The 64,432-nt window shown below is 34.1% G+C and overlaps 5 protein-coding genes, 1 long non-coding RNA gene and 2 pseudogenes across 6 annotated transcripts in view; 5 read left to right on the top strand and 3 right to left on the bottom strand.

The window, feature by feature from the left end:
• Positions 1–2,344: 2,344 nt before the first annotated feature.
• Positions 2,345–7,925, bottom strand: LOC145604320 (uncharacterized; annotated as a pseudogene).
• A 2,207-nt stretch (positions 7,926–10,132) lies between these two features.
• Positions 10,133–14,054, bottom strand: LOC145604319 (putative F-box/kelch-repeat protein At1g15680). The gene is made up of 4 exons (XM_081660239.1): positions 12,815–14,054; positions 10,779–11,113; positions 10,560–10,637; positions 10,133–10,186 (listed from the first exon to the last, which is right to left on the bottom strand). The coding sequence occupies exons 1-4, from the start codon at positions 14,052–14,054 to the stop codon at positions 10,133–10,135; spliced, it is 1,707 nt and encodes a 568-aa protein (XP_081516365.1).
• A 9,816-nt stretch (positions 14,055–23,870) lies between these two features.
• Positions 23,871–25,468, top strand: LOC145605950 (alkane hydroxylase MAH1 pseudogene; annotated as a pseudogene).
• A 2,315-nt stretch (positions 25,469–27,783) lies between these two features.
• LOC145605951 (uncharacterized) lies at positions 27,784–31,447 on the bottom strand. Its single transcript, XR_014105169.1, has 3 exons — positions 31,065–31,447; positions 29,720–29,821; positions 27,784–29,334 (listed from the first exon to the last, which is right to left on the bottom strand). It is a non-coding gene; the product is annotated as an uncharacterized LOC145605951 (long non-coding RNA).
• Positions 31,448–34,157: 2,710 nt separating this feature from the next.
• Positions 34,158–35,781, top strand: LOC145603547 (putative histone H2A.3). Its single transcript, XM_081659472.1, has 2 exons — positions 34,158–34,440; positions 35,306–35,781. The coding sequence occupies exons 1-2, from the start codon at positions 34,231–34,233 to the stop codon at positions 35,543–35,545; spliced, it is 450 nt and encodes a 149-aa protein (XP_081515598.1). The 5' UTR covers positions 34,158–34,230; the 3' UTR covers positions 35,546–35,781.
• Positions 35,782–40,510: 4,729 nt separating this feature from the next.
• On the top strand, positions 40,511–43,027 carry LOC145604592 (chalcone--flavanone isomerase-like). Its single transcript, XM_081660488.1, has 4 exons — positions 40,511–40,699; positions 41,146–41,304; positions 42,320–42,543; positions 42,656–43,027. Exons 1-4 carry the CDS (start codon positions 40,594–40,596, stop codon positions 42,914–42,916), a joined length of 750 nt encoding a protein of 249 aa, XP_081516614.1. The 5' UTR covers positions 40,511–40,593; the 3' UTR covers positions 42,917–43,027.
• A 3,595-nt stretch (positions 43,028–46,622) lies between these two features.
• On the top strand, positions 46,623–56,507 carry LOC145605066 (chalcone--flavanone isomerase-like). Its single transcript, XM_081661081.1, has 4 exons — positions 46,623–46,809; positions 49,712–49,870; positions 55,691–55,914; positions 56,041–56,507. The coding sequence occupies exons 1-4, from the start codon at positions 46,704–46,706 to the stop codon at positions 56,299–56,301; spliced, it is 750 nt and encodes a 249-aa protein (XP_081517207.1). The 5' UTR covers positions 46,623–46,703; the 3' UTR covers positions 56,302–56,507.
• A 7,552-nt stretch (positions 56,508–64,059) lies between these two features.
• The window catches only part of LOC145606100 (polyubiquitin), a 2,364-nt gene continuing 1,991 nt past the window's right edge, over positions 64,060–64,432 (top strand). Inside the window, exon 1 of the mRNA XM_081662157.1 lies at positions 64,060–64,209. The gene's annotated coding sequence lies outside the window, so the exon portion shown is untranslated. The remainder of the gene's footprint in view (positions 64,210–64,432) is intronic.

The following is a 64,432-nucleotide window of genomic DNA, read 5'->3' as shown; positions in this document are numbered from 1 at the left end:
GTCTCCCTTACTTTGGATTTGATTCGCTTCCATTGGCGATGAAGCTTGTGGCATTTGACAATATTGAGAAAATATTTCTACTATGTTTAGACCAACAGTTAATTATCATTCCTAGACTTGTATATGAGTTGGGCTTAAAAAACTGTTTTAAGTAGTCTGTTTCCTTTGAGCATAAATTATGTTAAGTGACTATATGTAAAGCATATCGTATTCATCTGCAGCATTTTTTTCCCCCAGCATTTTCAACCTCGACATGTATTATCTTGAACTCAGGTATCCTAATGCTTTTTGTATCCTTGTAGGGGGCTAGGCAACTGACGCAGAAGTTTGATCATGAAGGGGTAGAAAATGAGCTTGCTGTCTTGCTGATGGATTTCGCTATGAAAAATGTTGATGTCACTAATTTCAAAGAGTTTGTTAATTGCATTTGTTTTTTTTGTAAGGCAAATGTCATGTTTAAAAGATGATGATACAGATTACTATAACCACAACAATGTAGTCCTATCAAAAACTTAAAATTTGCCAGTGTAAATGTGTGATGATAATTTGGACCTCTAGTTTATATCTTATGATAGCTGCTACTAAACCTGCAGGAATTATGGATGCCAAATAGTCTTTATAAGTTGGACAAACCTGGTAACCAAACTAACACTAAGAAAGATAATTATTTTTATTAGCATTTCTCTGCTTAATATGCTAGGCGAATGTGCAGATTTGCTAAAACTCATGTCACTGGCTCATTGCTAATGAGATGGGAAAAATTTATCATTCTATTGGTCTTTATTCATGGGCAGAATGATAAATGTTACTTGTATATTAGATGTACAGCTCCTTTCGAATTCTAGACTTTACTAAGTTATCTATAAACTGATCGAAAATGGCAAATTTTGATGCAATGGCAGCGAAAAATGCACTTAAACTCAGAGGTATCATTACCCTTGAAGGCCTGTCGACTTTGGTTCATGTAGTGTTAAACATGGTTAAATGATTAATTCATTCGATGAAAAGTTTAAACGATAAGTTATATTACGAACCTCGTACAGGTTAAACGAATCAAATCTAAAGCATGTGTACACTATTTAGAATGTTTCCATAATCAATCACAAGCTTAAATAACAATAGCTTATAGATAAAGTCCTGTAATGCGTCACTGGTTCCTCGACCAAAGAGACATTCATGTTAGATATCACATTATTCACATCATTAATTCATACATTTCTCTCTTAATTCATTTTAATTATTTTTTGGAAAATTTGTAATTATTAATCCCAACTTTCAGCGATTTCCTTTCATTAATCCCAACTTTACATTATTATTAATCCCAACTTTGGGGGGCATTTTCTTTTATCAGGTCATAACCGGTCAATAAAAGTCAATGACCTATTATAACAGGTAACTTGACACGTGTCAAGCCCTGATTGGTCAAAAAAATTTAAAAAAAATTATAAATTATAAAAAATGAAAAAAAAAAAAGAGGGGTTAAACAAAATGTAGGAGGTCAGTTATTAGTGTTGTTGTAATGTACTTCGTAAAAGCTTCCAATATTTAATTTTCAAAAATTGTGAATATGATAGTTCAAAAAAATAAATAAATAAAATAAAATAAAGAAGATGACATCATCCTTGCAATTAGGCGGGGAAACTTTTATTAAGGAAGCGACATGTAAGCAGCAGTGACATCAGCAAACTTCTGTTTTAGTAATAGTTGTTAATAGATATATTAAAATATTTGTGTTGGAAGTTTTTTTTTAGTGAAAAAAGCTAGATCAGCCTTTTTGACTGGGGATATTTAAAGCATCTTTTTGGATGATGATAAGGGAGAAGAAGGCACAAAATTATTCAAGGACCAAAGTAAAGATTTATGGTGGTGTGCCCCTTCTTTGCCATGTAATCCACAACCATATTCGTGTCCCTGCAACAATGGTGAACAGCGTGAGAATTAAGAGTGTTCAAAGCTACCTCCATGTCACATATGTCGTTGATCTCCCATGGCATATGTTGATCTCACATAAATGCGCCATCAAGAGGATGTGTTAGAAGGTGTATAATCATGCAATCTTTAGTAAAATTTATTTAGACTTAGTGAAGAAGCAGCAAAAATAAAATTATCAAGTTCTATAAAATAAATGTTTGATATATTCAAAGTACTTATTAAGATGAATTAACTAATGCATCATACAAAAATGATTATCAGAATAAGACTACGAGTGATCATATATATTACCTCCCACAGGTTTCAAAACTATAAAAGGTGTACATCTTTAATACCTTCAAACTAAAAATTAAAATAAATGACTTATACTATGAATCAGTTCCATGGTCATACAATTATCAAGTTCTATAAAATAAATACCTTTGCCATGTAGTCCTGTTATGCGTCATTGGTTCCTCGACCAAGGAGACATTCCTCAAGTTAGATGTCACAAATAAATGACTCATAAAGGACTATAAATCACTTCCATGCCTTCTTCCCTTGAAATTGTTTACCAGAAGATATCTGTTTTCTCTTTTTCTCTTGTTTGGATCTTGCAATCTTGCCTCTCTTTGCAGCAATAGGCATAATCTTCTTATGATCCTTCTGCCGGTTGCTTGAACCACCCTTCTATTGACCGTAAGAAAACAATGTCGAAAAAAAAAAAAAAAAAAAAGAAATAAATATTCAAAAAAGAAAAAAACAGCACTAAAGATTTATGGCACATTAGGCCATTAATTTATAGGGTGTTAAGACTTCTGAAAATGACTTTAACAGCAAGAGCAACTACTGAAGTCATATCATAGCAATGATAGTATATTCCAGTACAGATGTAGAATTTGCTTATAAGTTATAAATGCTATAGAATGCAAAAAAGGGTGAGCAGCTCGTGGATATGAAAAGGAGGATGGACTAGATAAACAAACCTTATTTTGTTTTACAGCAGCTCGTGGTTTGTATTCGTTCCCGTCCTCTCTTCCTGCCTTTATTCTTTTCACTTTTTCCTCCTTGGTCATCTTTCTTCTGATATTTGCCTGTAATCACATAACACAAACAAAATATTCACGTAAAGTCAGATAACAAGCCTTTTACTTTGCCACATCACTACGTGAAATTAAGAGAAGAGGGGAGGATGGAAGAGGTGAACATAATCTATAAATCCCTTTGGTTTTTCCCTCTCAAAAAAATTTGTTGCTATCACTTTTTCACAACAGAAATTCATCACATATGAAGTGACTGGATGCGCTAAGAAAGATGCAAGAACTAAGAAAGATGCAAGAACTAAGAAAGATGCAAGAACTAAAAAAATTATGAACACGAAGTATTTGTGGAAGAAAACAGCACAGTTTCTTTTTTAAAGTGCAATGTCTTTGTTGCAATATTTGGTAGATTCATATTGTTTTGACATGGCTCTGCTTACTCTGATAATACACGGAAATATAAGTCCACAACATGTCAAATTTATCTTATTAATTAGAGATAATTAAGCAATGAGAATTTGGAAGTCATAAACAGATTAACAAGAGAGCTTAAATCATTCCTGAAGTAATAACTTTTACATTAGCCCAAGACAACTTAAGCTTGAGAACAGCAGCTACATTCTGCCATGGAATTAGTGCAGATATTGTACAGAAGTAGGGTATTAATCTACCTGACAATAGAGCATTTTCAAACTAAGAGTGTCGAGCTCGAAAATCCTCAAACAGACACAACACACATGGGCTTGAAAAGTCCCACAGAATGCAACAATTAAAGTTTAAGTTATAGTTTGAGATAAGTGATCTTACTTCAAGTTTAGCAGGATTAACTGGCTTGAGACTTAATTGGTCTGAGGTTGTTGACTTGGAACCTGAATACTTTCCCTCACCCTGTGTAGCCTGTATCAAAGCACATCATTTGCACCACAGTGAGCAATGCAATGAGACTACTATTGTACTGAAAGGTCATTTTTTACACAATTAAAACTTGATATTTGGTGGAGAATGTACAGAACATGAACCTTACCAGCAATTTTTTAATATGTTGGAATTCTTCGTTAGAATAGAAGTGATCATCTGCTTCAGACAAGTGTTCCGATTTACCAACTGTCAATTTCTTCAGAGCTCTGAAATCAGACTCAGCAGTATCTAGTTGTTGGTCAAAATCAGCATATTTTCTCTTCCTTTCTCCAGAAATCTGTACATGACTACCATCAGATTCAATCAAACTACTAAATTCGTCTTCCATTTCCACATCATCTTCCCGAAACTCCTCATCAGCGGTAATCCTATCATCATCCTCTACCTTGGACTCATCTTCAGCACCAGCATCATCCTCTGCATCCTCATCACTAGCATCATCCTCTGCATCCTCACTGCCGTCATCACCCTCTGCATCTTCACCAACATCATCATCCTCTGCAGCATCATCATTCTCAACTTTGATACTGTCATAATGTTGATCATCATATTTTTTACCTTCCCGCAACAAATCAGCTCCAGGGACATCGGTTGCAACACTCACCTCTCCATACTGTTTAGGTTTAGCATTTGTAGCAAACCGTCCACGGTATTTTTTGGGAAGTACTGAGGGATTAACCTAGGTAAGACAACATTGATATACAAAGTGATGTCAGGGGCGGAAAAATATGCTCATGGATAGAGGACATAAGGCAGTGGTTACCTCTTTGAACAATTTGTGAAGGGAGTGGGCAGCAAGTGAAATTGCCTTTACTTTTTCTTTTTTATATAACACAAGTTCTTGTAGCAAATCATCATTCATCAACTAGAACACACAAAGTAAGAAAATGTTGTTAGAAGATGGACTTATAAAACTATAAAAGCAACTGACTTATTATGTGACTGTGAAACAACAACTTAGGAAACTACATACTGAACAAACATATGATACAAAAATCAATAGAGGATGCAAGAATCAATTCCACTCCACCCATTAACCAACCAAACACACACGTATACAAAACAAGTTGCAATTGTACATTTCAAAAATTGAAATAGGGCTTCTAAACAAAGGCTTGAAATCAGAAGAGAGATTGAGTACCCGAGGCATGCGTAAACATATCTCTCTGACCACATTCAATCCAACAGCAAATGCCTGTCCAGTTTCAGTAAGCAACACTATAATTATTTCACCAAATAAACAAGAAACTGAAGATAGAACATTAGAGAGGCAAACATTGACATCGTGAGAGTAATAAATGAGGATGTCCCAGTTTCTCACGGTGAGAAACGAATTCGTTTCTCATGGTGGCAAATTTGTGAATAAATCAACAACTTTTTCAACTTTATTCAACTGTGGAGCCCACAATATTGAAAAAGTTTTTGATTTATTCACGAAAATGCCCCTATGAGAAACAAATTTCGTTTCTCACCATGAGAAACAGGGAATTTCCCGTAATAAATTGCCTGCATAAATCAGTGCTCTGAATAAAGAAATATAAAACCATTTAACACAACATTTCTCTATTGCTTGGAGTCAATAGTCTTTCTAGATTTACAGTAATGTTTATCATACAATCAATACCTCTGGTTGCGATTTATTGTGTACAAAGTTATTTACGATCTGAAGAAATAGGGGTTTGACATCATCACCTGGAACCTAATACAGCAAAAAAAAATGAATAGATCAACAAACCAAAATCAATCGGAGAATTGTAAATGACCAAGGGAAGTAAATACTGTAAAAAGTTGCTCCAGTAAAGAAAATAACTAAAAAGAAAATGCAATCAAGACACTGCAAACTGACATCAGCATGAAAGACTTCAACAGCAGCAGCCAGTAGTTTAGTAATCTCCTTCTCATGGGGCTGCATGACAGGGAGAAGCTGCAATTTAGATTACTATAATTGAAAAATAATTATGAAAGGCAACAATGAGATGGAACACAAACCATCAAATACTTTCCAAGGAAACAATAAAACTTTGGCTTGATCAATCGGTGAAGCCCAATTGTCCGAGCAATCACTATTATCGTCATCATGTTAACCTGCATTCCACAATAGCTTGTTAATCAAGGTTATCTCAGTACTTATAAAACACATAATTTCCCAAGAGTAACCCCTGAATGAGCTCTGTTGAGCTTAAATAATCAGTTCTATCCATAAAAGCCAAGCTCCTAACAATAAAGCAATCAATGATTCTCATCAAATAAAAGGCAAATCACTCACCTCAGAAAGTTGAACTCTTCTATTATCTCTATGAAGGTAAGAATACAGCTTATCCACAAATGCCTTCGGAAAAAGGGGAAGAAAAAAAAAGTCGCAAAAAAATCATTAATAACTAAACAGCCATATAGCATGAATGACATATATATATCAAATCAAAAAGAAAGCAGCAGCATAGTTACATCTGCATCGTGCAAGTCTGAAAGTGGCGAATAGTGATTTGAACCAGTTTTCTCTGAACTCAAGCGCTGCTGCCTTTTCATGCTACGAATCTCACGTTTCAACTTAGCCTTTTTTTTCTTTTTGCTAGATGTTGTGCCTTTATGGTGAGCCTAAAGTTACAGGAATGTATTACATTACTAATCATATTCAAACTAGAAATCAAACAATCAGAAAAATTAAGCTTTCAGATAATTTCATCTTCATATTTCAACTTAGACTAATATTAACATTTCAAGTATAGCCAAATGTAGAAATAGAAGAGACCTTATACACTTGCTCACTATGGGGAACAACTTGTGTTTGTCTAGCACATCCCTCATCTTCATTGCCTGAAGCATCAGTGTCATCATCATCTTCAATCATCTGATAACTAAGAAGAAAAGAAAGGGCAGCTTGCCTGAATCCAGAAATTATTAACAACAGTAGTCAGTCAGAAATTCATGATTCATGATTCATGATTCATCATACTTTAAGCTGATCGAGGTATGTGTAAGTAGATACCGTAACGTAGGATGGTGACAAGCACGGCATATTGCATTTGAAATTAATTCATCAGACCACACATTCATCCGGTGTAGATTGCATAGCACGACAAGAGACCTCCTTGCTAATGCCTCCTCCCCACTCTGGTAACAGAGTAAGTTAATTTTGACACTTTTCTTTGTATAACTAGAGAAGTTAATTCAGGTCGGGTCTATTTTAAATTTGAGTCATGCTATTTATAAATTACTGTGTCTATACAAGTCGAAATCAGAAATTGAATATTTTCAGGTCGAGGTCAGTCATGTCAGTTTTTGACAGAAATTGATTATTTTTCAGGTCGAGGTCAGTCAAGTCAGATTTTGACACGCACAACTAAACAAATACCAAGTATGATAAAATTAAACAGAGAAGAGTTACAGACCTGAAGCATATGAAGAACGACATTCTGCAAAGTCTTATTCCTAGCATGATTATTCTTATGCTTCTTAATCGCAAGAATGACATGAGAATACGCCAATTTCTTCAAATTCCTATCATTAAGCGCCTGAAGTTTCATAAACAATGCTAACAATGTTGTCTTTGTCTTCGAGTTACAGATTTCGAATTCCTTATCAATCGACACAACCTGCAAAAACCATTAACTACATCGAACTCAAATTTCTGTATCAAAAATTCAACAAAATTCCAATCTCAATAAAACCCAAAGTGAATTACTGTACGTTTTTATTAATGAGAAGAATTAGTGATTGAGTGAGTTTGAAACGAAGTGATCTCAAAGAAGGCGACAGGATAACAGGAGTAACAACACGATGAAGAAGATAAACGAGGCGGTCGGGAAAATCACAGAGATGTCGAGGATAAACAGGACATAATTGAGCAAGAAAAAAGGCTTTATCAGCGAGTTCTTTGTTGGCGGCGGAATCGTCGGAGACGCCGGTGAAGCCGAAATCGGATTGTTGGTCAAAAGGTTGAATGCTGTCCTTGAAATTTCGGTATAATAATTGTAAATCAAGTTCATAACTTTCTGGATCATTCTTCATCTCTGGTCGGAGCTTTTGGAAGCTCCAACCATGACCAAAGGTAGTCATGGCTGACATTATGATTGTTTTGGTGTCGAAACCTAGAAGCACACAAAGGAAGGGGTTTTATAATCACTTTTTTTTTTTTGGCAGGATTTTATAATGACTTTAGGCCCAGTTCATTCAATAATATTCCATTAAGTAGATAAAAAGCAGAAAAATATACTCTATGGTTTGTCAAAAAATATACTCTAGTTACCAATTCTGATTCAAAATACTTCCTCTGTTTTATATTTATATATGTTTATAACAAGTCTTAAGTCTTACTTTCTCCGTTTTCTTTTAGATGCAACACACCCTTTAGCGCGGTAATTAAGAAAGGTGGGGTTTACATGATATAATAAACTTTAAAATAGGAAGAGTGGTTGTTAGGAGTGTAATTTAGTGGGTCATGTGCTTTAAATAAGAGAAATAGTATAGTTTTTCCCTAAAATAATTTTCCTTTTATAGTGTGTTGCAAGTATTGTGACATTTCTTTTTTAGGGAAGTGTTGCAAGTAAAAGAAAACGGAGGAAGTATGTTTTAAGGGTCTGTTCTCATTGACTGAACTCAGCTGAACTGAACTGAACTGAACTCAGCTGAACTGAACTTAAATGAATATTTTATAAGAGAAGAAAATTAGGAGCTGAACTGAGCTGAGCTGAACTGAACTGAACTGAGCTGAACTGAACTGAACTGAACTGAGCTGAACTGAACTGAACTGAACTCAGCTGAACTGAACTGAATTGAACTGAACTGAACTCAACTGAACTGAACTGAACTGAACTCAACTGAACTGAACTGAACTGAACTGAAATGAATATTTTATAAGAGAAGGAAATTAGGAGCTGAACTGAACTGAACTGAGCTGAACTGAGCTGAGCTGAACTGAACTGAACTGAATTGAATTTCAACGTAAGAGAACAGGCCCTAAGTCTTACCATCTTAGCCGATAATTAATTGTGTTTTATTATCCAACAAAGTTATAGTTAACTTGGATAAGTTAATTGGTGTTTTATTATACTATTTGTTTTCATTATGTAATAATTGAGTTCGGCAATTTAAAAATGTTTATAGCAAGACTTAAACTCGAAACCAACACGTACAAACTAGCAATCCGGGGCATCGCCCGGGCCACACAATAGTTGGGTATTTAGTAAAGCAAGGGTAATCTTGTCTAAAATCAATGAACATTAATGACGTTAAATTTTTATTATTTATGTACTGTATTTTTTTCGTTTTCTTTTCATATTCTGTGAGCATTTTTTTTACGCTCTCTTTTTTAAAGAGACTATACATAATACTACAATCATACGTATTGCTAACTTTTTCATAAAAATGGGGATTAGGGTTTTAGAAGTCAAGTGAATAGGACCTTAATTTATTGGTTACATGAGGCTATGTATCACCCCTCATCATATTAGAAATAGAATAAACTCGTTTATTAGTTTTGTTAATGCCGCACACTACACATTATTTATTAGAATTTATACCTATTTGAGCATCTAGTTGTATGAAAAAAAAAAAAAAAAAAAAAAAAAAAAAAAAAAAAAGAAGAAGATTTTAAACTCACCAGACCGCTATTGTGGTTACGGTGAAATGTTTAAATATGTTACTCTTATACAAATTGTTATTTTGATATACTATTGTTAGTGTAAGATTTTTTTTTTTTTTTTTGTTTTTTGTTTTTTTTTTTTTTTTGTATTTCAAAATTGAAATTTTATTATAAATGATTTGTAAACCGTACATGACACGGGCACTATACTAGTAAGATAGCATAACTTAGTTTTTTTTTTTTTTTTTGGACAAATGCATAATTTAGTTAAACAAAACACTTTCATAGTCCCTGTACGTAATAATTTAAGTAATAGGCATTCATGTAGAGTTCCTGTACGTAATATATTTAAGTAAAAGGCATTCATGTAGGCACAGAATATACTCTGTCAAGGTGTTTCACCGCACCATCAGAACATTAGAGTTCCTGTACGTAATATATTTAAGTAAAAGGCATTCATGTAGGCACAGAATATACTCTGTCAAGGTGTTTCACCGCACCATCAGAACATTGTCAACCTTTTAAGGAACTTCACAGTTTACTCTTTACACAACATTTAATTATCTAGAAATACATACTAGTTTATCTTCTTCAGGTTTAGTTTCATGGAATGTCTTACAGGAGATAACAAAAGCCCCAACACGTTCAACAACTTCGATTACAAATTCCATCTGTGCCATCCTTACACATCTGCTGCCGAACCTTCATGAACAAATACACTCTCCGAGCCATTTTCCTGGTGTTATACAGGAATAGAACACAGCAAATTAGGATGTGTCTCGATGAACTTTTCACACCTTTATAACATAACATTGTTGTTAAACAAAGGATAATATCAAACATAATGGGTGGTAATTTAACAAAGAGTAAATTAGTGATATTGATTCAACAATATAGCTTTTGCTCAATAAACAAAGTCAACCAATTTTCTTCTTTGAATCTCTTGTATTCATGACTAAGTCTTGTGTATGTCAAGCACCATATTATTTAATAAGAACATCTCTATATTTGTAAGGAATTATAGACTTTCACGATCAGTAAGTTTTCTGTATACTATTGCTCATGGAACTCATAAATTAACCAGAGCTAGTTGCTTTTGTAGGTAATACCTGCATTGGCTGCATGGTAGATGGATCATTCTGAACAGGTGGCTCTGTTGGCACAGGTACAGTTTCGGTTGTTTTGACCTGTAAATATTATCCAAATCGAGGAAAAGGTTTACCAAATTATCTCTTCACATCAATAGTTACAAATTTTATATATGACTTGAGGTTTAAAGCAATAAAAGCATTGAAAGACTGAGAAATGTGTTGAACAATAATTGTCACCTTCTCAATCAAAGTCTTCACTTCAGCATACAGCTTCTTCATTTCTTGGTCATTAGGCTTCAACTTCAAGGCAAATTCCAAATCTTCGACATAACCTGTAAGATCACCAAGTTCTTTTCTGGCTACTGCTCGCCGTCCATATGCTTTGAAGTACTCGCCATCTAGCTTCAAGGCCTCGGTACAATCAGCTTCTGCTTCATGGTATCTATGAACCTTGATATTAGCCATAGCCCTATTTGCATAGGCAAGGACGTTATCTGCCAGAGCATTTATCGCTTCATTGAAGTTCTTGGCCTTAAAATATTTATTGCCCTGCTCTTTCAGAAAAGTAGCCTCTGCAGAGAAAGTGTGGTACACAAAGGTTTCACTCTAAAAATGGAGGGGTAACCAAGAGCAAGAAAAAAGCAACAAAAGAGCCTCGTATATTGAAATGATTCAACACACGCATACTGTAACGGATGTGAGTTGGATAAAACTCAAGTTTTACACAGTTCTTCGTAAGATGAGAGTGGTGTAAGAGATTCAAAGAGGCTAATTTTCAGTTTCACTTCGTACAAACTTGAGCATTTTACCCCTCTTATTACATAGCATCTTGTACTACACCATAAAACATGAGTGAAAGAGATACACATGAGGGCGAAACATGTAATTTAAATCAAGTTCTAATCAGAGACATCATTATCTAAAAACCAATGCTACAAAAATCTATTGATCAAAGCAAAACAAAATAAACTAACACAATCAAAAGGGGTTGTATTTGGATTCGGAAGGGTGGAGCAGAGATATTAGTGTAAACCTTGCCTTGATGGATACTAATTATAAACCCAAGCAGTCATTAATTCATTACAATAGCCATATGAATAGCAAAAAAGAGCTGCAATATATACATGATGAGGAGAGTCTAATCACGTTTATTTGACCATAAACAAAAAAATTCTTAATGTTCCAATGAAAGTTACCACACCAACAAGAAACTGCTTCAAAAGTATACTTGTATTATACTATTATTGAACTCGCACATGTGAGAATAACAGAACTAAAAAGCTTCAAAAGGAGAGATTAAAGATTTTAGAATCATGACTTCAAACAGTATAAGATTATCTCTTGATGCAATCATCCAAACCTCCTGAAATGCAGTGTTTCAAATCTGAGAATGAACTCTAACCCTTACATATATGATATATATAAGTTACCACAACTCTGTTCTTTGAACTGCTGCTTCAGGAAACACCATAACCAACTCTAGTTACAGCTAGGAAACTAAGAAGAAAAAAGTGCCAGCTACTGTCTTAGATGACCATAAACTACACCTTCAAAAAATGAAGCTATTAAACAGCAGCACTCAGTTTTGGAAAATTCAGTTGTTAAGTAAATGCAGCTACTATTAAAAATGGCTCAATGAACTGGCTTTTAGTTCTGCATAGCATTTTGAGTAAAATTTCTAAGAGCCTAGTTATTCCTAGTAGAACCACCCAGCACATGAACCTTAAACTCTAGCGCCACACATGTCACATTAATATACTCAGATCGTCCCTCTCCCATAGGCCATAGTTAAGCATGTAACACCAAGATCCTATACGATAGTTGGACTTTCACACTCTACTAATTCTTAGCAAGGATACAATGAAAGCCAATTAAAACCTTTATCTATATTAGAAAGTATGACAACGTTTTCCGAGAACCAAAAATTTACATGTGTAACACATTAACCATTTAATTAAGCATAGACTTGATCACATCCCAATCATACAATTGTAAAATGGCTCTGCAGTGTACTAAGGCAAAGACAAAATGATATTGGCCAACTCAATGGCATAGATGGTATAAAACTCAAGTAATTGAATCAAGCTATGAGTAGTTATACTTATACCCCTAATTATTTCGAAACAACATAACATTACCACAGATAATCCATATCAGATATAACATAGACAAATCAAAATGAATCAAATGGCATGCCTATGAACATTACAGCATCTTATAATTATGATAATATTGTAATAACAATACATGTAGTTAACAGTTAAATCACTTACTCAAGCTCGGAGAAAACGATAATGGAAAACTCGGCAGCTTAACTATGATAAAATAGATGTATTTACTCAAGCCAGAGTAACCACCACTACAACTCTCCACCTTCTTGGTACCAAAATTCAAGGAAAAAAGACGATCTCCCACCAAGAAGTAAGCAATATCAGCCTCAAAAGGGTGCATCAGATAGGGGTTTGGCACTACTTTTTCAAGTCCATAAGCCAAATAACTCTCATCTGACCTAACATCCTTTAAAGAGAGCTTATGCACCAAACTCCATTCTCCACCTTCATAGTCCTGTAACCTCCACAAACTAAGCTCTTTCTTTTTCTTCTTTGATAACTCTATAAATTGAATATGCCCACCACCAACATCGACTAACCGGTGATCACCCTCTGAACCTCTAGACTCTCTAGGAAAGGCGATAAATCGACAATGCACCTCCTTCTGTCCACTGAATGGTTCATCCCAAACTATGATCCCAACTCTCAGATCAACCCAAACTAAATGCCCATCAAATTCAACTGTCCCATCACTACTCCACATATGCATACCAAGCATATAATTAGCAGAAATTTGTTCCCATTTACCAGTTTCAGACGAAAAACACATCATACTAGCAATCTTAGACCCAATAATCGGCTGATACTCAGCAATTATAAACCTCTCTAAAACCCCAGATAAATTAACCTGTGTAATAAACCCAACAGAAGACTGACTGTTTATGAAATGAGGTGGTTTCGGAATCGAAACCCATTCACGAGTAATCGGATTAACCACAAACAAACTGTCTTCTTCACTAATCCAAGAGAAAGAAGTTGCAGTTTTCTCCTTAAATGGGTCCCTCTCAATCTTGATAGAAAATAGGATATACCCATTACTAGAAGCTAACAAAGTTGCAGGAAATTCATGACCCTCGATAACAATCTCAGTTGATTTATCAACTATTTTATGAGGATTAACAGAGAAAATACTCACATTTGGGGGTTTCTGCCATTGAAGGGTGAACTCAGAAGCAGCTAACTCGGGTTCTGACTCGGGATTAAATGGGATGACTCGGTCGAAGATTGCCCATGAAAGAGAAGACTTGGAAATGTAGGAGGAGATGAAATGTGGGTTGCAGATCATCGAATACCAGCCTTTCGAAACGGATTTGAAACGGCAGATGGATTTGGCGGGTAAACGGGTCAGAATTTCAGAGATTATTTGATCTGGGAATATACCCGAATCAAAAAGATCCGACATTTTTCAGGGTGAATATTTCTGGGAAGTTGGGGTTTTTGAATTTTGGATACTTCGTAGAAGAATCACTCGAACAGTGGAATTTGGGATTTGGGAGAGGGAAAATGAAGGTTTATATATCTAGGGTTTTGTTCTCAAGTAGATGAGGAGGTTAAAAACATAGGGCTTTGGATGGGCTGACATGACTATTTTATCGGGTCCAAATAGACCTAAGTCCGTTTTGTTCACCTTATTTCGATTTTTGTAAAAGAGGGGGAAAAAAGTTTGAAGGTTAAAAAGTTCACACTTGCTACTTGTATAAAATAAGGTTTGGAAAAATGAAATTTAGATAAACATTACATTAATTTACGACTATAATTACAAATTGTAATAAAATATACAGTACTCTGTAATAAGTTCAAAGAGATAAAATCATATACATAAATTAGACCTTTAATGTGCATAACTTTCCTTAGCGTGTGATGACTGTGACCTAGAGTCGATCTAGACACACTCGGGATTACTCCGAGACAGCCAAAGAATTATCCATATCCCTTTTTTTTATATAGAAAAAAATATTATTATCATGTACTCCCTCCGTTTTTAAATACTTATTCCACTTTTTATTTTCGCCCGTTTTCAAATACTTGCTCTATTTCCTTTTTTGAAAAACTTTCATAATATTTAATTCATTTCTCACACTTGGTGGATCCAACATACTCTCTCTCCTCCAATTCTTCCACTACTTTTGCTTTGTACAATTTTTTATTTTCTCAACTACCCCACAACCTCTATATTTTATTACTTTCTCCAATTTCTCCTAAAACTCTGCACATAAAGAAATGAAGCAAGTATTTAAAAACGAAGGGAGTAATACATACATGTTTATAAAAATGAACAAATACTTTAAAATGAAACGTTGCTACAAAAAAAGTAGCTAAAATCAAATTGTAAATTTATTGTATATAAACTCCATATTTAGTTTTCATTCTTAAGAATCTACTAATACGAATATAAAGTAGATAATTGCATTAAGAAACATATAATTAAAGTGGATAAACCCTTTTAAATTAAGAGTATGTAAATTAATCTCATTAACTCAATAGTTTCCAAAATGTGTCGTATTTACTTGGAGAACAAGAAGTTAAGAAGTTAATTTCCCAGACTTTTGTTTATCTGGGGTATAATCGTCTTTTCACATACCAATGGAGGGGTACATGCATCTTTTCAAATAGTAAATGCAAGTTGCAAACTGTAATTAAACAGCTCACCAAAAATATTGAATAAATGACCACGCTTTTTATATTACATAAATGCCACCAGATTAATAAAAAATCGTTTTTTTGGCAGATAAACTTGTATTTACCGCAAGAATAAAGCTATGTATGTTGTACTGTATTATATATGCCAGCTTAAATTGTTGTTCTTTTCAAAGAAAAGACAAAATCGATCTTTATTTTCAATAGTAGAAAAATAAAAAAATAATAAATAAATAAAAAATAAAATAAAATAAAAAAGGCTCTCTCGTCCACAAAATTCAAGGGTTGAACGAATTGAAGTCGATAAGTATGGAAGAAAAACAAACAATAGTAGATAGGTTCCAATTGCCTTTGTATTTTAATTCCTTGTAGCCATGATTTGAATAATAATCGACTGATCGTACCATGTGTTCATCCTTCAAGAAACTCGAAGTTAGCCTTAATTTCGATTATTACAAAACCTTAGTTTATTACCATATGAACGGTCGAAAGAAGATTAGTGAGCAAACGACGTACACCAACAAAGGATGGTCTCTCTATTAACCCATTTTGCCTTTAGTGTAGGAAAATTCTCGATAATTTATACATGTTACTCCCTAATGGTAGCATGTATTCAGGGGTGAAGCCAGGAAATAAAATTTAGGAGAGCCAAGAGGCCCAAGACTTATACTACGTATTAAGTATAGTAATGTATAATTGTATTAAGTATAGTAATGTATAATTGTATATATTGCTTTTCTTATTGTAAAAGTTTTTTTTATGCACTGGTATTAATTAAATTTGACTAGTTCTCCAAAAAAAAATTTGACGGTAATTTTACTAGTTAATAAAAAAAAATGTAACTAAGTAAGCTATGTAATTTAGGCACTTAAAATTGTAAGGAATATTATAAAAGTAAGATTTAAGATTGAAATGAAAACAATAGGCAAAACTATAAAGAAGCAGAAATGGGTTACGAAAAAAAAAAAGAAAAAAACAATTGAGGATTATAAGATTTGAACTTGGGTCTAGCGTTAGCAACAATAGGGGTATAACCAATTGATCGAGCTAATAACTTTAAATCACTATAACTATACAGAAATTAATATTTTATACTAAATATTTAGGGGGGCAGGTTTAATAATAAAGGGTTGGCGATTGGGCCGCGGGGGTCGGGCTTCCACCAGCCCCCCTGACTCCGCCCGTGCATGTATATATGTTGATAATTGGTGGAACAGAAAGTTGGACCGTTTAATCGATGAGATATGGAGAAAGTTGAATCTCCGCCCCTGATTGTGATTCGTGATAGGAAGGTCGTTCGACTTGCTCCTAATCGAATTTGCGATGAAGAGGAGTTTGAGGCGTGGGTTAAAGCCAACAAAGTCGATGAGGAGGAATGAAATACCAGCAATTGAGGGGTTGGAAAGGCTTTGTGTAGATGATGGTGAGTTTATTATGAAAAGAGACAATGTGTGTGGTATATGTCTACAAAATTTGTGTTAGATTTCGGGAAACACGTTAGGAATCCTAGACAATATGGAGTGTGTACCATTGATCAAATATATAGAGTTTACAACGCTAGGCCTAAACACGTTAGGAATCCTAGATACGATAAACATACAAAATATACATTTAATATATCCTAATCTGCGACAAATATTATCCTAAATATAATATCTATCACACCCCCGCAGTCGTAGCGGGAGGAGGTCGTACGCTAAGACTGGACCTAAATTCCAGAAATAATTCTCGTGGTAGGCCTTTAGTGAAAATGTCTGCAAACTGACATCTAGTAGGAACAGGTAGAACCCGTACTTCCCCCAAAGCAACCTTTTCTCGAACAAAATGAATATCCATCTCCACATGTTTAGTGCGTTGGTGTTGTACCGGGTTGCCAGAAAGGTAGATAGCACTGACATTATCACAATAAACTATAGTAGCCTGCCGTAGAGGACAATGTAACTCAAGTAATAAATTACGAAGCCAACACGCCTCAGAGACAACATTTGCGACGCCTCGATATTTAGCTTCTACACTCGATTTAGACAAAGTATGTTGACGCTTAGATGACCAAGACACGAGGCTGTCCCCAAGGAAACAACAATAGCCCGAAGTAGAACGCCGGGTATCGGGACAACCTCCCCAGTCAGCGTCAGTGTAAGTAATCAATCGATGAGAAACAGTAGGATATAAATGTAAGCCGTGATCAATGGTACCCTGAACATAACGCAGAATGCGTTTTAATGCCTCATAATGAGTTTCCCGGGGATCATGCATAAATGGACACACCTGTTGTACCGCATAAGAAATATCTGGCCTGGTAAATGTGAGATACTGAAGAACACCTGCTAAACTGCAATACAAAGTAGGATCCCAAAAAGATGGTCCTGCATCTGCACTAAGTTTGGACTTAGTGTCAACTGGAGTAGCTGCAGGCTTACAAGAGGCCATAGCTGCACACCCTAAAATCTCCTGGGCATACTTTTCCTGTGAAAGTACCATATAAGAGGGTTTGCGGTCACCGCAATCCCCAAAAAATAACTCAAAGGACCCAAGTCAGTCATAGGCAACTCAGTTTGGAACTGAGAAATAATTCCGGTACGCAACCTCTCAGATGAGGTAGCTAAAATAATATCATCAACATATAAAAGCAAATATGCCATATCATCACCCTGCCGGAAAGTAAAAAGAGAGTTGTCACTCTTGGAAATGACAAAACCCAATTTGACGAGAAAATTTGCAAAGCGTTGGTACCAAGCTCTGGGAGCTTGTTTCAAACCATAGAGAGCCCTGCGGAGCCGACAAACATGAGTAGGAGCCCTCCGATCAACAAAACCCGGAGGTTGATGCATATAAACAGTTTCCTGCAAATCACCTTATAAAAAGGCATTTTTGACATCTAGTTGATGTATCGACAACTTTTTAGCCAAAGCTAAACTGAGAACAGTGCGAATAGTGGCCGGTTTAACTACCGGACTAAAAGTCTCATCACAATCCACACCAATTTCCTGCGACCTGCCATCACATACAAGACGAGCTTTGTGCCTTTTAAGATCACCGTTAGATTTGTATTTATGCTTAAAAAGCCACATACAATTAACAACAATCACCCCCGTAGGCCTAGGCACCAAATCCCATGTCCCTGTTTTAATTAAAGCACTATATTCATCATTCATCGCCGCATTCCAATTTTGGTCATTTAAAGCATATTTATAGGACTTTGGAAGAGGTGATTTATGTATGATGGAAGAGGTGGCTAGATTATACTTGGGATTTGGCTTGAAAATGCCGCGACTACTACGAGTAACCGGCGGTGAGGGTGGCGGGGGGCGAGTGGGTTGTATCGGTGGTATCCCCTTAAGGGGTGGCGGAGTGTAGGTAGGCTGTGGGGAGGTCAGGGTTGGCCGCGGGGTGGCTGCGGCTGGTGAGGCCACGTCGCGGGGAGGGTGCGGAGTGGACTGGTTGAGGGCAGGGGAGTGCGTGAGTTGAATGGGTGTGATGGGAGGAGTGTGCTGCTAGGCCCAAACTAAAGGAAAGGTGGTTGGGCTTGTTGCATCATGTAGGCTAGAAGGAGTTGGGCCTCCAGGAGTGGGTTGGTGCCGAAACAAATGATGAGACAATAAAGGAGAAGTCTCAGATTCACCCAAAAATTCATAATCCTTTAATTTAAATTTCTCCAAGTTTTGATATGGGAAATTTGACTCATCAAAAATGACGTGCCTTGAGGTGATGATTTTGTTGGTGGTGAGATCGAGGCACCTATAGCCACGGTGGTTAGGTGGATAACCCAAGAAAAGACAAGGAGTGGACCTTGGAGCAAGCTTGTGTGGAGCGGTGGCGGAGAGATTTGGGTAACATAGACAACTGAAAACACGAATGTGGGAATAAGAAGGTATGACTCCAAATAATGCTTGAGTCGGGGTTATATTTTTGAGGACCTTGGTCGACAAAATATTAAGAAGATAGGTTGCAGTCTTAAGAGCAAAATTCCAAAAAGATGGAGGGAGAGAGGCATGAAATAGCAATGTTCGTTTGATATTATTTAGAGTGCAGATCATTCTCTCGGCTTTCCCATTTTGTGAAGAGGTATGAGTACATGAAAAACGAAAAACCAAACCATTTTCTATGCAAAACTTTTTGAAAGGATCGTTATCAAATTCGCGACCATGGTCGTTTTGGAAGGATTTAATAGGTCTTTCGAATTGTGTTTGCACATATTGTCTAAAATTCAAGAATGTTTGGAATGCTTGAGATTTATAAACAAGAGGTATGGTCCATACATATATAATGGGTAAAGTCATCAAGAAGGACTAAATAATATCTATGACCATTAGTACTACGAATAGGGGATGTCCATAAATCGGCATGAATAATATCAAAAGCAGAAACAGTATTGCTAGTAGAAGAATAAAACGGTAGTCTAGTATGTTTCCCAAGTTGACAAGAATTGCAAAAAGTGGAGGCATGCTCCTTATTACAACTAATCAAATTATTACTCCTAAGAAAGCTTAAAGAAGGTGCTCCAAGGTGGCCTAAACGATCATGCCAAGTGGTGGGTGACACGACCGAGAGAGAAGTGGCAAGGCATGAAGTTGAGTTGTTGGTGGTGACTGGATAAAGATCCCCAAAACTATTGCATCTCGTTACTACTGTCCCCGTGCGAATGTCCTTCACAGAAAAACCATATAGGTCAAATTCTATAGAAACTGAATTGTCAGAGGTAAATTTACGGACTGAAATTAGGTTCTTAATAATTTGAGGGGCAAGGAGAACATCACGAAGAGCTAATTAATTTTGGGGAAGGGTGGTATGACCATAAGCAGTAATTGGAATACGGTGACCATTGCCTACTAAAATATGATTATTAGTGATTAATTTAAACAAGGGTAAGAGATTACCGGAATTATGAGTCATATGAGACGAAGCACCCGAATCCATGTACCAACTATCATCCGGATTTGCTAGGGTCATTGTAGAGAAAGCGTTCCCGAGCTCCGTAGGGGTCATTGCCTGACCATAGGTGGGTTGAGATGCCACATAGGACTGATGTGAGGCTTGTGATGGAGGTGGCCCTGAAGATGGTTGTTGTCCACGAATTGGGCCTGAGGATAGGGAAAAGGAGGTCTGGCCCAATTATCCTGAGGTGCCCATGTCCAACCATACATGGGGTATTGACCTTGTGAACCGACCTACTAAGGTGGAGACCATTGGGCTTGACCCACTGGTGCTTGTTGTTGTTGCTGTTGAGTAGATGTGGCCTTGGTAGAGGATTGACCACGCCCCCTGCCACGCCCTTTTCCCCCTTTGCCGAAGTTGGCTCCCCGGCCAGAGGTGCGGTTTCCGCCGCCGCCGCCACCATCACGTGGTGGTGCAGGTTTTTGGTTTGAAGCCGACGAACTTGAATCTCCTTGGTGGGCAAGGAATGATTGAGGGGAGGACGAAGAGTCGTTTGCACGCCGGGATTCCTCAAGAAGGAGTCGCAACCTGGCCGTTTCAAATGTCGGAAGAGGGGTGGTTTGTTGAATCATAGCAGTAACGGTATTGAAGTCGGTATTAACAAGACCCGAAATAAGACGAATAACCAATTTGCTCTCGGAGACAGGCTGATCCACATTAGCTAATTGGTCTTTGAGGATCTTGAGTTGGCGGCAATAAGAAGAAATTTCAGGGAAATTAGATAAATGCAACGAATTAAATTGATTTTCAAGATAAACCGCTTGAGTGTTCTTGTTATCTAGAAAGATACCTTGGAGCTTGTCCCAAATCTGTTGAGCAGTATCTCCTCTACATAGGACTGTCTCGAGCAGGTCGGAGGAGATGGTGCCGTATATCCAATTTTTGACAATCGAGTCAAGCCGTTTCCACAAAGCGTCGGAGATGTCCACAGGTTTAGGGGTTTTAGAATCGATGTGATCGAGCACACCGAAAGCATGGGCATGTCATTCGAAAAGTTCAACCCAATTAGAATAATGTACCTTCTCACGGTCAAGGATGAGAAAATTGCATTCTTGATGTTGTTAACGCCAAGAGCGGGATGAAATTTAGAGGACGGAGGTGGCGGAGGTTGATCACTGTCCTTAGTCATGGTAGGGTGTTTGCGAACAGAGCTACTGGTGTGAAAGTGCCGCTAAAACAACACATAAGCAGGTGCTTATGTGGAAAGGAAAAAAAAACAAAAACTGAAAGAAAAATTGAGGAAGCTAGATCGTAACCTAAAGCTGTGATACCATGTTAGATTTCGGGAAAACTCCTTAATCTGGAGTGTGTACCATTGATCAAATATATAGAGTTTACAACGCTAGGCCTAAACACGTTAGGAATCCTAGATACGATAAACATACAAAATATACATTTAATATATCCTAATCTGCAACAAATATTATCCTAAGCATAGTATCTATCAATTTGAAAACCACAGACATTAAGGAGGACGAAGATCATAAGTCTACAAAAGATGTATGTTGGTATATATGTTAACAAAGTGGTCGAACTCAATTGGAAAGTTGGGAAGTTGTCTTGCGGGCATGTGTTTCATGAGCCTTGTGTACTTGGCCGCTTCATAAAAATCATAATCATACTTGTCTGTTTTATCGGAAAACCATTGCTGAATGATACGAAATAGATGTTTTCATTAGATTTACAAGATTTCAAGAGCGATTTAGAATGTCTTAATTAATTTTATAATTGAGAGTGAGTGATACCTCAAGTGGTTAGAGCTTCCCTTCCGATTTCAGGAGATTTACTTTGCTAGCTTCGTATGGAGTGCTTTGTATTAGTTCTGTAAAACAAAATGTGCTTCAGTAAGTCATTTCATCAAGAAAACAAACATGATACTACCATTAGAATTTTACAACTTTGTTCGTCCAATTCTCAATTAATGCATCAAAATGGTAATTTAACACTATAAACAATGTAAACAAAGTATTTACCAAACTAGTTATCGGCCAGGGCGATGCCCCGGGTCATTGTTTGTAAATAAAAAACAGGTAGCAAATGTGATACAAAGTGCTTTCGCTGGTAGCAAATGTCAAATTTTCCTTATTTTATCCCCACTTCTCACTCTTCATTGTATTCCCCTTTTCATGCTTTTCTCACTCCTAGCTTCCATGGGGTTGATTGGTACAACATACAAACAAATTCATGCAAGAAATTTATACAAAGAACAAGTAATTTGAAAACCCTTAAGTTGATTTTTGGGGTTTTTACGTGCAATTTACGGCAAAATTTTCAAGCAATTCTGCAACAAAAGCATAAAACGGGGTTGTTGGGTTTCTGGATTGATTTGTGGAGTTGGGGTTGTTCGTCGTCGTCTTCGGCACCATTGGAGTAGCTTCAATTCGAAGGAGATCCATTGAAGAAAAAGAAGATGAAGAAAAGGGGTTACTCGGTCGGTTAGGGGTTACTAAGTCGATCAGTGATTACTTGGTCGGGGGTTACTTGTGTGTTAGTCTAGCCACACAATGTGGCCACACACAAAAGTTGTTGCAAAATTAGTACTTCATATAAATAATTATTTGGCATCCACAAAAAATAAGGATATTTAAGGGTGCTCATGTATATAGATTATATTACAAGAACGAGGGTTGATAATAAGTTTACGCAATCATTATAATACAACTAACTTCTACATACAATAAACCATGTCGCTGTTAGTTGTAATAATGCATTAGTAACAATCAACACTTAAATATTCTTGACTTTGTATTACAATTTGCATACAAATATATATATATATATATATATATATATATATATATATATATATATATATATATATATATATATATATATTGGATTTGCATGATTACATTTTGGCATTTTGCATATTAATAAGAAAATGATTGGGAAGAAAAAGAGGATGAAGACACGAGATACAACATTTCTATATACTATGGGAGCTAAATGTGCACGCTATAGCTAGGCGTATACAGTATACATGGAGCTGTTTTAGCTGGGCCCTGTATCACAAGTCACAACTCTTTTTTTTTTTTTTGTCACAAGTCACAAGTCACAACTTAAATTATTGATATTTGGTATATAGTATTAATAAGGAAAAATATATAAACATATATTTTAGGGTTATAATAATTCATACACTATTCTAGCTTAAGAGTTCAAAAAAGAGGTAATTAACATAATTATGGGCTAATAAATAAATATTTTAAAAGCATAATGTTCAAACATTTTAATAAGAATCATCTCAAACTTTTAATAAAGTTAGAGATAATAACTTATTCAATTAAGTTTAAAAATAAATAAATAAATAAATAGAGCAAATACATTTTTAGGGGCAATTTACCAAAAAAAAAAAAGAATCATTTTTAGGGGCATAATAGTCTCAACACTATTCATAATAACAATTTAGTTAGAAAAAATAATAATAATAATAAAAAATAAAGAGAGAGAGAAGAAGAAGAAGAAGATAAGGATGCTCGAACTACCATTGTATAGCAATCAAAAGGATGCTTGAATAATATCCCAAATTCCATAAGTTTTACTATATTCTTTTCATAGGCTTGAAAATCTTGGTTTATATATATTCGGTTTTTATAGAATAGGCATAATATATACAACTACTACAACACTATTATTTCTAGGAAGCTCAAATACTTGCTTAAAAAAATGGAGCTTCTTGTTATCTTGATGATATTTGTGTCTTTTGTCTTCCTTTGCTACCTTTTTCGCAACAAAAATGGCATTCCTACTAATTGGCCTATAGTAGGGATGTTGTTTGCACTACTTGTAAACCTTCATCAAGTTCACGTTTGGATAACCGAAGTGTTAGAGAAATCAGATACGAATTTCTTCTTTAGAGGTCCTTGGTTAGCCAACATGAACATGTTTGTCACACTTGATCCTGCAAATGTGCACCACATTATGAGCAAGAACTTTACAAATTATCCTAAGGGAACCAAGTTTAATGAAATGTTCGACGTTTTTGGGGATGGCATCGTCAATGTAGACTCCGATATGTGGATGTTCCAAAGGAAAATGGCGCATACTTTCGTTAGCCACCCTAAATTTCAACCTTTTTTGCAAGATACGGTTTGGGAGAAGGTAGAGAAAGGTCTAATCCCGGTCCTTGATCATGTGTCAAAACAAGGGTTAGTAATTGATTTGCAAGATTTGTTTAGTAGATTTTCGCTTGACACTATTTGCACTCTAGTTACGGGGTGTGATTTAGGATCTTTATCTATAGATTGGCCTCATGTTCCATTTGCAAACGCGTTAGATGATGCCGGGGAGGTTATAGTGCATCGACATAATGTTCCTACAATAGTATGGAAGTTCTTTAGGTGGCTTGGGGTAGGAAAAGAAAAGAAGTACAAAAAAGCTTGGGAAATACTAGATGATTTCCTCTATAAATGCATTGCTAAAAAAAGAGAAGAGGAAAAACAAAAATCAATGAAGCCTCAAGTTGGTGTCGATTTATTGGCATTATACATGGATGAAAGCCAAACTATAAACGTTACAAACGTTACAAGTGCTAGTGACAAGTTTTTAAGAGACACTATACTAACTTTCTTGACAGCAGGACGAGACACAACTAGTACTGCTCTATCATGGTTCTTTTATCTCCTCTCTAAGAACCCGCGAGTAGAATCCAAAATCCGAGATGAATTAAGCACAATGGAGACGGTCCATGATTACCAAAAGTTGATTTATGTTCATGGTGCATTATGTGAGGCCTTAAGATTGTATCCTCCTGTGGCTTTTGAGGAAAAGGTCTCAATTGAGTCAGATGTACTTCCAAGTGGCCACCAAGTTGATCCGAATATGCAAATTATATTCGACTTGTACGCGATGGGAAGGATGAAGGCCATATGGGGTGGAGATTGTTACGAGTTCAAGCCAGAGAGATGGATATCTGAACGAGGGAACATTCGACATGAACCATCTTACAAGTTCTTAGCCTTTAATGCAGGGCCAAGAACTTGCCTTGGGAAAAACATGTCTTTCTTCCAAATGAAGGCCGTCATTGCTACAATAATGAGAAACTACACATTCCAAGCAGTTGAAGGACATCATGTTGTTCCTGATATTTCTTTGACCCTTCGTATGAAACATGGATTCATGGTTAAGGTTTGTCGTTCTCCATAAGGAAAGCATCTTATTAGGTGTATGTATGCTTTCTCTTACATGCTGTATTATTGTGCTTTACTTGTATGTTTACCTCACCATTGAGATAAGCTGAGTTGCTTTTATGTATGTGGCTTTGTTATTCATGTGTCTTTAAAGTCTTATGCCTAGCTACTTAGCTAGGTGTTTATGATTGGAGAACTTGTTGGGTGTAGCCCAAATTTATAGGCCCATTGTTTGATGGGTTTTAATGCCTGTTCTAGAAGCATCCGAAAAAATAAGTAAAGTTAATTGTTGCTCATATTTTCTCCCTTCCTACATAATACACCTCCTTATACTATCCACATTCGCTCTCTGAATCCACTATTCCTATTTTATGTAATACTCACCCTTGAACACCTCAAGGATGCGAGGCGACCTCTGGGCCACTGCTCCAAGAGGTCTTTCTCAATTAATTAATTCTATGATTGGTTTATATTTAAGCTTAGTTTTTTCAAAACAACTTTTTTATTACTATAATAATGATAAAGGTTGAATTTGAAATTAATTTTCATGTGTACTTGGGTTAGTGAGTAAGCGTACATAATAGTATCTGCATAGGCCAGGACGTTTGGTGACAACTGACAAGGCAATGCTTCTCAAATACTTTGAAGCAATTACTAGCTTCTTTGAAGTTCTTGGCCTTGAAATATTCATCGCCATACTGCTTCAAGAAAGTTCTGCAGATTGCATAGAATACAGAGTTGTTAATATGTTATACTAAGATTGTGAGAGTTGTGAGACGAACAATAACAAGCAATGAGATGCAGATACAAGGAAGCCCATATCATTTTAGAACTAAGACTTTGTTGTTGTTATGCTGTATATACAAGGAAACCCGAGTAGACAATAATCAAATGACCTCCACGATGAAATGTACTTGCAAAGGAACAAATGTGAGTAGATCAAACTAGAGTTCAAAGAAAGTTCTGCGCACTACTGCAAATGATATCGAAGACACAAAGAGCTGTAACAGACATAACTTGATAGCCAAATGTAATCACAAACACAGCCTTAGTCTTAGATAACCATACACTACACTTTCAAGTTTCAACATTAGAGGGGGAGGGGGATGCAGCTATGGAAATATAGAAGCTGCCTTTGAGGCTGTTATGCAGCTTGAAAACAGACAGAACCAATAAATATCTTTTTCCCTTGTGCGTCAACTCAGATTTTGTTAAAATTAAATCTTGTGTTTCTGTCTCATGCCAGAAGAAAGCAGGTTGAAAACTTTGGAATTACTCCGTCAGTCCATCTTCAAGTTAAATGCTAATACGAGTAAAAGGATTCAGCTTGTATTCATCATTTCATCGACACCAATGAGCAGCCTACGAAGTGATTAGACCCACGAGTTGCAGAAACTGAAAATGAAAAAAGAAACAGCAAATACACACACACACATTAAAAGGCTGAAGAATCAGATTATTAAAGCAACGCAGCTATGAGTCAAAGAAGCCAAAAACACTTTCAAAAACATTTTGCAATTTACACTTAAGAATGATCTCCCAGCCCGTGAATTGAGAGTTTAGACTAGAAATTGGGATTGACATAAAGCCAGTAAAATCAGGTTCAAAATTAAGATTATAGGAGCAATAATTCTACATTCTTCAGGAATCATTAGATTGCAAGTCTACAAACTCAATCCAAAGGAAAGGTACTCAGTCTAAACAGGGTAATAGTAAAACCAACAACATACAAACAGATACAACATTAGAAATTGCGGAGCAACCTGTACTTCGTATCTGACTAATATTTCTGGACATAGGAAGTATAACATAGCAGTATAAGAGATAATTTGTGATAAATCGAGAGACACACATGAATATTAGAGGGGTATCTTCTAAAGATTGATTACTCTCATTTAGAAAGTTAAATCACAAAACTTTACACCTTACACTTAGCTCGAGTGACAAGTTAACAACTCTTCTTCAAGCCTTCCTCAGTTCCTCTTCAACATAAAAGCCTCACTAGATTATTAACCCAGCTCACATACCGCTTTAGAAGCAGAGCCTAAAATGCTGCCATTGTTACTTTACTTGATCATACCCGAGTCAAGGACAGGCATGCAGGCATGCAGCATGCTACAATGATAAACTAACAATAAATTCCCAACCCAACCCAAAAAAAAAACATTAACTAACAATTTTCCAGCAAGTATAAAAACTTTAAGTAGCTTTAGCATACCTTTTTTTTTTTAGGTAATTCATTGTGCCACCTTGGAACCTTTATAAACCTTTTAAAGAGACATCCTCACACTTTTAACAATTTTAATTTCAAAGGTAATAAGACTAACAACAGAAGCAGCCAACTATTTGAGGTAATCCAGGTATCGTCATCTTCCACTGCAAAATCACAAGCATTTCCTGTGATGCTCCTCAATGAGCCATTAAGCACAGGTCACACACAAAAATATGAGAGCAGTAAAGATATAAAGATAATTAGACGAGCAAAACAGCTACACAAGATAGTATTCACTTGCTAATATAAAGAGAGCTCATTTACTTGGTACACAAATTCACAAATCATGTACACCAAATGTCAAACACCAGACCTGTTCCTGTTCTTATCATTTTCAATAATATGTATACTGTCTAGGTGGCTAGCATGGGTAGTCACGACTCTCACGAACCAAGGTGGCTGGAATGGCCTGATACACTGATATATTGCGTAGAGTGTGAGTGTCAGGGTGGATAGTCCAAAAAGGTCCATTTCTTAGTTTCTTTGCATTTCTCTCTTTATAGAGCATGTTGTAGTGGAAAGTCTGGGCAGCTTGGGCGTGACGGTCAGGAAGGTCTTCAATTGTATTAGCACCATCAAAACTCAGGGTAGCATTACGCCATAAAATGTAGTGTCCAAACTGGTCATGCTCATGGATATTGTACTCTCCTTGAGCGGGACTCCACTCTGCACATTTAAAAATGCTTGACCCTCTAATAGCACTCAAGCGGACAGCTCCAGCAGCTGAACCTTTAAGAGCCACGCCAGAATTGACAGTACTTGCCCATCATAATTGCTAATGTGTTAAACCAGCTTGAACGGTGATCAAATCGCAAAAAAGAAGTCCAAGAATTTGGGACCTCATTATCCTGCTGAGTCAGATCAAGGTTTGGGGGTATGTTTATAGAGCCAAGCATATCTGCAGCTTCTTGCCACAACCTCAGGTTTCCTGCATAAGCTTGAGAAGCCAGGGGTTGACATGATGCACCGCTCATATTTATTGTTGTCGCAGTTTGCTTGGAATAACTGCCCTAGGTTCATGGGGCCATTAACATCTCTTGAAAACTGGGCCTGATCAATATTGGCTTGGGAGGCAACTTCACAAATGGAATTAAGCCTAGAGATGAAAACACTGATGTGAGGAAGGTGGGACTCAAAAGTCCGACTCATACCAAACCCTTTCTCTCTATTCCATCCAGGAGTTAAGGGTAAAGCAGGGGTAACATTCCCAAATCTCCCAGTAACAGTAGGATTGAAACAAGCCAAATTCCTAAAGCATGGAACCAAGGGCCCTGGGATCCATAAACTCTCAATAGGGTATAACAATAGCAGATCCCGAAACTCAGAAAATATAGTGCAAGGACCAGCAGCCTCCATTGCACGCATGGTCTGCATGTACAACAGAACAGAGATATAGATCTGTGAGTAGGGGGGAACCCAACCCATGCAATTGTCGGTCCATCTTTTAGTGGATGCCATAAGCTTATCCATCTCATTCATATAATAAATAGGGGACTGAAAACAAGGGACAAAGGTCGAAACTGAAGGAAAGGTAACCGCCTGCATGGGATAGTTGGCAGCAGCAGTGAACATTGCTGCCTCAGTTGCTGAATTTTCAGTAGCTCTAGCTGGACCCTAGTAGCCGTACTAGTTTGAAAGCAGGTCATTTGTGCATCAGCAGCCTCTGACCTCCTCCTCATGTTCTTGAAAAAAATTTCAGGCGTCGTTTCCTAAAGAGACAGGTTCAGCAAGATTCTGTTAGCATTCAAGTTGGGAACAACATAATGTAAGGTGATATTGCAGTGTAACCCAGATAAAAGCCTTTCAGTTGTCTCAGAAAAAAAATATCCAGATCCAGAATTCCAGATGAAATTGAACAGAGTGGTCCTATGTTGTATAACTTGTATTACCATAGTGTTTGTAGTCACCTACATGATAGATGGACAGATGATGCGTTGAGTTACGTTCTGGGCAAAAATGAATGGACTTTGGAAAATCGAAAAGGGAATTGAAGTATGCGAACAGTCATTAATTTAGATTCTTATACCTCAACTCCCTTTCCGATTTTCCAAAGTTCATTCATTTTTGTCTTCACAAATTACACTTCTACTGTACCTGCTTGCTTAGTCACTAGTCATCAATTGGCCATATTTCATGCTTTAGCCACTTGTTTCCCCACTTTTCATCCTCTCTTTTCTTGCATTGTTTAGTGCGCAACTAGTGACCGTAAAGAACATGAAAGAACAGAAATAGTAATGATCAAGAAAACTACTCGAACATCAATTATATATTTTGAACTCTAATACCACACATATCACAATACCATACATCAAATCACCATTATTCAACCTAGCTAACAGACATAAGAGATAATCTGCAATGAAGCTATCAAGAGGCATACCGACAAACATTTACTTAACAAGAAGCTTGTGTGATAATATAGAGATCATTAGAAATACAGCATTCATACAAAATTACAAATTGAAAATGCTTAAAAAAAACGTTCTCAAGCTCAAAGGAAATTATGCTGCCAACACAAGGTTAAAAAGCATGCCATCAATCAAACTAGATTGACTATCACCCCAGCACCACTATCTACCTTGGACCTTGCTGCTCCAAACATTTTCCCACCATGAAGAAAGTGATATTAGCTTCAAAAGGATGGATTGGAATAGGATCAACACCTTGGCAATTTGGCATAAGTAAAAAATAATGCCAGTCTAAGCCTAATAGCTCTCGTTCAACCAAACATCAATGAAACACAACTAATCCAGAGTTCGTTTTCAAATTTGTTAAATCAAACACTGGCTAAATAACACAACTAATTTATGAGATGAAAGTATTCGCCACATATGATACTATCGTCTGATTAAGCATCCAATGTAGCTTATCCATTTCTAATTTTAGCAACCGATTTAGCTTATCCGTTTCTAATTCTAGCAACAATGATTTATTTATTTTTTATTTGCGCCAATTATAGCAAGCCAGGAAAAGATGTTATGTATTACTCGTTAAAACCTGGCAATTCTCCAATCCCCTTAAGATATCCAAATTCTGCCTATAATTGTAAATCTTTAACCAGTACCTTTAAATTGACCGATTCGTTCAAGTACATGATTAATGGTGTGTTCTCTTCCTTCTTCACCCGAATTTGCTTAATTCAGCTATACATCGAACTCAATTAGCCCTAATTGAGCAGAAAATCACAGTTCAGATTCTAATAATTAAAAACCCTAGCACTTTGATCTGAATTTCAATGTCATGATTAGTAGCCCTAATCAAAGAGAAATCCTTAGAAATTACACCAAATAATGAAACTCTAGCAAAATTTCCAGACTTATGCAAAAAAGAAATTTTCAAAAAATAATAATAAAACTATAACCGGAGCATAAAAACCGCAAATTATCAAAACAAAAAAAAAATGTATAATCAAAGAATAAATTGGATGCATGCGGCATACCAGAAAGTGTTTATGAGCTACATTAGACGACGGTAATCTGCCGTGAAACGGAGTTGCCGGCGACGGCGGTGAGAAAGAGCAGAAATGGAGTCCTAGTGGAAAAACAGGAGAGTTGAGAGTTGAGAGGAGAGAGAAGCGCCAATTTTATTTTCTCTGAGCGCCAAAATGAAATTGCATTTTAAGGATTCTGTAATTCGTATACTCGTATAGGCGTTTCAAAATTGAACTATGTTAAAGATAACTAATTCCGGTCCGGTCCGGTCCGGTCCGGATTAAAATTCCTATATTTTCTCCTTCACTATAACTCCTTCATGAATTCCTATAGTGAGAGTTTGCTTGTACTACTTACCTTGAACCTTGAAACTTTCAAGGGTTCTTGTACATTCTTATTTTCATATAGTGGATTATTTGAGATAATTTTGTACACCACATTATTATTGAGAATTTTTCCCATGTTAAATGTTGTGTGTCTATTTCACTTTACCATTCATCTTCTTATATAGTATATCATACTACTCAATCTCTACACCTTAAACATGTTTCTGTTGAGAACTCACCAACCCTAACAAGTGGATGGTATTAGAGTCAAGGTTGATTTGAGTGTTTGCACATTAAAGATGTATTCGCTTACGAAGATCGAGGTTGATAAGTTCGATGGCAAGATTAATTTCAACATTTGGAGAGCCCAAATGAAGGTCGTTCTCACACGGAACGAATAAAAGCAGGTACTTGATGGCAAGTCAAAAAAAGCCATCTACACTATGATGGACAAGCAATGGCAAGAATTGGATGAAAAAGCAAAGTCCATGATCCAACTATGTTTAATAAAGGAGGTTTTACACGAAGTCATACACAAAGAGACAGCAGTCGGTTTATGGTTAAAGTAGGAGTCTTTCTACATGACTAAAAGTCTCGCCAACAAACTCCGTCTCAATGAAAGTCTTTATACAATTCGGATGGCCGAAGACATGTCTTCTATTCAATCTCATCTCAATGAATTTAATTCTATTGTAATTGGTCACGAAAATCTAGACGTTAAGATTGAAGATGGGAATAAGGTTGTACTGTGTAACTATGTTATAAATTGTTTTTTTCTCGCCTTTATAAAAGCAATTCAAGGATATCATGATTCTATCCTTAAATGATGATGAATCAAATTCACGCTTGAAAGAAAAATTTGACCTTGAAGTACATTATGCTGAAAATAAATGAGGTTATATGTAAGAGGGATATCACACGAAAAAAAAATTAGTACCAATAATCAGGACTAATCGGCGTAAATCCAAGGTTTCCTGCAAATTTAGCAAGAGGCATGCATGGGCACAATGTTTCTAATTGCCGAGAGTTAATGAAAAAGCTCGAAAGAGAAAAAAATGAGAAGAATGTTAAGGGACTGAAATTGCAAAAGCCGATTTTGGTGAAATAGAATGTAATGATGTTATTTTGGCTACTTCTATCAAAGAAGTAAGACTTTTGACAAAGTACTTGATGCCGACTGTGCTTACCATATTTGTTCGCAAAAAAGATCACTTTATTGACAATCGACTAGTAAAGAATAGATTTGTTTCTACGGGCAACAGGTCTCGTTGCAAAGTCCATGGCACTAGCTTATTGCAGATCAAAACATTAATGGTAAGATTAAGAAATTATCTGGTGTTCAACATGTTCCTGATTTAAATATGAAACTTAATAAGCCAAAACATCTTTAATGTATATACACTCTGATTAACTTTGACTCTGATACCACTTGTTAAGGTTAGTATATAAATGAAAGCAAATTAAAGAGGTAGATATTAAAAAGTATAATTATTAAGAAATTAAATTAAGGCACAATAAATAGTAAAAGTATAATGGACACACAATATTCAACGTGGTAATATCGATATACCCTTTGTGAACTCATTACTTTTGAATGCTACACAATGTAAATGCCTTAATAGTTCGATGAATATCATCCACAATCCATCTAAGACTAATATCAATTACCTTTTCCTTATTGAGCATCTTGATAGAGAAGCAGAGTCTGAATTAGATACCAATCACGTGCAGTCCATTACGACATTGGGTCTATATAATTTCAGCAATCCATTAGTAGCTCGATTTAGGTAACAATTGCAAGGATGTATATTAATGTCCACTACAAGATGATATAGACTAATATTCCTCTACGCACATATTAGAAATTCCCAACGAATGCACTTTGATCCGGCAAATGGGAATTGAAAGTTATTGTTATAAGCAATTTAAAAAGATCCAAGGTGATGATTAAACTTACCTTACGTCCTTTGTTGTTAACCGTATTTTAGGAAAACTTAATTTATTATAAGCTAAGGGTTAATCTTTAAATAGGATAATGTAAATAAATTTAGGAATATAATAAACTCAAACAAGTTTTGATAAGGGTAGTTGATCACACAAAATAATTTACTATGCATATGTTCTTTTTTTCTTCCGAAAACTAGATTTCGGGTCTATTATGATTTAATGAACTGAGCTGAACTGAAATGAATTGTTTATGAGAGAAGGAAATTAAGAGCTGAACTGAAGTGAAATTAAACTGAAGAGAACAGACCCTTTATATATAAAAAAAAGGGTAATGTTATATATAGCCCTTAGGGATAAGCATTAAATATACTCTTGAAAATTGTATAAAATCAGGAATTTATGACAAAAACACGCGCAAATCAGTGTGTTTTTGTCCTGGTTTTCAAGAGTATTTTTAATGCTTATATATACTCTTTAGGGCTATATATAACATTTTCCTTAAAAAAAAATAAAAATAGTTTTTATTTATTTATTTTACTATGGGATTCACGAATCACAAAAATGCTCGTAGACTTGTGAGTTATAGGGACAAGCACAAAAAGCACAGAAAAACATATTCTCTCCCCAAAAAATAAAATAAAAAAAAGGTTCGGCTAAGGTCGCATCTCATTGGTCCAAATAAAAGCACACGGATCACCCCCAAAACTGTCATAAACCCATCCAAATCCGTCGATTTCAACCAAATCTAACGGTTGAAAATCCCTCAAAAAAAAGTAAAGCCCACTATAAAAACAACAATTTCACAATTAACCACCCCATCACACTCGAAAATCTTACACATTTCATTTCAATCATCTTGTTCATCTTCATAAATTAGGAGCGAGAAAGTAAGAGAGAGAAAATGGATACAGGAGGAAAAGCGAAGAAGGGAGCAGGAGGAAGGAAAGGAGGTGGGCCGAAGAAGAAGCCAGTTACAAGGTCAGTTAGAGCTGGGTTACAATTTCCAGTTGGTAGAATTGGAAGGTATTTGAAGAAAGGAAGGTATGCTCAACGTGTTGGTACTGGTGCTCCTGTTTACTTGGCTGCTGTTCTTGAGTACCTTGCTGCTGAGGTATTTTGCAATTCTCTCTCTTTTGACCATTTGACCTTTTGTTATTGGGATTTTGGTGTGATGGGGTTGTGGTGATTTGATGGGGTTGTGGTGATTTGGGATTTTTTTTTGGTTGTTGATTTTGTTTATATGATGATTGTTTTTGGGTTTTGTTTGATTTTAATGGGGGTTGGTTTGATTTTGATGGGGTTTGGATTTTGGTGATGAGATTTGGATGGGAAATGTTAGGGTTTGGGTTGAATTGTATTGTATAATTTGGGGGTTTTGTTTGTTGGTTTTGCATTCTATTGCTTGATCATGGATTCAATTTCATTTGTCTTTTGTAATTTGGTGTGAAATGAGGTTGGGGTTGATTTTGGAGTTTGTGATTTGGGGGTTTTGGTTTGTTAATTTCGTATTTTGCTGGCTGAATTTGGAAATTGGTTTGTTGATTTAGGCGCGATGATATCTGGAATACTTAATGTTAGGGTTTGTTTTGTGGTATAAATATTGTGAATTTGGGATTTTGTTTGTTGAAATATCATGAGTGTAGCCTGATTTTGGAATCTATATGTTTTTTATGGTTGTTGCTTTCATTTTTGAGATTTGATTGCATGTGTTAGGGTTTCATGATTTTAGATCCATATCATAATTTTCTCTGATTTGCCTGCGATTCAGTTCGACTAATATCATGTTATGCAAATTCAGCTACAATTTGAGCTATAATCATGTCAATTAATATGGCAATTCAGACAAAATCCCCAATTCAATTATTTCATAAATAGCAATTTGTTCAATTTTAGAATGGCAATTTGTATTTTATCTCTCAGCAAATTGAATAATTAAATTTGAAGGCTTAATATATTTTGTTTTTCAAATTGTAAAGGTGTTGGAATTGGCTGGAAACGCTGCAAGAGACAACAAGAAGAACAGAATCATCCCAAGGCATGTTCTACTCGCTGTGAGGAATGACGATGAGCTCGGAAAGCTTCTTGCCGGAGTCACCATTGCACACGGAGGAGTTCTTCCAAACATAAACCCAGTATTGTTGCCAAAGAAGACTGCAGAGAAGTCTCCAAAGGAGCCGAAATCTCCCAAGGCAACCAAGTCCCCCAAGAAGGCTTAGAATTTTAGTGGGTTTGGGCTTTCCCATCTCTAGTTTGTGTTTTCTGGAATCTCTGTATGTAATGTCAGTAGATGTTTTTAATTAGGTTTTCTTTTTTCTTTTGTTTATTTGAAAAAATGGGATGATGGGAGGGTTGTAGTTGAGGGTTTCATCTGTGAATTAAATCAGAATAATTTGATTAGATTCACTGTTCTTTGTAATGTTGTTGGTATCAATGACATATTATAAATTTCTTATCCTGCTGCTTCTAATTTGCAAGTTTGTGCACAAAATCTTACAAATCTGGGTATCCTAAGCTGAATGTGTTGGTAATAGTTGTTTTGTATTCAACTTAAACGTATCTGATAATCTGAGAGAATTGTGTATTTGAAACTTGATAACCTTCTTGAGTGCAAGCTTGCCTGTCTAAATTCCGACTGTTTTGTAGCAGTTTGCCTGTCTAAATGATATTCTATAATACAGAAGCCATTTTAGTGCTGTGTTCCTTTGATGAACATAGTTTTAAAATTTGTTTCATCTTGCTAGGCAAGAATGTCACTGGTAGAGTACAAGTGAAAAGTTGATTTACTCTGAGGACTCCTGAAGGGCAGCTGCAGCCTGCAGGAATATGAATATGAAGACTCTTGGCAATTCTTGGATCATTATGGATTTCCGATTTATGGGTAAGGTTTGAGTATAAATTTTGAGTATACATGACTAGCACCCACTTGCACCATGTAAGTGGGATGTAAGTCATGTAACCATTCATAGGCTTTTACAGTAGTAGTAAACAAATTACATACTGTATTGTTTGTATATAGCTTACCTTCTATGGCTCTTTTAGGTGCTGCATTTTGTTATAATTAGGGCAATGAAATACAAGGCAAAGTAGCTATATTTTGATTGTTGAGGTATTGCTCAATGAAAAGAAACAAGGAACATGATGTATCTGAACTTCTGAAGTCGGTAATTTTGGGAGCATAAAGTCTTAAGACTTTGAAGTGGTAAGTTGTTTGGTGATTTGAATGAGTACTTAAATTTTGAGTTGAATTGGTTGGGTTTAATGGTTTTTGACTTTGTATTAGATAGTTTCTGTGTTGGGTAATTTTTTCATTTGCATGATTTTGAAACTTTCTTACACATCTTGTTTCTTGGTCAGAAGCATTATGATTATGCCATTATGAAGGATTGGAGATCCTGCCCAGAGAATAGTGAATGATCAGCTTGCAGACTTGATTATTGATGGTGAAGAAGATGCCGATACAGTATGTCTTATCATCATCTGCTTCACTGATCTTCCTGAATTTTTTTATCTCTTGGGTTGTTCAACATCTCTTGTGGACTTGAGGTTTTGTTTTAGGATGAATGTTGTCCATGCCAATGTTGTATCAGCTTGGTGTTTTGTCCAATGTACTGTAGCATTTTGGGGCTGAAGTTAGATTTTTTGCATCTAAGATCATGCTTTTGCTCCTAAAGTGATGAATGCTGTATGAATTGTCTGCTAATTGTCAATAACTGAAAACTCAAACTCATATTCCTGCTGCCGTGCTGCGTATGGTTGGGGTTTATAACTTTTTGGACGCTGCAAGATGTCTCTGCTTTGGGATAAATGTTGCTGACATATCGATACCTTGATATTTTTTTTCCTTTTCATATTTGAATGTGCTAGATAGCAGTGCTTATAAATTTGATGGTGAATTGGTGATAAACTGATAGCTCTTTCACAGTTTCACTAGGGTCCCCTCTATGGGCCTATTTGCTACAATGAATGAACGAGTCAGTTCAATTTAGGAAGTTCTATTCTTTTTGTTTGATTTCGTCTTTGGTCTTCCATATCATGAAGACAAGAACAGCCTCCTTGTCAGTCCTTTTCAAGTCATCCCACTTTCTCAAAACCATTTTGCTTTCATAAAAATTGGCAAACATGGATCAGATTTGTTGATAAGCTTTCTGATATCTTAAGACTCTACTCGTGTATCCCATTGAACACTGTATTGTTTCTTAGATTGGTAAGGTTACTCTTGCTTGTTGCAACATTGGAAGTGAGTAAGCTGAATCCTTATTGCTTGTTCAAGGGATACTCAGATAGTCTGATTGCTCCAATCAGGCCAGTTTCATCGATTTTTCTCTAGTCAATTTCTTTCTGGTTGCTCTGCAACTGCGAGTTATAGCCCTTATAGGTATGCAGAATTTTCTAAAGCCTTTTGAGTTATGGAAACTTAGCATAGTTCAGACAATTTCAGATTAAGGCTAATATGTTTATCATTAATATCAAGATCATCAACAAGATCAAAAGTATGTTTAGCCAAGGATAAGTGAGTTCAGATAAGTTTACACAAGGAGTTTTCAGCTTAACTGTAAAAAGCCTTATTGGCAGGTGCCTATATCTCTATTTACAAAGGGAACTAGGGATAATATGATGGTATTAGCACATTAGCGCTATAGCAGTATAGCTAGAGAGATTTTCAATGACCCCTTCTCATGCTACTCGGGGTTTCTCTACAACACCCTGCAACTTATCAGCTCATCAATTGCATAGAGATTTTACCTAGGCAATACTCAAGGGAACTGTAGACTGCAATCTCTTGAAGAAGTATTGGTACTCAACTACTCATCTTAAGAAAACAGTAGACTTTATAGTACAGGTATTATAAAGGAAGCGAGAAAACACTGATTTAAAAGGCCAAAAGTTCAGGTATGAGGAAAACTTTTTCACGTGAGAGTTATATATCCATACTTCCATAGGTTGCTCTTCATATTATCGCATGCAATTAATTGTATTTTTTATTGTTTAAGATTTTTAACAAAAACTACAGAGTACAAATTTTAAAAGATAGTCTAGCGGATGACCAAGTAATTTTCCATGCTCTGGGCCTGCAGGATTTGAGTTCCTCTATTCTTATTTTTTCAGGCTACTCTTGATCTTTTGTTGATTATTTTTTTTGTGAAGTTAAAGTTTTCTTGCTCAACGACTATTTTACAAACTAGGCCTTTGTTGTGATTTTTTTTGTGAAGTTAAAGTTTTCACCAGATGTCTGATATCATTACAGGGAACTGATTTCTTTGCAGTTTCAGTCAAGATTGGAGTATATCACTCCATAATATTTTAGTTAGGAATATTGCTAGTAGAGCCGTAGAGGTACAAATTTTACTTTTACAAAAGAAAATGCATCACATTGTAAATTTTTTAAGGTAGGTATTATATTTTAATCAGTTGAATCATACGGGATAAAAGTTTTATTACGAAGTATTAGCTAATAAATAGACATATCTATTGCCTATTTGCCTCAGTTTATAGCTACCACAGTAACTACTTTTGTCGAACATGCCTTAAGTTGGCCTAAAAGTTTGCCACTATTTGTTGCAGTGAACAAATCAAGGAGACATAGGTATTGCTAATTTCACATAAAATGCTGTCGCTACTGCCTTTGGAATTTAACACTTACAGGCCACATTGCTACAGCATGCTCCGAAAGGATTCAAAAAATTGTTGGAAGATGCATGATCCCACACTTTTAGTACTCGTAGATTTTATGCGAGATGCGTCATTGTCGGACTCACAATGTCACATTGATGTGAACGAATATTGCAATATGTATCTATAAGACTATAATAGGTGCCGCTGCTAGCTAACTACTCGTCCACCTTAAATATCTATTGCAACAACATTGTACATAATAATAGTAGTGTCTTACGCAACTTAAATTAGAGCCTTGGAGTGCTATAGGCGTTATGTACTGCCTTAATGCAAAATGCATGCTACCACCAACTAACTTAGAGATACCTATTGAAATTCAAATACTAATGGCACCACGAATTTATTTCAATTACAAAATATCTATGTTGCTGATCAATTAAGAGATGTATTTTGGTTAATAATTACTGTAATAGATTTCACTTGTTAAAATTACCCTCAATAGTATATCAAAATCCAAATATAGAGCGTACACAATACCACATGATTCGATCTTACGTTTATTGTTTTTTTGATTCAAATGAGGTTGGAAGCCAAGAAAGAAACAGAAAGAAAGCAAACAACAAAAAACTAAAACAGAAGCAACCTACGGAGGTACAATGGCGTGGGAAAGCCACCCCCCGAACATCCTCCTCTAAAATACGACTTAAATCTACCGGAATATCGTAAAACACATCTAATTGAGAGTCCAAGAAGTAATTTTTGCATAGTTGAAAACAAGTTAAAATTGTGATTTACGTGTATGTAAGAGTTTGTCCTAATTTAGTGCCTTTGTAATTGTTTATGCAATATAATGTGGGATTTTGTGCATTCTACCATTTGTTCTCTTTTGCCTTATTTTCTTGGTGGATGGGGTTAGGGCCCTTAGAGGTTGTTGTGTAACGAGTGGAGCAGAAGAAACCAAGCATCAATTCACGAATTCATTAAATTTCGCATATGATAAAGCTAACTTTACCACATTTGCAGTAATTATTACAAAAATTTATTTATTTATTTATAATTATTATTATTATTATTTTTGACCAGAATTATTAAAAAAAATTTATTGGCCACGAATAGCTCATTTTATACAAAGATATAATAGGAGGAAATAACCGGATACATAAAAGTCGTATTTAAAGACTTTCATCTATAGAAAATTTATGATCATAGTGTTAAAAGTTCTAAAAATTAAATTAGATTTGAATCATTAGTTTGAACTTGACTCTTAATCATATACACAAGAGGGTGATGATTAAAATTCACTTAAACTAACATTTAAATCCCTTCGCATTGACGATCTAGAATTTGAAAGGAACATCAAATTGATTTAATTATAACTGAAATGTTTAATTGCTTACTTAATTTTATAAACAGTACAATTGTATTTTATTTTTTTTCAAGATTCTAAAATGGAGTGCTAGTCGTTTATAGACGGAATAATAAAAAGACAGTAAAAATGTAACAGCATTGACTGTGACTTTCTTCCCATCACCACCCTCCCTTGCTATAAATGCGGTTCCACTCCATTTTCTCTGCTTAGAAGTTACTAATATCTTAAATTCTCTCTCATCTCACCCTTGATAATATCAATAATCTTATTGGTCTGTCAAAAATGGCAACATCAACAGCTGTCAGCGAAGTGAAGGTGGAGGATTACGTCTTCCCGCCGACAGTGAAAGCTCCGGGCTCCGATAAGTCGTTTGTCCTCGGTGGCGCAGGTTAGTTATCCTACGCCTGTAATATTGATATTTAGAAAAATTATTGATTTGTTTTTGTTGTTCTACATTGAAATGATGAAATTTATTTGCATAGTTTTGACTTTGTTGTCCACTTGCTTGCTTTTTTTTGTTAACTTATTGATGTATGTAGTTGAAAAATAATTACAAATGGCTATTATTTACTTTAAATTTAATTTGATTTTAAGCTTCTTATAAGCTCGAGAAATGTTACTTACTTAGAAATTTAGAATACTTAATTATAGAATGCACTATAAGCTTTTAAAGTGCACGTAACCAATTGTATCAAACTAACTTGATCCAATTCTAAAACCGAAAAGTTAATTTAAGTGCCATCAAGAAAGCCTATTGCTTTTAACTTGGAAATATAATTGATTAACCCGAAAATCGACCATTATTTGATAATAAGTTAATATATACTTGTGCAGGGGTAAGAGGATTAGAAATACAAGGAAATTTTGTGAAGTTCACAGCAATTGGAGTATACTTGGAGGAGACTGCAATTTCAGCTTTGGCTAGTAAGTGGAAGGGTAAAACCTCTACTGAGTTGGTCGAATCTGTTGAATTTTTCCGTGATATTGTTACAGGTAAGTTATATTTTACTCTATTTAAAGAATTTTATGTCAAAATTTACTTCACAATTATGTTATAAAATAATCATCCAAGGTCAAACATATTGATTAGCTAGATTTGATAAATATATACGAAGTACTCCGTATCAATGATCACAAGCTAATATTAATTTTCACACTCGGGTATAAAATTACAAAACCGATACAGTTAAGGTTATAAAAAATGTGCTTGAGGATTGATTGACTAGTAGGTGGTCTGCACGTACCCTGTATTGTATAATGTATATTGTTATTGGTTGTTGGCACAAGAGGCAAGTCCTACGAATCTTCAACCTTGTTTAAGGTTGACTGGTAAGTTCAATGAATTGTAGTTCACGACAACCATCGTTTATTCCAAGTTCACTTTTTTTTTTTATATATTTTTTTAATTTTTTTTTTAAACTATTCCAAGTTCACTTAAACTTACACTAAGGAGTTAGATTATTACAATATGCACCAGCGTCAAAGATTTGATTTATGTCTCTTCAATCAACAAAATTATCCTATTTTAAATTAGTTGTTGCACTTTTAGTAATTCAATACTCTGTACTAAACCTTTTTTTTTTTTTTTTTTTTTTAAATTTTATTTTTAAATGATTTTACTTACTCCGTATTATATTTCACAATGTTATAACAAAATTGATCATGTTTTACTGTTGTATAGGAATTTGATAATGTGCTTCTAAAACTTTGTATCATTCTTGATTCAAATGTTTCAGAATTTGACTATTTAATAAGTCTTTGTTTCGGTTGTGTTGGTTCGTTTTATCTGGTTCACTTATGTAGTGTGTTGTTTCACCTTAAGTAGTGTAGTTGTTAATTATACTTAAATGCTTGAATTGCAAGCAATTAGCATTGGTGTTAGCGATGAACATATGCTATAAAAGTGTAAACTTGATGCTTGTAAACAATTTGCCTTAGCTTGGTGTTAGTGATTTTATTACACCTTAACAATGTAGTTTTTAACTTGATGCTTGCAAACAAATTGTAGGTCCATTCGAGAAATTTACCCAGGTTACCATGATCTTGCCATTAACTGGACAACAATATTCAGAAAAGGTGACTGAAAACTGTGTTGCATTCTGGAAGGCCATTGGAATCTACACAGATGAAGAAGCCAAGGCCGTCGAAAAATTCCTTGAGACCTTTAAGGATGAGAAATTTCCACCAGGACACTCTATTTTGTTTACACAATCACCTCATGGATCTCTAACGGTTAGTTTCAAATCTTATGTTCGATAAAAGTAATTTTAGTTCAAGCAAGTAAAAATCAATTAGAAGATATAACTCACATTAGTGTTTGTTTTGAATTTCATGTGTTAAACAGATAGGATTTTCCAAGCATGATAACATTCCAACTGCTGGAAGTGCTGTGATAGAGAACAAAAACTTGTCGGAGGCTGTATTAGAATCCATCATTGGCAAACATGGTGTTTCTCCTGAAGCGAAGCAATGTATTGCTGCTAGAGTTTCAGGATTGTTGAATCCAGAGAATGCAGAAGCAAATGCAACGAATGGAGTCGAAAATGAGAATAGTTCAAAGGTGGATACTGAAAAATTGTCCGGACAAGAGGACATAAAATCATAAAGAGATGTAGTTTATGCTACATATTGGATATAAGCTGCCTCATTGTAGTATCCATGAAGTTGTACTTGCATTGCTAAAATAAAATATAACGTTTTCGTCTCTGAACCCTTATACTCTATTTTGTCTAAGTTTCGAAGAAGCTTTAAAAGTCGCTAAAAGGATAAGAAAAATATTGAATATGCAACAGTTCGTATCATTGAATAAATATGAATTTTATTTGATTCATCCTCCAAAAATTATTCCTCACCAAATTAATAAAACAGTCATATATAGTTCTCATTCCAAAAATTGACAATCCTACCAAGATCAAGAATCACAGACCAATTAGCTTAGTCAACACTTGCTATAAACTCATCTCATAAATTCTTGTTGCTAGAATCCGCCCTCACCTCGATTCCATGATTTCACCAAACCAAAATAGTTTCATTCCAGGTTGTGGGTTAGATGTAAACTATATTATTACCTCTGAGATCATTCACTCTTTATGGGGAAAAAGAAGGTGGGATTGGACAAATTGCTCTTAAAATTGACCTAGAAAAGGCCTATGACAGACTAGAATGGCCTTTTATACGCCAATGTCTTTCCATGCACTCCTTTGATAGTGACTCCATCGATTTGATAATGAGTTGCATATCGAATGTCACTTCTTCAGTCTCTATAAATGGCTCCTTATCTCCATCGTTCTCTCCTTCTAGAGGGCTCAGACAAGGACCCCCTGTCATAGTACATTTTTATTTTATGGCTTGAATTTCTTTCCAGAAAAATTCATGAAGCTTGTGACAGAAAAAAATGGGACCCGTTTAGGTTTAGAGGGGAAAAACGAACATCTCACACCTTCTTTTTGCGGATGACCTTATTATTTTCGGAGTGGCAAACCATAAGACCTTAAAAACGATAGTTTCTGTCCTACCTAATTTTTTGAGTGATACAAAGAAGATTACTTGGATTTCTTGGGACAACCTGTGCACTCCTAAGAGTGTTGGTGGGCTTGGTTATTACTCTAATAAGAACATTAATTAACTAGCCTTGCTCACCTTTGCTGGAAACTAGATAATAATACTAATTGGGCTTCTACTATTATCAAGGAAAAATACTTTTTCAACGTTGGAGAGCCAAAAAACTTAAAAGGGGCCTCCCGCATTTGGAAAGGAGTAGAGTGGGCTTGGGACCACTACAAGAAAAGCTTAAGATGGGAAGTGGGCAGAGGGAATAATACTACCTCCGTTACATATTATTTACAACGATTTGACATAAAGTAAAGAGGGATCTAATCGTTGCAAATTATATGTAACGGAAGTAGTATAAATCTTTGGCACGAACCTTTAAGAAGCTTATTCATAGGCCCACTCAGGTTCTCTACTTCTCTCCCACCACTTCTAGAATTATGATAAGATACAATATTGCTGCAAGCAGTTTAATTATAACAAGATTGGACAAAGCATAGAACTCAAGCACCGGCATATAGGCTATATGAAACTGTCACATTGTAATATTTTAGATGTAGCTATTATATTTTAACCAGTTATATAATACTCCATAATACATGGTAGTTTTTTATTTTTTTTATTTATTTATTTTTTTTTTTTTTGAAACAATACGGGTTAAAATCCTCTGTACCATTTTTCATGTTCCATTTGTGTTCCACTTAATATCATTGGTTGTAATAATTACAAGGTCTCACTTCTCAAATTTCAAAAGGCAAATAAATATTTTTAGAACCAATCATATATAGTGGAACACCAATGGGACACAAATTATGGGACATATCCATTTTTGTTTACTATTTTAATACCGTTCTTACCAATCACTTTCACACACTTATACTCCAACAATCACTATATGACAACCAAAATCTATTACACTACCTCAGTTTATAGCTAGCACAGCAACTACTTTTACCGAACATGCTCTAAATTAGCCTAAAATTTTTCCACTACTTGCTCTATTGAGCAAATCAACGGGGCATAGGTATTGCTAATTTCACAAAAAATGTTGTCCCTATCACAGTATCGCCTTTGGAATCACACTCTTACAGGCTACAGTGCCACACCACTACAACATAGCATGCTCTGAAAGGGACTCATAAGATTGTTGGAAGATGCATGAACCCACACTTTTAGTACTCAGTAGATTATACGAAGTATATGTAATGTATATGTCTTTGTTGGAAGTCACAATATCACATTGATATGAATAAATGTACACAATATGCATCTATAAGACTATAAATCTATAATATATATATGCCGCTAGCTAACCACTCGTCCACCTTAAATGTCTATTGCAACAACATTGTACATAATAATAGTAGTGTCTTACGCAACTTAAATTAGAGCCTTGGAGTGCTATAGGCGTTATGTACTGCCTTAATGCAAAATGCATGCTACCACCAACTGACTTAGAGATACCTAAGCTATTGAATTTCAAATACTAATGGCACCACAAATTTAATTCAATTACAAAATAAAATCTTTGTTGATCGATTAAGAGATGTATTTTGGTTAAAATTACCCTCAATAGATTTCACATGTTAAAATTACCCTCAATAGTATATCAAAATCCAAGTAGAGGGCTTACACAACTATATATGATTTCGATCGTACATTTATTTCCAATGAAGTAATTTTTGCATTGTGATTTACGTGTATATAAGAGTAGCCCTAATTTTGTGCCTTTGTAATTGTATTATATAATATGATTGTGGGATGTTGTGCATTTTGCCATTTGTTCTGTATTGCCTATTTTATTGATTATCTCGGTGGATGGGGTTAGGGGTTGTGTAACGAGTGGAGCAGAAGAAACCAAGCATCAATTCACGAATTCACTAAATTTCGCATATGATAAAGCTAACTTTATACAAAAATATAATAGGGAGGAATCAATTCACAAATTAAATTTCGCATATGATAAAGCTCTTTTTTTTTTTTTTTTTTTTTTTTTTTTTTTTGACAAGATGATAAAGCTAACTTTACCACAATTGCAGTAATATTTTTAAAAATTATTGGCCCGAAAAGCTCAATTTATACAAAGATATAATAGAAGCCTAGAAGGGAATCAATTTATGAAACACTTAGCTAATTGGTCATTTCACATAATCAACTTTAAACAATTATTAAACACTTTTCTACAATCTATACAATATATTAAAATAATCACCGGAGGGACACTTGGCATGATTTTGTGAAAAAATTTCCCTCCACAATACTCTACTTTTTTTTTAAAAAAAAAATTTATATTATAAATTCTTCTAAAGGATTAATAAATTCAAATTTCAAAAAAAAAAAAAATAAATTCAAATTTCAAAAAGGACAAAAATAATTAAGTGTTACAAAAGTCATTTAATTTTAATTAACTCTATTTCAATTAACTATTATTATTATTAAATCATAATTTATAAACTCGTGCATTGCATGGGGCCAAAAACTAGTAAGCTAATAAAATAAGTTAGTCAAAATGTCACATCAGTTAATACAATCAACTAGTCAAAATCAGTTAACATAATCAGCTTCATCTTTCAACTTTCAGCTTTTCTCCAACATAGCCTAGATATAATTATAAGTGAAACATTTTGTTGCTTACGAGTACTTTATTTTATACAAATGTACATTTTTTTTTTCAAGATTCCAATATAGCATTGACTGTGACTTTCTTCCCATTACCACCCTACTAGTAGCTATAAATGCGGTTGCACTCCATATTGCTCTACTTAAGAAGATAGAAATATCTTAAATCTCTCTCGTCTCACCCTTGATAATATCAATAATCTAATCTTATTGGTCTGTCAAAAATGGCTACGTCAACGCCTGTCACCGAAGTCAAGGTGGAGGATTACGTCTTCCCGCCAACAGTGATGGCTCCGGGTTCCGACAAGTCGTTTTTCCTCGGTGGCGCAGGTTAGTTATCCTACGCCTGTAAAATCTATATTTAGTTTTGTTCAAACAACATTAATATAGTAATAGAAATATTACTAGTTTAAGACCCGTGCCATGTACGGTAATTCTTATTTTTATAAGAAAATTAATTATATTCAACAAATAAAATTTGATAAAACATACCAATCAAATATATGGAAATTATAATGTCATAATCTATATCAATAGACAAAGCAAAAAATTATCTAGTAATGGATTTTTTAGGCTGCCCAAATCCGAGAAATTTTCAGGCGGGACTTGGTTTGATCAGGTCTAGTGGCCATATTAACAACATACTTATTAATAAGGAAAAATGGAAAATATATCCAACCTTTGCGCTTTTTTCTTCTAATATTCCTCAAAAATCCAACCTTTATATCCCATCTTCACCAACAGATCCATTACCTGGTGACCGATCGTTGTAAGTTATGTGCCACGTGTCAGCCATTAATTGGTTAATTATTTTTTAATTATTAATAAAAAAATCAGAAAACCCAGCCCCACCCTCCTTATGTTGGCCACAGTTTCCCCACCGGCCACCAGAACACAGCAACCCCATTCCTGGCCCACCGCCAACCGAAACACAGCAACCCCATTCCCGGCCCACCGCCAACCGAAACACAGCAACCCCATTCCCCTTGCCACCCACGATCACAACCCACAACACCCGCACGCATAACCCACAACACCAAATAACCACCAACCTAAACCGAGACCATTCGCTACCCGCACCAATTCACCACCCATAATCACCACTTGATCACCACCCACAATCACCAAACAACAACCATCACCACCACACCTCTTTTAAATTCAAATTTTTGACAACCACCACACTGCACCACAAACCATAAATCCCGCTACCTACAAACCCATGAAATCCCACAAAAAGCACCACCTACAAACCAACAAAACCCACGAAATCCCACAAGCCACCACCCACAAAATCCTACAAAAATCACCACCTACAAACCCACAAAACCCACTACCAAATTGAGCACAAATTTGCGTTCGTTAGAGGGCGACATTTGAACAAATCTTCTGGATTGGTTCGAAAAATAGAGGAATGGGTTCAAATTGTGGGGTTTTTTAGGTGGATTCTCACCGGAAGAACAATAGAGGTGGTTTGTTTGGTGGTTTCGGCTTGGGGTAAAGGTGAGGTGGTGGTGGTTTGGTTTTATTTGGTAGGGTGGCAGTTGAGGTGGTGACGGTGGGGAGGTGGCTAGGTGGGGAGGCGAGCAGGGGCTGCGAGGTGGGTTGTTGTGTGGTGGCGGAATTGGTGGCTCAAGCGTAGCTGCAGTGTTGTTTCGTTATTTGAGGAGAGATGAGTGAGAAGGGAAGGTGAGAGAAAAAAAAAACTAGTATGTTTAATAGGTTAAAGGTCAAATTGATCTGTTGGAGAAAATGGGGTATAAATTAAAGGTTGGATTTTTTAGGAATATAATGAAGGTTGGATTTTTAGGAGAAAAAAGTGCAAAGGTTGAATTTTTCTTTTCCATTTTCCCTCTCAATAAATGCATTTTTAATAAACATAAAAAATCAATCAAATAACAAACTAAAATCTCCACTAAAACTATTAACAAAAGTACAAACATACACAAAATTACAAATACTATATCCCCTTTAATATCTATAAAAAATCATTTGTCAAACACAACTTTTATTTTATAGATATACGTCTATACTGTACTCTACAAATCCTTAATTTGTGATAATATGTATGTATAGTAGGATAATTTTAGTAACAAAATTGTAATTAAATTAAATATATAAGTAAACCGAAAAGGAATTATATATTAGCTAGTTGAGGTATTTGGGAAAAAAAACAAATTAAATGATGTTTTAAAGTATTTTCTATAACATCTATTATATAATTCAATTTTTTATTACTTTATTGGCAAAATCTAATAATACTTCATTTAAAAGATAATTACAAAGGAGTTGAAATGATTATTTAGGTAAATGCATATAAAATAATTATGAACACCAAACAAAAAGGAATATAAATTTGCCTTAAAGATAATATAAAAGATTTGAAATAATATTATTATAGAATATAAAATTAACAAAAAAAAAAAAAAACGGGTTAAAAAGGGAAGGGGAGTTTTGGAGGGAAAAATAGCACCAGGATGTGACACGTGTTACTCCTAGTGTCTATTTTAGTATTAAATTATTGATGATTATTGATTATTGATTGATTAATTCTTTCACAAAAAAAAAAAAAAAAAAAAGAAATACTTGTATTATGTTCTATAATAAGAAATTTATTTGCATAGTGATTTTGACTTTGTTGTTCACTTGATTTTTTGTCAAATTATTGATGTAGTTAAAAATAATAAAAAATGGCTAGCATTTATATTGAATTTAATTTGATTTTAAGCTTATTAAAAGCTCGAGAAATGTTACTTATAGAATGCACTATAAGCTTCTTAATGTACGTTGTTTCAAGCTTCTTAATGTACTTAACCAAAGATATCAAGCCAACTTATTGATCTAGTAGTTAGAAAGAGGTGATTTGGCCCAATCCGCTAATTTAGAAAAAGCTCCTTATACCATCGTTTTCAAAAGAAAAGACTTGTATTTACAATTAATATTACATTTTTGTCCATATTTGATACACTCTTCATTCCCGAAAAATGGACACATTTGATTTCATTATAACTAAGCTACAAGGTCTATTCTGATTGATTGAACTGAGCTGAATTGAACTGAACTGACTGAAAATAATCTGAAAAGAACAGACCCTATATATATAAATTTAACTAACTAATTTTATATATTTGAATCAACCTGTAACTACTTCCTAGTGCGGAATATAAAACACGTTGAAACAGACTTGTGATGTTTATACGGTTAATTAATAATTTAATATATACTTGTGCAGGGGTAAGAGGATTAGAAATAGAAGGGAATTTTGTGAAGTTCACAGCAATTGGAGTATACTTGGAGGACACTGCAATTTCAGCTTTGGCTAGTAAGTGGAAGGGTAAAACCTCTACTGAGTTGGTCGAATCTGTTGAATTTTTCCGTGATATTGTTACAGGTAACTTATATTTCACTTTAATTACTCAATTTTATGTTAAAATTTTGCTTCACAAGTATGCTATAAAATAGTCATCCATTAGCTAAATTTGATAAATATATACTCCCTCCGTCCCTAAATTACATTCCTTTATCTAGCATTTATTTCTCACATAATAGAGGAAAGTATGAATGTAATTTAGGGACGGAGGGGTATTAATGATCACTAGCTAATATTAGTTTTACACTCGGGTATAAAATTACAAAACCAACACAGTTAAGGTTATAAAAAATGTGCTCTTTATCGTGGTTGAGGTGGTTTGCATGTTGACACGGCAGGTTGCTTCTATTTGAGTTTAGACTACTGTCAATTTTTTTAAAATATCAAAGAGACCGCCTATTAAAATATGAGATAGGCGGTCTCTTTGTTGCTACTATTGCCACCACGTCATTTTTTAAAATATCAAAGAGACCTGTTACCATGTTGCGCTTTCATCTTTCATTAAAGAGACCTGTTATATTTAATAATAGGTCTCTTTAGTTATCTCACACTTAAAAAAAATCTTCCTCTCTATCATCCTTTCTCTCTCCAAAACCCTAGCTTTCATTGTTGAATTTTGAAAGAGCTTCCATCGATTTTAATCGGTGGAAAGCCCCAATCCTTGTTTCTTTATAATTTTTTTTAGGTTTATAATAATGCTTCCTCCTTTTGGGAGAAACTTTTCTCCTTCGAAAGAAAGGGTTTCCGATCTCCTTCGAAAGACAAGGGTTTTTCAACCTCCTTCGAAAGACAAAGTTTATCTCCTCTTTTTGAGGGAGAAATTTCTTAGTTTTGAATCCATGGTAGTAGATCTAATGGATTGTCGTGAAATTATTTCGTTGATGAAAAAGTTATCAAGTTTTTGAATACGGACAGATGAAAAAAAGGAAACATCCTCACGGCTACAAAGGATCGTTAGATTGTCTCTCCAACAAGGCTATAATTTTCAACGATATAAACGGGAGATGCTTTGCATTGCAAGATTTACTCGACGATCGTAGTTTTTATGAAGGATAATTCTTTTTGATTCAATATCTTATGTATTTGTTAACGTCGAATCTCTATTGCAGATGTCGTATGACTTTTAATTAATGAAATATTTTTGTTATTTAAAAAAAATGGTTATCTCACCTTTTTTTAATAATTCTTATTTCTATTTACACTATATTGTGCAACTAATTTTATTATTTTCCCACAAAACAAATTGAGTAAAAAAAATCATAAAGCTAGTTTAATGTAATATTTTTATAGTATGTATATTTATGTCCTATTTTTGGATTGAAATCATTTTGGTGAAATATAATTTTTTCTATATAATTTTTGGGTTGAAACAAGCGATCAATTATTGATGGTAACTCATAAGTTCGAAAATCCTGAATTCGCCACTGAATTTAATAGTGTGCTTTTAAAACTTTGTACTCCACTCCATATCTTTCTTGATTATAATATTTGAATTAAGACTTTTTAAAAATTCCATGTTTTAGTTGTCTTGGTTTTATTTGTTACACGTTAGGAGTGTATTTAATCTGTCCCTATTTGTTTGCCTTATATTTTAACTTTAGACACAGTATCTTTTAAATATTGCTTCATTTCCTTATTTTGGTAATATGTTCCCACCATCAATCTCACTTGCACACACTCATAAAATTGTAAAAGACAAGGATACCCCCAATCCACTTGCAAACTTTGGTTCAATTCTTAATAAAGCATATTTTGCTGATGGGGCAAACAAATCAATAGAGACAAAGGGAGTGGTAAATTAATAAAATTACTCCGTAGTTCTTTGGCCCATTCAATGTACGGGCTTATTATATGTAAAATTAAAACTTGTAAAGATTTATACTTTAAGATATCAAGGTTACGTAACGTTTGAAAATGATGTTGTGAGATGACAATTAGTCAATTAGTTTGAGACTATGAGCAACATCTATGTTAACACATGATTGTTATAAAATCATTTTGAGGGCATCTAAGTCTAAAATATTTTATAACAGTGAAGTATGCAAACGCAACAGTGAAACTAATAAAACAAATAGCTAATGTTAAAAGACATTGCTGGAGTAAATTTGTATAAGATTGTTGAAATTGATTTTTTTTTTTTTTTTTTTTTGGCTAGTTTATTCTCTGCTAAACGTCTCTTTGTCCATTTCTTCGTGCATACTTCATAGTTTAGAATTTTGGATCAACTACGTCAAAATCGCCATCCATTCTAATGGGCTAAACTTGAAACCTCTCAGATTACATAATCTACATTACAATAATTGCAAATCTAAAGTAAACCATTCCAATTGGGATCTACTTCATAAACAATTGTAAAAATCGTGCTTTACTAACTGAGTACTCTACCCAAAGTCCCAATAACATATAAAGGCGAGTAAAACATCTAAAAATAAGGAAAGTAATTCAAATTAAACATGCAAAATTGTATAAACAGTCTCAACAACCTCATTAACCAAGAAAACACTGCGAAAAATCATAATTAAACTTGATTGAATTCAAACTAAGTAAAAGCTAGAAGCAATATATAGATAGATAAGAATATCAATATCAGTACATAAATAAACAAACTCAAAAGATTAAAGTAACTCTCCCAATCAGAACATGCATATGAATGAATATGATGATGTGTCTCTATTTTATAGAGTTAGAATCTCGATAAGAGAGAGAATTCCAATAAGTAATTGTGGATGAATGAAAATGTAACTTAAAATATTGATTACGAAGTTTAATTTTTGGAGTATTGAATTGAAAGCTAGTAGGGTACGTACTAAAGAAGGAAAAGACTGACTGACTGAGGCATAAATTAGAAGAGAAGATGAATGGTTATTGTAAATTAAAGATTGAATTGAACATTAATTTAGGAACTAATTGTTGTAAAGGGAGCGGAAGAATCACCTCAATGAGATAGAAGATGAACTATGCAAAAGTCTGTAACGACCATTATTTATTTTGTGTAATAATATACAATTACGGATGTTTCTACTATGTCATTTTTCAAAAAAAGGCACCATAACATTATGACATGGCATGTTATGATTCGTCAATTTTTCCTTTATTTTTTAAAGGTAAAATGTATTATAATATATGTATAATTGTAAATAGCATATTTTTGTAAAGAATACATAATTATAATATTTAAAATCTATTTTTTTAAAAAATCATTTTCAAATAAATTATAATTAAAATTTTTAAAATAAAATATGTTCTTCATCTTCATCGTTCTACATTGTTCATGGAATTTTTTTTTTTTATAATCTCTATTCCGTACAATCATGGGCAATTAGGCTGCAGCGATTAGGGTGCAAGTTCCGGCGGCTTTTCCGGCGCATACAGCCATACAGGTCCGGCAAAGGGTCCACCGCGGCGGCTCAAGTTTCTGGCGAATTTTGGGTGGCGTTTTCCTGGTGGTTTTCTCGATTATTGGTGCAGCTAGAATTAGGGCTGCGGTTTTCAGGCGAATCTACAGGTGGTTCAGGCAACAACATAGGCTTTCCGGCGTTGCAGTTCTTCGACAGTTCACAGTTTGGCGATGGTTTAAGGATCGATTTTGGTCAATTTTAAGAAGGTTTCAGGCGGTACTTCATTGTTCGTTAAAATTCATTATGGACATGGTTTAAGGATCCAAAAATTGGGATGAACGAACAATATATTAAAATTGTATTGGCAAGGGTATTGAGAATACATTCAATGAATTTGGGATGAACGAACAATGGTGAAATTAATTAATTTTGTGAATTTTCTTTGTTTTTAAATGATTGTTATTTTTTTTTTTTTTTTTTGAAAGAAAATGATTGTTATTTTTAATTATACTGAAGTTATTTTCAAAAATTTATTACTAATGTATAAATAGGTTTTCATAATTTATAATTATTTATTTCTAAAAAAAATAATACATAATATAAATAAAATTTTAATACATTATGGACATTAAAATAATTCAAAATTAAAATAAAAATACTAAATACGGACCAATCAAATATCGCCATGTCAGCAAGTTGTGGTGTCCTTTTTGAAGAATGACATTGTAGAATTTTCATACAATTACTACGTACGTAGCTTTATAAATTTTTAATTATAATTTTTGTAATTGTTAATTATTTCATTACTTTTACTTTATTTGATGTTAAATTGAAAAGCGAATAGTACACACGTGACACATTAAATTGGAATAGTAAACATGTGGCACATTGGATTGAAATAGTAAACACTTGGCACATCAATATTCAATTCAATATTCAATATATATATATATATATTAAAACTCATGGCAAGACATGATGTTTTGCCATGTGTCAACAATTTTGCCATTTGGCATATGATGTGTCGTCGCCAAATCATACCATAGCATTAATTATTGAAAAACTCTATGCATTAACTTTCATGTATTAATATTAAATTTAATTGATAAACTCTTCATATGCATGGCATGACAATTTCCCTTGAATTGGACTATAACTCCTTAATAATTACATAACAATAAAGTTTGTAAGAAATTAAACATTACTCCATTTTTATTTTGTGCATTAACTCATAAAATTGTAATCATAGAGTAAAAGATTTTTGTGCATTATGGAGTCGTATATATTTTGACATCAAATTTATAAAAATTTGATTTATCATATTTTTATGATTATTTTAATGTAAAAAAATTATTCTTATAATCAAACCAACTCATACAAGCAACAAACTACTTAAGCTATCATATTAAATAAAATAAAAAAAAAAAAAAAAACCATCACTTAATCTCTCAATGACAAACAAGCCAAAATATATATAGATCGATTAAAGTAATAAATTTATAATGACCCGGGGCATCGCCCGGGCCAATATAACTTGTATATATATATTAAAACTCATGGCAATACATGATGTTCTGCCATGTGTCAACAATTTTGCCATTTGGCATATGATGTGTCGTCGCCAAATCATACCATAGCATTAATTATTGAAAAACTCTATGCATTAACTTTCATGTATTAATATTAAATTTAATTGATAAACTCTTCATATGCATAGCATGACAATTTCCCTTGAATTGGACTATAACTCCTTAATAATTACATAATAATAAAGTTTGTAAGAAATTAAACATTACTCCGATCCATTTTTATTTTGTGCATTAACTCATAAAATTGTAATCATAGAGTAAAAGATTTTTGTGCATTATATGTAGTCGTATATATTTTGACATCAAATTTATAATGATTTGATTTATCATATTTTTATGATTATTTTAATGTAAAAAAATTATTCTTATAATCAAACCAACTCATACAAGCAACAAACTACTTAAGCTATCATAAAAATAAATAAATAAAAATAAAAAAAAATAAAAAAAAAACCACTTAATCTCTCAATGACAAACAAGCCAAAATATATATAGTTCGATTAAAGTAATAAATTTATAATGACCGGGGCATCGCCCGCGCCAATAACTAGTTGAGTTGAAAAAGATAATATATGATAATGGAGACATATGTGTATTATAGTTTGAGTTTTTAAATACTAAGGGCATGTTCTGATTGACTGACTTATTGGAGCTGGAATGAACTGAACTTAATAATTTATGAGAGAAGAACATTAAGATCTGAACTGAACTGACCTTATTGAAACTTAACTGAATTGAAAATTATCTGATGAGAACAGGCCCTAAGTATAGATGCTTGCAAACAGTTAGCCTTGGTGTTAGCGATAAACTTTTGACGCTTGTAAACATTTCGCCTTGGTACGTGGTAGCGATTTTATTACACCTTAATAATAGTGTAGAATTAAATTAACTTGATGCTTGCAAACAAATTGTAGGTCCATTTGAGAAATTTACTCAAGTTACCATGATTGTGCCATTAACGGGACAACAATATTCAGAAAAGGTGATTGAAAACTGTGTTGCATTTTGGAAGGCCATCGGTATAGATACCGATGAAGAAGCCAAGGCCGTCGAAAAATTCCTTGAGACCTTTAAGGATGAGAAATTTCCACCAGGACACTCTATTTTGTTTACACAATCACCTCATGGATCTCTTACGGTTAGTTTCAAATCTTATGTTCGAAAAAAGTAATTTAGTTCAAACAGTAAATATCAAGATTGTCGATGTTTTACTCTATAACGTAACTCAAATTGGTGTGTGCTTTGAATACCTTGTGTTGTACAGATAGGATTTTCCAAGCACGATAGCATTCCAAGTATCGGAAGTGCTGTGATAGAGAACAAAAACTTGTCGGAGACTGTGTTAGAAACCATCATCGGCAAACATGGTGTTTCTCCTGAAGCGAAGCAATGTATTGCTGCTAGAGTTTCAGGATTGTTGAATTCAGAGAATGCAGAAGCAAATGCAACAGTTGGAGTTGAAAATGAGAAGAGTGCAAAGGTGGATACTGAAGAATTGTCCGGACGAGAGGACATAAAATCATAAAGAGATGTAGTTTATGCTACATATTGATGAATATAAGCTGCCTCATTGTAGTATCCATGAAGTTGTACTTGCGTTGCTAAAATAAAATACTCCCTTTGTTTTTTTAGTTGACACCGTTCGACTTTTACACTATTCACATATTACTTTGACTCTCTTTTGTGATTTATAGATACGATAAAATATAATCATGTGGGATTTTGTTTGAATCGTCTATATGTATTTTATTAATATCCACTTTTTACAATTTTACAATGTTGATAATTAAAGTTATTAAGCATTAAAAACATGCGTTGGCAAACGTGCGTGATAATAAAAAATTAAAAACAAAAGAAAAAAAAAGGAAGTATAACGTTTTCGTCTTTGAACCCTTGCTCTCTATTTTGTCTAAGTTTTGAAGAAGCTTTAGAAGTCGCTAAAAGGATAACAAAAAGAAAAATATTGAATATGCAACAATAATTGTATCTTAAATATGGATTTTATCTGATTTAATTTTTTATACATTTGCAAGAAAGAACTTTTTATCAATGAATCAATCTATATTGTGAAAATAAAAATTGCTATAAGGGTCAACATCAGTCTACTCCAAAGTACAAACTCTTATTGTCAAAAGAGCTCTAAGAACTAAAAACAACTCTTTTTTAATTGATTTACTACATACATTAAGGGTCTGTTCACATTTACTTAATTTCACTTTAGTTTAGTTTAATTCAGTTCACCTCCTAATTTTCCTCTCTCATAAAATATTTATTTCAGCTCAGTTTAATTCAGTTCAGCTTCAATTAATTCAGTTCAATAAATTTGAACAGGGCCTAAAAGTAAACTTATTATAGATCCAATCATATTGAAAAAAGGTCATGAACAACACAAATACTAGATTAGAGATCCCATGGCATCGTATTGTTAAACCAAAATTACCTTTCAGACTAATCAACCTAGTGTAACCTCATAAGTGTAGTATGTTTTTGGCATCAAAAAAATAAATGTAGTATGTTTTGGGTGAAGTTTTATTGTTAGGCCTAGAGTTGGCCATCTTGTCGTGTCGTGCCGGACCACCGTGGGACGTGCCTGGCCGTGGCTCGTGTCGAGCCGTGCCGTGCTGTGCCACCTTTTGGCACACCCTAGCCCACCACACGGCCCGGCGGGTCGTACCGTGTCGGGAAGCGGGTCGCCCGGCTTTTTCAGAATTTTTTTCAAATATAAAAAAATCAATGTATATATTTTTTTGAACAACTTTAAAAATGAGTATGTTTAAATAATTTAATTAATTTACGTTTATGTTTTTGTTTTATTCTATTGCTCCGTATACTTTTAGCGAAAAGCAACAATGCATATAATTTAAAAATTTACGAGTGCGATAAGCCGATAACACAATAATTGATTAGTAACTTATTTTATTATATGCCGGTACGAAAAATCCATAATACATTAATTTATAATGATAATTAAAAATCGTAGTTCAATAATTGGTGAATAAAAATCGTACTATAATTAAAAATTGTGTCGTGCTGATGGTCGTGCCAATTGCCACGAGCCTAGTGACCGTTCCACCCAAACCCGTGTCGTGCCTGTTTTTTTTTTAATTTGTTCACGGTCGGGCCATGCCACTTGCGCGTGCTGAGCCGTGCCAATTTCGTGCCGGGCTCGTGCCGCCCGCGTGCTGGCACGACCCATGCCCACCTTTAGACGTAGGGTATGTTCTCATTTACTGAAGTGAGCTGAACTGAACTGATTAGAACTGAACTGATTGCTGCTGAACTGAACTGAATTGGGCTGAATATTTTATGAGAGAGGGAAGTTAGGAGATGAATTGAAGATTGGAGCTGAGTTGAACTGAACTGAACTTAAAGTGAACTGAAGTAAATAAGAACAGGCCCTTAGACCATTAATGATCCCACATAAATGAAGTGTCCAAATACAAACTGGGCTATAAAAATTTTGGGCCACTCCATAATAAAATCAAATAAATCATGTTAAGACTTTCAAGTAACGTACAATATGGTCTACAAATTCTTGGTTGTATTCTAGTGCAGCCAAGCTAGATGAAACACCATTAAATGTGAACATATAGTACGTTAAAATGAACATACACTTTTTTTTCTTCCTTATATCTTAATTCTCTTTCTTCTTCTTCCTTAGCTCTATTATTTTTCACTCTCTTCAGTTTTCTTCTCAATTTAACATTTTCTCTCTCCTCTTTACCTCATTTCCCTTCAATCTTTAAAGTTTTCTGTTTCTTTATATAAATTTTTGAGCTACTAATTCGTGTTATGATGGGTATACTTCTTTCTTTCTAAATCTATGAGTTTCGGATTCAATCATTTGGCTTTATCAAAGAGGAAAGAAAAAAAATGGAGGAGAGAGAAAGTTGAATGTCAAAGAAAACAATGGAGGTTAGATTTTATCAAATTTTAATTGTATTTTGTATGATTTCGTTGATCATGCATGATGATTTATTGTTTGACTGTTTGAAATTATTATAAGTTTGTGATGAATATCAAATTGCTTAATTGTTAATGAATATTAATTGTATTGCTTAATTTGTATTTATTTTCTCTCCCCCCCCCCCCCCTCTCTCTATCTCTCTCTTTCTTTTGATTTCTAATCATGTTACAAATCAATAATTAATTTAGCTATGATGAATCAAGATTAGATTTAAGGTGTATATTCAATTTTTTTACAGTTTCAATAATTACAATTGATCTTGTATATAATTTTTGTAAAAAAAATGAACACGTAGGAATTAAAGATGAACATCTTTTACAAAATGAGCATTTAGTACACCGAAAATGAATAATAAATACATAAAAAATGAACATATTTCAACAATTTATATTATCTTTATTTTTCATTAATAATTATATACAATGTTATCAAAATCATGTTCATTGTTCATAACTTTTTGTTACATGTTCATTTTATAAGTGTTTATTTTTTAATACTAAATGTTCATTTTTATTAGGTTGAAAGTAAAATATAATACGTTGAAAGTTAAATTATCTGAATATTTAGTGTTGAAGATCTGAACAATTTATTATGAATATATATGTTTCGTATTCATTACGAACATATTTGTTATTGATTATGAACATATATGACATATAGAGTGATAATTATTTATATTTTTAACTACTTGTATTGATGATTATATATTATGAACATTCTAAATAATTATTATGAACATATGTTGTGATGATAATGAATTTTGATATTTGTTATATTTTAGTGAGTACAGATTAATTGTATTTATAGCAGACAAAGACTCTGAATTAGTGAAGAAACAAGTAAGAAGTGATGAATAAGTATTGATATGTACAACGAATTTGCCTTTAAGTTGGAGAATTTTCGATGTATATGATCCCAATTTTATGGTTGTATGATAAAGGTTCATTTCTAATTTTTTTTTTTTTTTTTTTTTTTTTTTTTTTTTTTTTTGTGAAATCATTTCTAATATACTAAATGTTCATTTTTATTTAATTTTTTTTACATGTTCACTTTTTATTACTGAATGTTCATTTTTTACGTGTTCATTTTTATTACTGAATATTCTTTTTTTTTTTTATGTGTTCATTTTTCTAACTAAATGTTCATTTTTAAGGTCGTGGTCTAGCATATTTATGATTATACGATAATCAAATTCATTTTAAATAAATGATCATTTCCTTATAACATGTAAACTTTTTAGTATTAAATGTTCATTTTTTTATTACGTGTTTATTTTTTGTTATTAAATGTTCATTTTTTTCATGTTCATATTTTTTAACTAAATGTTCATTTTTTATTTGGGCCGTGCATTTGGGCCTCACTTGTTGTAGCTATCTTGGCTGCACTAGAGTGCAGCCAAGACCAATTGCAATATGGGCAATCAAAATCTACTTGCCCAATAAGAGGACCTGTGAGGCTGTGTACACTTCTTTTGCTCCTCAAATTGAAAGGATTTCACTGTTCACAGTAGCTCGTAAAATGTTCTTGGAAGGTTGTCAATAAGCATATCAAATTTGTACGCTTAGATGCATTTAATCATATTTGAACAAAAACAAGATGCACTTAATCTCTTGAAAATTTGATAGAGTATAAAACATATTCTTAGGTCTCTTTAACCATTCGTTTGACATCACTGTGGTTTTCTGTTTTTTGGTTTTTTGTTTTTTTAAAAGTATATTATACATGTCACTTAATGAAACAAAAATTATTTAGACTTATTAGAATCATGATAATTTTGAAAATGGACAACTGTGAAGTGGAAACACCTTTTTCTTGTTTCTTGTTTCCTGTTTTTGGTTTTTAGTTTTCAAAAAAACAGAAAACTAAAAACCAAAAATGATGCCAAACAAGCCTTAATTTTTGGTTGAGTTGATACTTTTAGACACACTACACTTAATGAAACTTGCCTTAGACATGTAAGAGTTTTTGGTTGAGTTATTTCTCTAGCTAAGACACACTAAGGGCCTGTTCTCTTACGTTGAAATTCAGTTCAGTTCAGTTCAGCTGAGTTCAGTTCAGCTCAGCTTAGCTCAGTTCAGTTCAGTTCAGCTCAGCTCCTAATTTCCTTCTCTTATAAAATATTCATTTCAGTTCAGTTTAGTTCAGTTGAGTTCAGTTCAGTTCAGTTCAGCTGAGTTCAGTCAATGAGAACAGGCCCTAAACTTAATGAAACTTGACTTAGGGCCTGTTCTCATTGACTGAACTCAGCTGAACTGAACTGAACTGAACCGAACCGAACTGAACTCAGCTGAACTGAACTGAATTGAATTGAACTGAACTGAACTCAGCTGAACTGAACTGAACTGAATATTTTATAAGAGAAGGAAATTAGAAGCTGAACTGACTGAACTCAGCTGAACTGAACTGAACTGAACTCAGCTGAACTGAACTGAACTGAATATTTTATAAGAGAAGGAAATTAAGAGCTGAACTGACTGAACTCAGCTGAACTGAACTGAACTGAATTTCAACATAAGAGGACAGACCCTTAGGCACGAAAACCGCCTTGATGACATGTGACCTTAAGCTAATCAAGAGTCAACCATTCAAAAGTTGCAGCACAACAATTAGCTCTTGGGTTGAGCCTACCGAACCTCAAAGTTCGTTTGTTTGATATAAAGCATAACCCAACACGATCTACAATACTAAATTTTTCAAAAAAGAGGAGTAGAAGGCAAACAACTAAATTAATGGACCAAACAATATACGAAGTAATGTTGATTCGTGGAAGGTTGGGGAAATTACCAAACAATACTCCTTTCTTCATCAAAGCCTTTATTCTTTTCTTATTTTGGACCTTTCCTTTTCATAATCAATGAATAAGGAAAAGTAGAGATATGGATATGCATGTAAGCTTAGAAAATCTAAATCTAATCCCACAATTTTTTTAATGGATGGCTAAAAATTATCAATTTATTTTTTATTTTTAAGTTCTCGAAAGTCACGGCAACGGCATTATTAATACTGGGTCCCACAGTCCACCTCTCAACTTGCAAACTATTGTCACACCTACTGTTTGATTAGACGGCCCAACTAACGGCAACTTATATGACCTAGTACTACCAATACCAATTCAACTAAATAAGCAACTCTTTAATCACCGTGTGATCCTCCAACCTCATGATTTCCGTCTGATCGAAATATCTTGAACTGAAATTCTTTTGTAGTGCTTGATTGATAGGTACGTTACACCTTAACATTATCATCACCTTGATTGGCACATTTATCGACGTATAATTTGATTATTAATATCTTTAATTGTTTAATGTACAACTCGTAAGTATTTTTACTACTTGTATTCATATATTCTATAATAAAAAAAAATGTAAATTCATAAAATATAAAAGAGTAGATAAGTACTAATAGAAATTTTCATAATATTAAGGCCTCGTTTGATTGACAGCATAAAATGTGGGTAGAGAAAATTCATGAATTTTGATAAAATTGAGAAGTTGTTAAGTTGTTTGGTTGACACAAAAAAAAAAAAAAAAAGGTACTCCCTCCGTCCCTGAAAGAACGACCCATTTGGTCTAATTTTAGTCCTAAAAAGAATGACCCATTTGCATTAAAACACCCACCAATTTGCAGCAACATTTGTGCAAAATTAGCTTCCCCATATAAAAATTTGATTTTTCATGTAATTTTATTACTTTCTCTTTCTATTTTTTTTACAAACCCCATGTAAATTTATATTTTCAATATACTTTTTACTTCTTTTTATTTAGCTTTCTTAATACCCGGGTAATCAACTCAAATGGATCATTATTTCGGGGATGGAGGGGGTAAATTATCTAGCGTTCTATGTCAATAAAAATTTATAGGATTTCTAAATTTCCACATTGCCAACCAAATCTATAGTAATATATAAAGTGAAAGGGGGTTTTGGGTGAAATATTTCACTTTCCCAAAATACCCCTTTCATCTTTTATAATTTTCAAAAGAAAACTACCATGATTTAAAAAATATAACTACCATTTTTTTTTAAAAAAAAAACAAAAAAACTACCATCCTTTATTTTATTTTATTTTAATTTTTTTTTTGAGGAAATCATAATTTGCATGAACATTATAATGAATCTTACCTTTTAACCTCTAGATTTCATAAATTTATAAACCCACTAATATATTTTTTTTATTAGAATAAGGTAGATAATATTTTAGGAAAAAAAAAAAAGAATCGAGCCATGCATATTAATTTCTTATGTTGCACACGCAATTTGCGTGTATCTCACAGCTTGTAAATTTAAAATTCTTAGGAATTTCAAGAGGGAAATAACTTCTCATAAAATGTACTCCGTAATTTTATATGGTAATTCATGTCACCTAAACAATGCCTAACTTTTATGAACATTGGAACATGTAATTATTTATATTTAAGGTCAAAGTCGTACATTGACTAATACGTCAAGTTTAACCAAGTCAATTGTTATAAAACATGGGTCATAAATGCTACTCCATACTTGTTACGGAGTACATTTGAAATGATAATATAAGAGTATTTGATCGTGTCAAAAAATATAAGAGTATTTGATATTGAGAACAATTAACAATTTATATCTCTGTTCTTAAATAATGTACTGGTTTTTAAAATATTACACAGTATTTATTAAGGAAAATTGAAGGAATATGAGAATATTGCATGGCAAATATAAAAACTACAGAGTAAAATATTAAAACAAAACACTTATGGAGGATTGGAGGGTTTGCTCTGATTTACTAAAGTGAACTGATTGGAGCTGAACAGAACTGAGTTAAAATGAATTGTTTATGAGAGAAAAAAAATTAGAAACTGAACTAAATTTAATTGAAAGTAAGATAAAAAGAACAGTCCCGGAGTATTAAAAACGAAAGATTTACAATAAAACCCTGTTCTCTTCACCTAAAATAATAATATTAAGTAATAAATAATTTTAGTTCAGTAAAATAAGTTTAGTTGAGTAAAAATTCAAATTCTGTAAAAATCAGAAATTAGTTAAAATAATTTTGAATTCGTAAAATAATTTAAATTCAACAAATATAATTCTATTTCATTAAAAATAATTTGAGTTCACCAAACATAAAGCGATGAGAATGAGACCCAAGTATTATCGTTAAAAGGGCCCAAGACCTCAGTCTTACCATAAGTCGGCATGTACAGGAACAAAACCCAATTTGTCAAGTGGTAGGAAACGTGAGAATCTCCGTTAATTGTTGAACCGCCTTTATAAGAAAAGAAAAAGTAGTGCAGCCGTGAGGGCTAGGTCAAGACACGTCATTACCCTAACACGTGGCATCTTATCATTGGGAAAGTTGAGGTGTATTTTCTTGTTTAAGTCGGTCTCCTAATTCTTTAAATAGGCCCCCCTCTTCTCATAATCTCTCATCCTACAATTTCTTCTTCATTCAATTATCAATTCAATTCTCTCTTCGATTCTCAACCTTTTTCAAGGTAATTTCCCTATTTTTTCTTCTTATCTTTTGTTCTTTGTTGATCAGATTTTGTGGATTTTGCAATCAATTTGTGTTTTTTTGTTTAAAGTAATTCAATCAATTGATCAATCGGAGATAATTCTCATGTTTTTCGATCAAGTTTTTAACCTAATCCAAATATGTGGTTTAAGTTTGAAATTTTTGTGGATTGATCATGTTATTGTAATTAATCAATCGTCTTA

The sequence above is a fragment of the Chenopodium album genome, chromosome 22 (assembly GCF_948465745.1).
Source record: "Chenopodium album chromosome 22, dcCheAlbu1.1, whole genome shotgun sequence".
Classification (NCBI taxonomy): Eukaryota; Viridiplantae; Streptophyta; class Magnoliopsida; order Caryophyllales; family Amaranthaceae; genus Chenopodium; species Chenopodium album.
The sequence above is the reverse complement of the archived record's forward strand: the minus strand, read 5'-3'. Positions and strand labels throughout refer to the sequence as shown.

What these genes read in the sequence shown, in the direction of transcription:
- LOC145605066 (XM_081661081.1), top strand. Translation starts at nt 46,704, where the DNA reads ATGGCTACGTCAACGCCTGTCACCGAAGTCAAGGTGGAGGATTACGTC. An exon ending in GTTTTTCCTCGGTGGCGCAG is followed by an intron (nt 46,810 to 49,711) that starts GTTAGTTATCCT and finishes ATACTTGTGCAG; the next exon opens with GGGTAAGAGGATTAGAAATA. An exon ending in TTTCCGTGATATTGTTACAG is followed by an intron (nt 49,871 to 55,690) that starts GTAACTTATATT and finishes AACAAATTGTAG; the next exon opens with GTCCATTTGAGAAATTTACT.
- LOC145603547 (XM_081659472.1), top strand. Translation starts at nt 34,231, where the DNA reads ATGGATACAGGAGGAAAAGCGAAGAAGGGAGCAGGAGGAAGGAAAGGA. An exon ending in TTGAGTACCTTGCTGCTGAG is followed by an intron (nt 34,441 to 35,305) that starts GTATTTTGCAAT and finishes CAAATTGTAAAG; the next exon opens with GTGTTGGAATTGGCTGGAAA.
- LOC145604319 (XM_081660239.1), bottom strand. Translation starts at nt 14,054, where the DNA reads ATGTCGGATCTTTTTGATTCGGGTATATTCCCAGATCAAATAATCTCT. An exon ending in ATCGTTTTCTCCGAGCTTGA is followed by an intron (nt 11,114 to 12,814) that starts GTAAGTGATTTA and finishes CTTTCTCTGCAG; the next exon opens with AGGCTACTTTTCTGAAAGAG. An exon ending in TGAAGACTTTGATTGAGAAG is followed by an intron (nt 10,638 to 10,778) that starts GTGACAATTATT and finishes TAATATTTACAG; the next exon opens with GTCAAAACAACCGAAACTGT.
- LOC145604592 (XM_081660488.1), top strand. Translation starts at nt 40,594, where the DNA reads ATGGCAACATCAACAGCTGTCAGCGAAGTGAAGGTGGAGGATTACGTC. An exon ending in GTTTGTCCTCGGTGGCGCAG is followed by an intron (nt 40,700 to 41,145) that starts GTTAGTTATCCT and finishes ATACTTGTGCAG; the next exon opens with GGGTAAGAGGATTAGAAATA. An exon ending in TTTCCGTGATATTGTTACAG is followed by an intron (nt 41,305 to 42,319) that starts GTAAGTTATATT and finishes AACAAATTGTAG; the next exon opens with GTCCATTCGAGAAATTTACC.